The 72,089-nt window shown below is 36.2% G+C and overlaps 2 protein-coding genes across 2 annotated transcripts in view; both read left to right on the forward strand.

Annotated features, from left to right (window-relative positions):
* The first annotated feature begins 2,168 nt into the window (after positions 1-2,168).
* On the forward strand, positions 2,169-56,601 carry LOC127875446 (methionine synthase-like). The gene is made up of 31 exons (XM_052420509.1): positions 2,169-2,346; positions 5,667-5,866; positions 7,250-7,339; positions 8,029-8,098; positions 8,685-8,777; positions 12,217-12,323; positions 14,638-14,697; positions 15,190-15,284; positions 16,110-16,210; positions 20,528-20,589; positions 22,577-22,644; positions 24,039-24,231; positions 24,756-25,082; positions 25,921-26,100; positions 28,263-28,379; positions 30,400-30,540; positions 31,060-31,149; positions 31,654-31,752; positions 35,728-35,886; positions 36,900-37,003; positions 37,676-37,743; positions 39,032-39,152; positions 39,669-39,750; positions 41,936-42,034; positions 45,470-45,545; positions 46,311-46,466; positions 48,547-48,728; positions 49,675-49,811; positions 50,525-50,591; positions 51,459-51,560; positions 52,776-56,601. The coding sequence occupies exons 1-31, from the start codon at positions 2,313-2,315 to the stop codon at positions 53,061-53,063; spliced, it is 3,768 nt and encodes a 1,255-aa protein (XP_052276469.1). The 5' UTR covers positions 2,169-2,312; the 3' UTR covers positions 53,064-56,601.
* A 4,505-nt stretch (positions 56,602-61,106) lies between these two features.
* The window catches only part of LOC127873436 (uncharacterized), a 21,279-nt gene continuing 10,296 nt past the window's right edge, over positions 61,107-72,089 (forward strand). The window contains exons 1-4 of the mRNA XM_052417296.1: positions 61,107-61,279; positions 70,168-70,225; positions 71,445-71,588; positions 71,891-72,089. The exon at positions 71,891-72,089 is cut by the window's right edge and continues 44 nt beyond it. Of these exons, the coding sequence (XP_052273256.1) occupies positions 71,516-71,588; positions 71,891-72,089 (272 nt within the window). The 5' untranslated portion in view covers positions 61,107-61,279; positions 70,168-70,225; positions 71,445-71,515. The remainder of the gene's footprint in view (positions 61,280-70,167; positions 70,226-71,444; positions 71,589-71,890) is intronic.

Genomic DNA, 72,089 nt, shown 5'->3' on the forward strand with positions numbered 1-72,089 from the left:
AGATCTATTAATGTATGTTAATAGATCTTTGTTGATAACCATCAAATGAATAACAACTTCTAAAAATAAAAACCCATTCATTTTCCAGCACTTCTTGTCTTAACATGTAGGCGCCGGCACAAAATATAATCTGGAAGGTGTGTTGTATCTGAAGAAGAGGATGAAGTAGTTTGAAATTTCGCTCCATGATATAAATCGTCTGCTGGTCCAGAGTGTAACATCCAACTGATCGTAATTTCCTGTTTTGGTAGCTAGTCAAAACGTCAATCGTGATACATCGGCTATCTCGGATTCCTCCGTAAGATGAAATAAATCGTCTGCTGATCCAGAGTGGTCAAAACGTACCCAGGTCAAAACGCCCCCTAGTCAAAACGGATCCAAAGTCAGTTTTTAAGTTGGTCAAAACGGACCCAGTGTATAACAAAGAACTCTGTACACTACTGTATTTATTTGATCTACATTAGACAATATACATGTCACATAATCAAACATAATAACTGATAATAAAGAACAAAAATGAGATATATGACTAAGAATATGAGTAATTTCTGTGTTTATCTATTTCTCTTTTTATCAATTAGTTTCCAATAGCTCAAAATGCATAGAAAACGCAAATCTAAATCGATATCTGATTTGATATTGATACATACATAACATATCATACTACATCATATCCATTTTTTGCAGCACACACCTATTATAGAAAATAAGTACCAATCGAATGATTTACCTCAAAGTTAAGATCAGTTGTCTGTTCTGGACTAAATGCTTCCCTTTAATTGAATCTTGCAATGGAATTGAGTAAGGTGCGCGATAAAGCTTATTAATTAACATATCAATTAACGTTAATTCAATTATGATTGGCAATTAATTAAAGTACGTGGTATAGAACACCTTTCATACCTATTACAGATATATTACACGTGAAATATACCGATTATAAGTGTGCAAGAAACACAAAGGTTCTCCCTTACATATGCTCTTTGGTAATCGCCCGGGGATACACCTGTGATAATTTATTCATATGCTCATTATTATACCATTGTTGAAAAATACTGTTCCATATAGCGCGTGCCGATTGTGTGTCGGGTGAACCATTCGTTCAAAGTATACAATAAAATACAGTAAGGTGACTACTACATGCACTAATTGATTGTCAAACAAAGCATCAATAAATTCGTACATATCGTCGATTTTTATATTGAGCTTGAAAATAAAGAATATAAATATGTACAGCTATATTTAAAAGTATTAGAAATCTAAATATCAAATAATATAATGGATACTCGCTTACCTGAATTGTATGTTTGATGATGCCATCTGTCACATGAGTCACAAGAAATTCCTTGTTTACGTGGTCGAACTGTCAACGCACACTCGATACACTTATTTTCCATTGCACAATTATAAATCCAAATATATTTAATAAATCCGTATAGCAACAAATGCTATGGATCGTATTATGGACTTTATGCTCTATGGCCGATATGTATATGCTCGGGAAATAATTGATTTAGCGTATATTATTAAAAGTTATGCAGATTATGCCCAAAGGTTTGCTTTAAACAATAAAGCTTACGCTAGTTTAATTCCTTCACAGAAAACTTCAAATGTGATCAAAAGTAATCAAATAACTTTTGATTGTGATATAAGTGTGAAATAATTTTAATATAATTACAATTTATCTGATTTTTCAAAGAGACGTACTTATGATAATAAACTTACGCTCGTTCATCCAATCTTGCACGCAATCAAACTATTTTTAATTAAGTACCGACGCAATCAGTTATTTGTGAGATAGTTAAACGATAATAATAATTATAGAAAACGAAGCAATCATTGTTTGTATGTAATATGTGTGTATGTGTGTAAAATAAAATAAATCCTTTAAAGTTGTTATGATGGATTTAACTAACGAAATAACGAATTGTTTAAAAAATAGCACGCATATCATTCTAATATACAGAAAATAGCAGAAGTACATTTTATATATTTTTTTTTTCTCTCCCCCTTCTGATTTTTTAGAAGGGCCGTTTTCACTAACTTAAAAACTGACTTTGGGACGTTTTGACCAAAGTGGGACGTTTTGACCATTTTTGGGATCGTTTTGACCTGGGGCCGTTTTAATTGTAAGCCTCTTGTTTTACATACGCATGCGCATCGGCTTCTAAACTTCAGAAGTTTCATTTTGGTCTCCGACCGTCAACCTGTCTGCGTCGGGAAATAATGTTTGTGCGGTTTATGCAATAAGAACGCATTAAATGTTTATAAAATCTTAAGGCAACGGAAAGGACAATATTTTTCATACAACTATGGATTCCAATCACACACGCGCCCCGAATAAAGGTAAATTTAACTGAAAAAATCATTTATTTACTTGATCTGAATCATCGAATGCTTTCATTCATGAAGCGCTTTATTGACCTAGTTTTTTTCCAAAACAAATACACGTGCGGTATGCGGTTTGTCAACAAATGTCAATCCAATAAAAATTGCTGATAGTTGCTCGTTTAAAATGTCTTAGTTATTGGACTTTCAGAAAATAAAATGTTATAAATGGATACATATTTTGCAAAACAAATTTGTTTTGTTTAATATTGTTAAAGATGATTTAATGTAAAAAAAGGATATAAGTTATATAAATGTCTTAAAGGCCTAGTTATACTTTAACTTGTTTAAGAAATGGCCACTTAGCGTATGGTAGATGTGTTACCTATATTTGTTTCCTGTATATTCATTTACGCACTTACATGACGATGATGATGTATATGAATATGAATAAATATAAAATCCAACCAGTTGATGGAGTCTGTACTTCGAAGGTGTGTGTGGCATCACACGTCAAATTGTCTACACTGTAGTAAATAAAAATAATATAAACACGAGCAGAGACCTGACACAAGTGAAACATTTAATTTAAACTTGTATTTCTTCAAAACTAAATTAAGGCAAAATAAGATGAATACCGTATTTTGTCGTTATTTTTTTGTAAATAACTAATGCTACCCCGTTCATATCTGCCGTTACCGAGTTTTTGTTGTTTCAACAACGACCCCAGTCTGTAAGATTATAGGGTGTAGTTTTTAGGAATAAAAAATGGCGGCTCTTATGAATATTTATGATTACGAAATGAATTTTTTGCAACTAAGCAGCCAGGATAGTGTTGTATTAATGTATAACCCGCACAAACTTGTTATGCCCGCCTTCGAATAAGAGGGGGTATATTGTTTTGCACATGCCGGTCTGTCGGTCCGTCCGTCCACCAGATGGTTTCCTGATGATAACTCAAGAACGCTAAGGCCTAGGATCATGAAACTTCATAGGTACATTGATCATGACTGGCAGATGACCCCTATTGATTTTCAGGTCACTAGGTCAAAGGTCAAGGTCACAGTGACTCGAAATAGTAAAATGGTTTCCGGTTGATAACTCAAGAATGCTTAGGCCCAGGATCATGAAACTTGATAGGTACATTGATCATGACTGGCAAATGAGCCCTATTGGTTTTCAGGTCACTAGGTCAAAGGTCTAGGTCACAGTGACTCGAAACAGTAATATGGTTTCCGGATGATAACTCAAGAATGCTTATTCCTAGGATCATGAAACTTCATAGGTACATTGATCATGGCTGGCAGATGACCCCTATTGATTTTCAGGTCACTAGGTCAAAGGTCAAGGTCACAGTGACTCGAAACAGTAAAATGGTTTCCGGATGATAACTCAAGAATGCTTACGCCCTAGGATCATGAAACCTCATAGGAACATTGATCATGACTGGCAGATGACCCCTATTGATTTTCAGGTCACTAGGTCAAATGTCAAGGTCACAGTGACTCGAAACAGTAAAATGGTTTCCTGATGATAATTCAAGAATGATTAGGCCTATAATCTTGAAACTTCATAGGTACATTGATCATGACTGGCAGATGACCCCTATTGATTTTCAGGTCACTAGGTCAAAGGTCAAGGTCAGAGTGACAAAAAACGTATTCACACAAAGGCTGCCACTACAACTGACAGCCCATATGGGGGGCATGCATGTTTTACAAACAGCCCTTGTTTATTTGAAATTTTGAGGCAAAAAACTGCACGCTATACACGACAAAATACGGTATCAAATATTGCCTTTGTGCCTTGCAATCATAGGAAGGAATTCTACCAAATCTAAGTCAGGGGCGTAGCTGCTATTAGGCACAGCAGGCCCGGACATACATTTTTTCAAACATGAAAAATGCTTCAACTTCGAAAAACGCATTAGAAAATGTTGACCCTGAGGGGGTGGGGTGTTAGAAATCTGCATTTCATAGTGACATAATCCTCAGACAATGGAGTCTGGTCGTGTGCAAAGGACATATCTTCCAATTATCAACTCTTTCTATGTGCATAGATTATATTTACATGAGCAGCACCATGTCTGGTGAAAGGCTGTCTGATTTAGGACTCCTACACATTAAACAAGAAACTGATGTTTTCATCGATGAAATCATCAACACATTTGACTCGGTTAGGTGTAAAAATATTGATTTCTTGATGCACTTGTTAGAACAATTAGTGTAATAGATCGACTATAAGTAAGTCTTACACTCAACACTTTACATTGCCGTTATAGACATGCAGACAGTATTATTGGAAAGAATTCCCATGGTTTGACTTGTGAATAAGTGGAGAGTTACACTTTCAAATGTTCCTCTGTTCCATATTGTTTTAAAACTTAGTTCTCTGGTATAAAGATAATACCGTAAAATTTAGTTCACTGACATTGCGATAAAACAGTAAAATATCAAAGAAAAACAGGCCAAAGTCTTAAATTTTCTTATATTATTATTTGTCTAGATATGCTTTAGATCTCCCCACAGGCGTTATAGGATTTTAAATGTTCAGGGGGAGGACCCCCGGACCCCTGTTTTTACGTATCATATCCGGGCCTACAGCTAAAAAAATGCTAGCTACGCCCCTGTGAGTTGTTCTTATCTTTTTAAACATCTGTTCTGTTGTTGTATTTTTGGGAAAAAAAACAAAACAAATATATTTAAGTTCATATATACATGTATAATAAATCTTTTTAAAGATTAATAAGTACCAACATACTGTTTCAAAAAGAATATTTTCAAAACATCAGTATCTACACCAAAGCTTGAGCAAATTTTGCTAAATTTTTACTGAAAATTTATTTTATTTTTTCTAAAATCCATGTGTTTGAAATCAAAGAAAAAAACCAGCTATGAAATAGAGCTTTGTAAATAAAGATAATTCACACTAGTTTTATCAGAAATATGTCATAGTTTCCTTAAAATGGGCTGGGAGAATCTTTAGGAGTGGATGGAACTACAGGAAAGAAGGCTATAGCCTTTTTTGTGTGGCTAACTTATCAATGGAACACTGTCAAGTTGTAAATATTATATAAACTTTGGTTCAAGCCATAGAACTGCATTGGAAACTTAACTAAATGTTGCATTTTATTTACCAACAAAATTATTTTATTTTTAATTTCAATTGTTTTTTTTCATATAGCAATTGAGAAATGTTTAGATTTTTCCATTGGGGTACTTTTCCAGTACTTTTATAAAAAAGGGAAAAATGTATGTTAAATAAAGCTAGCTAACATTGGACATGTTTGCATTCAATTGAATATATACTGTGTGGCTCATATGTATTTATTATAATAGATTTAAAGATGGAGTTACTAAAGACATTAGGGGAGCGCATCATGATATTTGATGGAGGCATGGGAACAATGATTCAGACATACCGGTTTGAAGAAGAGGATTTCCGTGGCACAGAATTTAAGGACCATCCAAAAAATCTGAAAGGCAACAACGATCTTCTGTCACTGACCAAACCTGATGTTATTTATGGTATTCACAAGGTATGTAGTATTTCTAAGAACAATTCAAGTGATCATTTCATTTCAATTGCCTGCTCAAAATTGAGAAAAAACACTAACATTTTGTTATTATTCCTAAGCCCATTAATAAATATGGGACTCAATAATAATAATGTAGGATGGATATGCTGGACATTTGATGGTAAAAAAATAATAATTGAATACCACAGACTTCTCCCTCAGCTGAAGTGAGGCACCTTAAAGGAGAAGTGGTTTCTGTTTAGCTTTTATCAACTCTTCACTTGTTTTGTTCCCCTCATTACACCAGACCCGTCATCATTATAATTAATTAGAAAAACTGACATTGTAAGTTTGGGGGAAAACAGTACATGTATCAAATATAAGCAAACACATTTAAGTGTTATTGTCGTGTTATTATTGTATTTAACTGAATTTAATAAAAATATTTTCAGTCAATGTATGGCTCACAGTGAATCTCAAAAGGAGTAGAATTCATTTGTCCTTCATGTAATTAGAGAAGAAGTTAATATGACATAATAATATGTCTAGAGAGAAGTTATCTCCCACGTCTCCCTCACTGCTGAGCCCTGCTTGTATGGGTGTTATTATCCCCCGACATAGGCGGAGGGATATTGTTTTGGCGTTATCCATCCGTCCGTCTTTCCGTCCGCCCAGCACTTTTGTGTCCGGAGCCATATCTTGGAAGTGCTTTGGTGGATTTAATTGAAACTTGGTATGAGTATATATATATGAATAAGAGGATGATGCACGCCAAATGGAATTGTACACCATCTATTGATAAGGGATTTATGGCACTTTGTATCTTGAAAAAATGCATTTTTGAGTGTCAAATATAAGAATTTTGTGTCCAGATACATATTGGCGGGGATATCAATTCAACGAATTTGCTTGTTTATAAACACTTTTAACATATTCATATCACCCAACCTCATTTAGTCATTTTGACCTTTAAATAGACCAATGTTTGGACTTAAGTTTATTCAGATGGACCCATGAATCAGTACTGACATGAGTTTATGATATGCATCATCTTGTTATTATCTTGGAGAATTTTAATTGATAAATATGTTTGCCTATCTGTTGCATTATCAAACTGAAGACCTCTTTATGGGAGAACCCAGGCTTTATGCATATGCATAAAGTGCAACCCAGATTAACCTGTACAGTCACCACATCACAGACAACACATTTAGCCAAAACTGGATTTTCATCAAGATGAGACTTCATTTAAACAAAAAAAAGCATAAAAGCGGAGTGTGAGTTTAGCCCAGTCTTCAGAGAGGGTGGCCCATATACTTGTTCCTTTATTATTTTCTAATTAACCGGATACTGTACTTGCATTATAATTGGTATTTTGCCTATGGACGAATGTTTTCCCTTCAGGCCTACTACGAAGCAGGCGCAGATTTTGGAGAGACCAACACATTCAGTGGAACTAAGATTGCGCAGGCTGACTACGGACTGGAACATTTGGTATGTGTTGTTCATTACTGCCGTCCAGGGCACACAAATTCCACTCTTCTTATTTTCCTTGCTTGTAATTTTTGTTTCAGGATAAGCTCTTAATTTCAAACCCTAACTTCAAAACTATGATTACATATTTTCTTCAAAACATTTTTTTGTCTGGTAGAAGCCATGCTTGTGAAGAGTGTAATAAAGCTTTAACGGGGTAGTTTATGGGAGCAAGTTAATAATAACAGAAATATAAAGGATACACCTGAAGGCTATTTAAGTATATGAATTCCACATGTTGACATTACTGGTGCTGTATACATGTAGTAGAGACTTGTGGTTGACAATAAATGGATTTTTTTGCAATTCTTCAATTTATTTGTTATTATGATTTAAATGATTGACTTGTGATCTATGGAACTTTGTGTAAACAGCCTCTTGCAGAGACAATGGAGCTTCTAGCTAACTTTTTTTTTCCAGTAGACTTGTCCTTCATTAATTAATTGAAGGTTTATATATGGACATATACTTTCCGTGTTGGAAATACTTTCAAATATGAAAAGTTTTTCATAATAATGTCCCTTAAAAGTAAATATTAATGTTTCATAGAGTACTTTTATTCTTCTGAACTTTGCCATTTCAGAAAAATTTAGCTCCTTTGGGTCATAGATGAGCACCTAAGAGCCATGGCCCTCTTGTTCTAATTTCAGGCCTATCGCTTGAACTTGGAATCTGCCAAACTGACAAAACAGGCTGCTGAGGATGTAACCAAAGCAACAGGTATGGCCTGAATTTTGTGTTTGCAGAGCATGTGTAGGAAATGGCTTTATATAGTGAACGTATTACATTTTGAATAAAACAAAAAAATAATTTAATCATATTAATTACAAATATATACTACAAAACAAAATAATTCATGCTAGCAATATTTTGCAATATTAAATTGAAGTTAAACATGAGGTCATGTTTCCACAAGGGTTGCCACCTCCCATTATTTTTCAGAGCATGTTGGGACGAAGGACAAGCTAACTATTACCAAGTAAACTATATTTTTACCGTAATATAACAGGAGGACTACTTTATTAATGTACTTAACCAAGTAAAGCGCGCAACCATGTATAACAGGCACCCATTTTTTAAATGCAAAATGGAGAGAAAGTGAAAACCAACATGGCTGCTCGCTATACAGGGTTCAGTAAAGTAGTAAAATAACATTGATGTGGCATCTTCAATAAATTCTGTGAGGTATGGCTAACCCAGTAGTCTGTCGCCTTAGAGATCAAAACATTTTTTTCTCTGACGCAAAATAAAAGGATTTCTTGAGATGTTAAACAAAGGTGACACCTTGTTTTGATGACCTTTTCAGGTGTAAAGCGTTATGTAGCAGGAGCCATGGGCCCAACCAACAGAACTCTGTCCATCTCCCCATCTGTGGAGAATCCAGACATGAGGAACATAAGTAAGGCAATCATAGTAAGGTAGTTATGTGCTACACGGCAGGAATCAAATCTTCTTTCACATAATTAGCTAATGGCTATAAATTAGCACATCTGGCTGAAGAAACATCTTTTTGGCTAACTTTCTGTCTTCATAATACTATCAATAGCCAATTAGAAGAATTGGATGTTTTAAGAAAAATTTGGCCTTGCATCAAACATGGCTGATTGTTATGCTTAACTAATATTGTTGGTATCACACTTTGTGATCATTCTATAATTCCCTATAATCTCTGCGTAACTGTTCTTTAATTCACCACTATATGTTTGTGATTCTACTATAGTTTAATACCACTATGTCTGTGAGATTCTAGTAAATCTCTCTAATTCTAATATAGCTCACCACTATCTCTGAAAATTTACTCCAGCTCATGCGATTCTACTTTAGTTCACCACTATCTTTGTGTAATTCTACTATAGTTAACCACTATCTTTGTGTAATTCTTTTCTAGTTCAACATTATCTCTGTGTAATTCTACTATAGTTCTCCACTGTCTCTGTGTAATTGTTCTCTAGTTTATCACTATCTCTGTGTAATTGTTCTCTAGTTCACCACTTTCTCTGTATTTCTTTTCTAGATCACCACTATGTCTGTGTAATTCTTCTGTAGTTCACCACTATTGCTGTATAACTCTTCTCTAGTTCACAGCTATCTCAGTGCATTTCTACTCTAGTTTACCACTATCTCTGTGTAATTCTACTCTAGTTCACAACTATCTCTGTGTAATTCTTCTCTAGTTCACCACTATCTCTGTGTAAATCTACTCTAGTTCACAACTATCTCTGTGTTTTTTTACTCTAGTTCACCACTTTCTCTGTGTTATTCTTCTCTAGATTACAATTATCTGTGTTATTCTTCTCTAGATCACAACTATCTCTGTGTAATTCTTCTCTAGTTCACCACTATCCCTGTGTAAGCCTACTATAGTTCACTACTATCTCTGTTTAATTTTTAGCTCATCTATTTTTTGAAAAAAAAAATGAGCTATTGTCATCACCTTGGCGTCGGCGTCCGGTTAAGTTTTGCGTTTAGGTCCATTTTTCTCAGAAAGTATCAATGCTATTGCATTCAAACTTGGAACACTTACTTACTATCATGAGAGGGCTGGGCAGGCAAAGTTAGATAACTCTGGCGTGCATTTTGACAGAATTATGTGCCCTTTTTATACTTAGAAAATTGAAAATTTTGGTTAAGTTTTGTGTTTAGGTCCATTTTATTCCGTAAGTATCAAAGCTATTGCTTTCATACTTGCAACACTTACTAACTATCATAAGGGGACTGTGCAGGCAAAGTAATGTAACTCTGACTGGCATTTTGACAGAATTATGTGCCCTTTTTATACTTAGAAAATTGAAAATGTGTTTGTTTTGTGTTTAGGTCCACTTTATTCCTACAGTATCAAAGCTATTGCTTTCATACTTGCAACACTTATTAACTATCATAAGGGGACTGTGCAGGCAAAGTTATGTAACTCTGACTGGCATTTGGACGGAATTATGGGCCCTTTATACTTAGAAAATGGAAAATTTGGTTAAGTTTTGTGTTTTGGTCCACTTTACCCCTAAAGTATCATAGATATTGCTTTCATACTTGGAACACTCGCAAACTATCATAATGGTACAGTAAAAGGACAAGTTGCATAACTCTGGTTGTCATTTTTACGGAATTATGGCCCTTTTTTTACTTAGTAACTTTGAATATATGGTTAAATTTTGTGTTTCGATCCACTTTACTTCTTAAGTATCAAGGCTATTGCTTCCAAACTTCAAATTCTTTCATGCTATCATGAGGTTACTGTACCTGGCAAGTTGAATTTTACCTTGACCTTTGAATGACCTTGACTCTCAAGGTCAAATTATTAAATTTTGCTAACATTGCCATAACTTTTTTATTTATGATTAGATTTGATTGATACTTTGACAAAACTACTCGTACCTTACATACCACAATAGACTCCACCCAAACCATCCCCCATTTTTTTTCATTTTTTTTTCGCATTGTTGGAAAATAATGTAATAAATGTCCACACCCCCACACTATACACCCCTCTTCACTCCACCCCTCCCTCCTTTGTGATTGAAATACCGTCCAACCATCGCAACCAAGAATCCCCCCTCCCCCCCCCTCGATTTTTATGTCCCCCACTATAGTAGTGAGGGACATATTGTTTTTGCCCTGTCTGTTGGTCTGTCTGTTTGCGCCAACTTTAACATTTTGCAATTACATTTGCTATATTGAAGATAGCAACTTCATATTTGGCATGCATGTGTATCTCATGAAGCTGCACATTTTGAGTGGTGAAATGTCAAGGTCAAGGTCATCCTTCAAGGTCAGAGGTCAAATATATGTGGCCAAAATCGCTCATTTTATGAATACTTTTGCAATATTGATGATAGCAACTTGATATTTGGCATGCATGTGTATCTCATGGAGCTGCACATTTTGAGTGGTGAAAGGTCAAGGTCATCCTTCAAGGTCAGAGGTCATATAAATATGGCCCTAATCGCTTATTTTATATATACTTTTGCAATATTGAAGATAGCAACTTGATATTTGGCATGCATGTGCATGTCATGGAGCTGCACATTTTGATGAAAGGTCAAGGTCAAGGTCATCCTTCAAGGTCAGAGGTCAAATATATGTGGCCAAAATCGCTCATTTTATGAATACTTTTGCAATATTGATGATAGCAACTTGATATTTGGCATGCATGTGTATCTCATGGAGCTGCACATTTTGAGTGGTGAAAGGTCAAGGTCATCCTTCAAGGTCAGAGGTCAAATAAATGTGGCCCTAATTGCTTATTTTATAAATACTTTTGCAATATTGAAGATAGCAACTTGATATTTGGCATGCATGTGTATGTCATGGAGCTGCACATTTTGAGTGGTTAAAGGTCAAGGTCAAGGTCATCCTTCAAGGTCAGAGATCAAATATATGTGGCCCAAATTGCTTATTTTATGAATACTTTTGCAATATTGAAGATAGCAACTTGATATTTGGCATGCATGTGTATCTCATGGAGCTGCACATTTTGAGTGGTGAAAGGTCAAGGTCATCCTTCACAATGTCAAGGTCATCCTACAAGGTCAAACATCATATAGGACATTGTGTTTCACAAACACATCTTGTTTTTTTGTTTTTTTTTCTTTTTTTTTTTCGCATTTTTGGAAAATAATGTAATAAATGTCCACCCCCCCACACTATACACCCCTCTTCACTCCACCCCAAACCTCCTTTGTGATTGAAGGCGGTGCTCTTGTTCTATACATGTAGTTGCCCTCTATCTCTGTGTAATTTTACTCTAGTTCACCACTATCTCTGTGTGATTCTACTATAGTTCAACTCTATCTGTGTGTAATTTTACTCTAGTTCATCACTATCTCTGTGTGATTTTGCAGCTTTTGATGAGCTTGTGGAAGCCTATATGGAGCAAGCCCGGGGTCTGTTGGATGGTGGAGTGGATGTCCTACTTGTCGAGACCATCTTTGACACAGCAAATAGCAAGGTACTGTGTTCATTGAGGGCTGACTTGGAAACATTTGTATCTGATTAAGAAATGTTAGGCGTATTAAACAGTTTTAGGATCAACCCTTAGTATTATTGGCTGGCAAACTCAGTTTGTGGACAGCTGGACTTCAGATCAAAGGTTCAATTCCATGCCAGGCCACAATACTCGTGTGTCATTAAAGTTTCATACCCCTGCAAACAAAGTGCCCTTGAAATATGGCAGATTTTGAATAATTTACATCTGTACATTGTTTCTCAAACTAGTATTTTAGTTTTCTGGGTATGAAAGCAGTGGTGTTTATATATAATATATTAGTGCAAGTTGTTATTTGTCAAAGGGAAATGTTTTATTACAGAGTAATGTGCCCTTGAAGATGTAACTTCTTCAGTAAATGAAGCAAACAACAAAATAACCTTGAAATGAGCCATTGCACTTCAAAATTCTTCTTCAATGACTGTTCTTGTTTTTACACAAATTGTTAGTCTTACCTGAATTCTGGCAGTTGTTAGTTACTGGCATACTCAAGTGTACTTATGACTGATTAACCAGCTTACCCTTTTTTGTGTGTGAAGGTGAACAGTTACTGATATGCATTAAAGTATGGCTGAAGTATGAATGAAAATGGCAAAAAATCCAAATAAACAAACAAACTGCATTTACTAAATAGCATTTACCGTAAAAATGCAGTCATAAGTCGAGATTTTTTTCCTCAAAAATTTGATTAAATTTACAGTCTCGACTTATGAAGTCGTCCATGAAAAATAATGATGACATTCAACTAAGATCGATCCCCGCAAAAATGGTTAAAGTTGTTGTTGTTGTTGTTGTATAGAAAACTTGTTGAAATACGACACACAAAATTTTCTCTTATAACTGATACTTACCAATTAATATAACCACAGTTTGCCGAAACATTTCCCTTGTTTTTATTTTCATAATTTAATCCAAAGTTTTCAAGTAAGCAGGTGTTTTTATTACAACTGAACGTGTAAACAAAAGATCGAGTCATTTTTAAAGTAGAGCGAGAATTGGCAACCTGTGTAAATTTACAGTTTGACGTCATCAAAGGAAAGGCGCTTCCTGTCAAGAAGCCATAAAGCATCATCACCCTTCTCGCCGATAAAATAAAATTTCTTTAATTTGTGAAGCGACTTGTTTAACCATTCGCGAGTTTGTTATTCACTGGTAATCGTCCAATTATGTTTGAGCACGTGCATAGCTCCGCCTTTGAAACTGTTATGTAGAACAAAGGTGGAGTTAGCGGTCTATTGGTTATGCCAATCATTGTCATAAAAACGTGTTTATCGAGGAACTAATCAATTGTTTTGATAGTCAGATTAAAACTACAAAGATTTGATTACAGTGATCACAGTGTGTCATCGGATTATAAGTTTGTGGATTATTACTAGCGTGGACAATTTAATGCAAACTTTATAATAATAATTATTAATTTGACTAACACATTTGATTTGTGAAAATGCCTCAAAAACGCCAACACCATGAGTATGACAATACGTTTAAAATACGCGTGATAGAATTTGCAGAGCAATCAATTAATAATAGTGCTGCTGAACGCGAGTTTGGTGTTTCGTATGTCGTTGATGTGTAAATTACGATGTACCGGTACATGTATATAAGTTCTGGTTTCCTATGTTGTCTTTGTTTTTATGTGGTTCTTTATGATTTGCTTGTCTATATTTTCATATATTATTTTCGATTTCCTAAATATATATCGTATTGATTATATTAAACAAAGTACATGATACACGTGTCCGCTATGTCTACGTCGCACAGTGCTATATTGACGTCATGGTCTATGTGTAGAATAAAAACTTCCCGTACATTTAAAATTGCGTCTGTTTATGAAATTCTTGCATGGAAAATTTCTGACTCGACTTATGACTTGGACATATTCAAAATCTCCGATTTTCGTATCATTTTTTACCCCCTGACTTATGAGCGGGTAGACTTATGACTGCATTTTTACGGTAACTCTAAGCTTTGTCTATGTATGTTTTGATGCTCATGACCCGGACAGTAATTTATAGCTGATGAAGATGACTTGATGTTGGCCTTTTGTGGATTTATATGAGCTGTGCTCTGTGAAAAGGGGGTTTAATGCACGTGCATATAGTGTCATCCCAGATAAGCCTGTGCAATGAGCACAAGCTGATCAGGGACAACACTTTCCGCCTTAACTTGATTTTCTACTTCGCTACGATGAGACTTTCTTTAAAAGAAAAATATCATAAAAGATATGGCATTAATCCCCCTTTTCTCAGAGCACGGCCCATTTTCTTGTTATTTGCAGGCAGCCTTGTTTGCCATTGAGATGTTATTCACAGAGAGGAACATGGAATGCCCTGTTTTTGTAAGTTAAATTATATTAAAACAAAGCACCATATTTTTTAGCTCACCTGAGCACAAAATTCTCACCTGTAGCTTTTAGGATCCTGTGATGTCTGTCATTCGTCAGTGCGTGCATGTTTAATAAAGTTCTTTTAATGACTTTTCCTCATGAACCATTGGGCAGATCTTTACAAAACTTCACAGAAATAATTTGGGTATCCCTCTTTAAAAGTAGTTTATATTGTTCCAGACTGCTGCATACGTAGATCAGCAGAGCTAAAAATATCTTCTGAAACAGCATGCAACAACTGATTTCTTAGATGCTTAGCGAAACATCACAAAAGCTGTTCAGAACAGTTCAGTTTCTTCATTCTTTAGGTGATATATGTAGGACCTGTAATTACTTTGCCAAGTAAAAATAACTATAACAGAAACTATGGGAAAAAATTCTTTACTAAAGTTATTATTGATAATTATTCAAGATTATGTTAATATTTTCTACTCAATTGTTCAGGTGTCTGGGACCATAGTAGATAGGAGTGGGCGTACCCTGTCTGGACAGACTACGGAGGCATTCATCATCAGTGTCTCCCATGCCAGACCCATGTGGTAAGAAAGTTACCCTTGTCATGATTGCAGGCATTAAAATCTTCATTTTTTCAGCAAACATTCTCATGTGTGTGTGCTTTTTCTCTCATCGAAAATATACATCCAAAAGGTTGTTACATTTTTAGGATATGTGTAAAAAAAGCAACAATTTGAAGTGTAGTGGGAACTGTTGCGCGTGCTTTGATCATTTCTCATGTCTGTGATCATTGGTTTGATTGGTTTTATATTTTATGTATTTGGTCTTAATAATTATAAAATTTCTTACTGGTACTAAAACACTTCTGTACTTACACAGATGAAGCTTATGACTGTCCACAATACATCCTTATATCACCCAATCTCTCTTTCACCTTTGCCTCATTTGGATTTTGGAATAATTAAATTAAACTAATAATATTTCTTGGTTAACTTACTTGCTCGTTTTGTTAAGCACCAAACGTGCTTACTACAACCTATATTGGATATGCCTTAACATGTGTTTCTAATGACCATTTATAAGCTGCCGATGTCAAATAAACTTGCTTGATTTCCATATCACTCAACATAACCTTGACATTCACCTTCAACAGAGATTCAATAAGACTCCAGCTGCAATTTTATTATGTTTTAATACATTACCTACATAGCACTCAAATCAGTCACAAAAGCCAATCATAAGATGTGCTAAGTATTTGTTTTGCACATGGTTCAGTGGTTAGCAATAAAATATTATTCCACTTGCAACAACTTTGGAGGAGCTTCAAGCATTTGAAGCATAAACATGAAAAAAGTCTATTTCAAACATGAAAGATTAATTGTTTAAAAAAAATGATTGTGTTTTTTCAGTCTTGGTTTAAACTGTGCTCTTGGTGCAAATGAAATGCGTCCATTCCTGGAAACTGTAAGCAACAACACCACGGCTTTCACACTCTGCTATCCAAATGCTGGTAAGAAAAGATAATTTATCAGTAAGGTATTTATTACAAGATTTCTTGTGCTCACTATATCTCAAGGTACCCTTGTATTTTATATCTCCGAGGTATTGTACAAAAAAAAGAGCTAATTTCAGCTAATAATGCTGGCGCCAACTTGTTATCCCAAAGGCTTATTATTTCAAAAGCCTGATATTCCTTTTCGTTTGAATGTCCCAAACTCCCAATTGTTGGCTTGATTGAAAACTGTAATTTCAGTGTAATTTATGATATTGCATAATAATCAACTTATTTTACTTTTCAAGTCCTTTAAAAATGCTAAATACACTTCAACACCGTTATTTCAAAGTCGTCGGGACCGTTACAAAAACTTCGGATTAACGATAATTCGAAATAAACATTTGACAGAAGACTTCATTGATTCTGTAAAAATAAAACGTTGTGGAATTCGCATGGTTCAGTAACACGCTACTATTAATAATTTCATTTGACCACATTTACTCAGACCTAACGTGACTCGTTTGTTACTAAAGAATGCAAAACTACATCAATAGTATTTATCCGCTTTTGACGACATTATAAAATTAACACGCTGCGCGCAGATGACAAAGGTGTAATTATCGGCTTTTGACGCGCCACGCGCAGACGACAAAGGTGTGAACTTACGCTCAGTGTTTTGCAATTTTTACTTCGGATAAAAGATTGATAATTTGGTACGAATTATAGTGTTGGACCAACAGAATCACTTCGAATTAACGATTTCTTCCGTTTAACGTAGTTCAGATTAACAATGGAATTGTACATTAAACAAATAAGAACCACAATCGGGACCCGGAAAATACTTTGAAATAACGGTGCCTTCGGATTATCGGTGTTCGAAATAACGGTGTTAAAGTGTATCAGGAATTTTGAATATTGGGGGGATACCATAATGTCATAATCTTACAAATATGTGATAAATGAAAATTCTAAATGTTAATGATATTTTCCTAATACACAACAAAGCTTGTAAAAAATCACTGATCCATTAAACTACACATTCTGATATTTGAATAATGCTTTTTTAGCTCACCTAATTGCTCAGATGAGCTTTTGTGACCGGTCTTTGTCCGTCGTCCGTCCGTTGTCTGTCCGTCCACAGTTGTTCGTAAACACTCTAGAGGCCACATTTATTGTCCGATCTTCATGAAACTTGGTCGGAAGATTTGTCCCAATGATATCTCGATTGAATTCGAAACTGGATCATGCTGGGTCAAAAACTAGGTCAAAAAAAGGAAAAACCTTGTAAACACTGTAGAAGTCACATTTTTTGCCCAATCTTCGTGTAACTTTGTCAAAATGTTTGCCTTAATGATATGTTGGTTGAGTTCAAAAAGTGGTTCTGGTCCGTAGAAAAACATGGCCACCAGTGGACGGGGCAGTTTTCCTTATTTGGCTATAGAGAAAGCTTGTAAACACTCTAGAAGTCAAAATTTTTGCCCAATCATCATGAAAGTTGGTCAAAACATTGGTTTTATTGATATCGCGGACAAGTTTGAAAATGGTCCAGATCGGTGAAAAAACATGGCTGCCAGTGGGCGGGGCATTTTTCTCTATATGTATATAGTGAAAACATGTGAACACTCTAGAAGTCACATTTTTGGCCCAATTTTCATGAAATTTGGTCAAAATGTTTGCCTTAATGATATGTTGGTTGAGTTCAAAAGTGGTTCCGGTCCGTTGAAAAACCTGACTGCCAGTGAGCGGGGCAGTTTTCCTTATTTTGGCTATAGAGAAACCTTGAAAACACTCTAGAAGTCACAATTTTTGCCCAATCATCATGAAAGTTGGTCAAAACATTGGTTTCATTGATATCTCGGACGAGATTGAAAATGGTCCAGATTGGTGAGAAAACATGGACGCCAGTGTGCGGGGAATTTTTCTCTATATGTATATAGTTAAAACATGTGAACACTCTAGAAGTCACATTTTTGGCCCAATTTTCATGAAATTTGGTCAGAACATTTGTTTCCTTGATACAAGAGTTGAGTTTGAAAATGGTTGCGGTCAGTTGAATAACATGGCCGCCGGGGGGGGGGGAGGGGGCAGTTTTCTTATATTTATATAGTAAAAAAGCCTGTGAACACTCTAGAAGTCACATTATGTGCCCAATCATCATGAAACTTGGTGAAAAGATTGGTTTTATATATATCTCAGATGAGTTCGCAAATGGTCCCGATCGGTAAAAAAACATGGCCGCCAGGGGGGTGGGGCAGTTTTCCTTATGTGACTAGAGAGAAACCTTGTGATCGCACACTATAGAAGTCACATTTTTTGTCTAATTATCATGAAACTTAGTCAATACATTGGTTTTATTGATTTCTCGGACAATTTGAAAAATGGCTCAGATCGGTAACACACTTTTTAGCTCACCTGATTGCTCAGGTGAGGTTTTAGGATTGGTCTTTGTCCGCCGTCTGTCGGTCCACATTTGGTTTGTAAACACTAGCATTCACATTTCTCAAGCATTCTTTATCAAAGTTGCTGAAAGATCTCAGTCAAGTTTGATAATGAGCAAAATCACATAATAAATGCCATAATTATTGCCCTTAGATTGTCCAAATTTTCATGATATTGTAACGAGTATACCGCCTCACGTACTCTTGTCAGGATACCTCGCGTAGGTAGTATACCGTTGGTACGCATCAGTAATAGCCATCCCTTTGATTATAGTTGACCCCGATCCGGAGTTTCAATCCCTCGGGTTCATCAACAACGAAGCCAAATAAAAGTTTCAACAATTTAATACTGTGTTTGTTATATCTCTCTATATATAATTTGCATATAGATAATACAATATGCCAAGCGGGCGTTCCTGAATATAAGTAGACACAAGGGACGAGGAAGGACCGAGCCTATGCACCGGGATCTTCTTAACTGTAGTTATTACATAAATAATTACATTTACTGTACTGAAGCGTTAATATTAAGTAGTAAACGGAGGAGCTCTCATTTGTCTGAACATTCTATTTCCCATCCTGTTTATTTTATAATAAGTGTATGTAATGAATTTTGTTGGTTGTCTTAAGGAGGTGTGAACTCTAGAAAGAAGATGCTGAGACTGAATTCTGAGTCCGTATTTATAGATTCCGACTCAGTTACCACGTGATAAAATGAACCAATAAAATCCTCGGCTTTTAACAACAAAGTGTGCTCAGGTCCATTCCTTAAATAATATAACAATCTAAACTCAATGCATCACATACAGATCTTTGGTCAAATTAACAGCTTTAACGAAAAGCAGTATTTACAAATAATCAGCTGAACATAGATACATGAAACAAACAATCGCCGAACTTAACAAATGGTAAGGCGTATGAATAGATGAGACAGTAGAAACTCCGCCCCATGAGAAATAACATCTGCTCATATAAATATTAACATTTATATAATGCAACAAATGACTAGGCTGTATCTCGGCGAAGCATCCAAATACTCTCAAAGGATTACTGTTAAATTATAACAACAATAATGCTAATACTGATCAGACGCCCAGACCTAGCTTACAGACGAAAAATAGTTCACGCCTGAACTTTACATGGCGGTCACTTTCAAAGACGCTGACTAACAATATCTTTTACTGCTTAAAAAGTAAATATTTAAAGTTATAGATCATAAAGGGGATGAATATAATTACATGCACAAAATAAACTTCTGCAAATATTTAAAGTTTAAGTGTGCAGTATAACCTACACAACAATTTACAATCAAACGAACGCAGAGTTTAGTGTTTGACAAAAGACAGTGACAGACTAACAAATAGCAATATTTGCTAAATAAAGGATAAGCAATGGTGATTTCTGGTGGATTCAGCTGGCTTCCTCCGTAGGCTATCCAGGTATTTTCTGTCGATGTGTTATGATTGTTTATAATGTTAACATTTTCACAATGTCACCTGTTTCCGGGAGTGATACAAATGTCAAGTAAGGAAACTTTCCTTACAATATTATTTAAAATCCTTGTAATCACTCTAGAGGTCACAAGTTTGTTTCAGATTTTATGAATCTTGGTCATATTTATTTTTGTAAGCAAAGTTTGATGTTTGGTTAGGGGGGTCAACTCAAAATATAGGTAACCAGGTCAAATCTTACAAAAATAAAAACACTCCATGCAGAGTTTTGGTTCAATAATGATGAAACTTGACCAGGATGTTTGTCTGGACAATATCTAGGTAAAGTTTGACATTTGGTAAAGATTGAATGAACTGACTCCTCTCAGGTGAGCGAACTAGGGCCTTCTCGGCCCTCTTGTTATTTTCACGTTCTGGTAAAGTAAATCAATGTTTTTCTACAGGCTTGCCAAACACCTTTGGTGAATATGATGAGACTCCTGAAATGATGGCAGCGGAGATAAAGGTATAAGTGGTCTTCCCTTTCTATATGTATGTGTATGTTTAAGGTCTTATCTAAGTTTAGTAAATATTCTATACAGAGAAAGGAACAAGCCGGATTGCTTAGTTTGTAGGGTGCTGGACTGCATACCTGGGGACAGTGGGTTATATTCCTAGCCCACCCACTGGACTTGTGAGGGTATTAGTAGTGTCAGTACATGTATTTATACAGCTATTCTTCCCCTACTTATGATTCAAGGCAGTTAGTTCTCATAAACCAGCTTACTCAGGAAATTTAACTGGTGTGATATGACGTAAGTAACGGCAAAAAATCCAAGTAAAAATAAAGGAAAGTATTTGTGGGAAGCGTTTTAGCACGACTTTTATATATGAAATATATATAGTGGAGCTATCCTACTCACCCCGGCGTTGGCGTTAGCATGCAAATGTTAAAGTTTGCGTACTACCCCAAATATTTTCATTGTCCCTTGACATATTGCTTTCATATTTTGCATACTTCTTCACCAACCAAAATGACCCCAATCTATAAACAAGAGCAGACCACTGTATCAAGCATTTTGACAGAATTATTGCCCCTTTTATACTTATTGATAAATCTATGTTAAAGTTTGCGTACTACCCCAAATATTTCCTATGTCCCTTGACATATTGCTTTCATATTTTGCATGCTTGTTTATCAACATGACCCCAACCTATAAACAAGAGCAGACAACTGTATCAAGCATTTTGACAGAATTATTGCCCCTTTAATACTTAGAATATGCATATTATTGATAAATCTATGTTAAAGTTTGCATACTACCCCAAATATTTCCTATGTCCTATGACATATTGCTTTTATATTTTGCATACTTGTTTACCAACATGACCCCAACCTATACACAAGAACAGACAACTGTATCAAGCATTTTGACAGACTTATTGCCCATTTAATACTTAAAATATGCGTATTATTGTTAAATCTATGTTTAAGTTTGTGTTCTACTCCCAATTTTTCCTATGTCCTTTGACATATTGCTTTTATATTTTGCATACTTTTTTACCAATATGACTCCAATATATAAACAAAAGCAGACAACTATATCAAGCATTTTGACAGAATTATGGGCCCTTTTAAACTTAGATAATTGAACATTTTGCTTAAATTGCCATAACTTCTTTATTTATGATAAGATTTTATTAATACTTTGACAAAACAACACTTACCTGAATACCACAATGGATTCCACCCAAACAATACCCCATGCCCCAACCCAGAATCCCTGCTCCCCCCCAATAATATTATTTTCTCCTTTTTTTTATTTTTGAAAGATCATCTAATAAATGACCACACTCCACATTATACCCCCCTCTCAACCCCCCCCCCTACCCTCCAAAAAAATAATAAATATAAATATTTTTTTTTCCTTTTTTTATTTTTGAATGAACGTCTAATAAATGAACACACCCCACATTATACCCCCCTCTCAACCCCCCCTACCCCCCCCCCCCCCCCAAAAAAATAGTTTTTTTCCTTTTTTTATTTTTGAAAGATCGTCTAATAAATTATTGATTATGAATCCCCATGATGGATTACGTTATACTGTCAAGCACTCGAATAGTTGAGAGCGCTGTCCTCTGACAGCTCTTTTTGTAGGTTGGAATTTATTGTACTGAAACATAACCTAAAAGTATCTTTTGGCCTTAATTTGGAGAACTAGCATATATAAAATTTGTATTTACTGAAACAAATCATACCCCAGGTATGAAGTAGAAGGAGGTATTCTGGAATCATGATGGACGTCTGTTTCCCTGTCTGTTTGTCTGTAGACAGACATTTGTCTGCAGAAGTTTTTCTGCATCTTAAACCATACAACATTTAAAATTACATGCATTGTTCCTAAGTCATCACTGGTGTGAAAATATCAAAATAAAGTATAAAAAAACATCTGTTCACTAAAATAATTATGTTCAATCTATTGTTCAAATCAATGCATGTTTATTTATATCAGAAATTTGCCAAGGATGGACTGCTTAACATTGTGGGTGGCTGCTGTGGGACCACACCAGCTCATATCAGGTGAGACAGTCTAGCAGAGACAGTGATGTATACTAGGTACATAGGACTTCAAATCGGAGGAATGCAGGTTTGATTCCCTGTTTGACCACATTACTTACCTATGTGATGATAGGTCATGAAATTGTTTCTATAACCATTCTCTCCCAAACTCTAAAAATTCAAGTACGACAGTTGTCAATTACGGGCATAAGATTTCCTCTTATTTCTGATTAAGAAGATATAAGTGAAGTGTCTAGTTCACTTTCTCTTGGTTTCATGTCTCATACAAAAGATGAGTGAGTTGATAGTAGGTGGATTGATTGATCCTATGACCTCTGGGTTGTCAAGCCAGTGCATTTACACTTGACCTCAAAAGGTGCTCCAGCCAGACCTAAATATAAGGGGGCTGCATTTAGCAACCTCAAGGTATCACTCTCAGACCCACTAACTGCTCATTTTTTATCTGATCACATTATTATGCAGCAATTTCAAGTTCAAGTTTAAATATATTAAATAAAATTGTCACAGTGAAATTAGTTTTCTTAATCAAAGAAAAAATGTTTCAACGCAAACAGCAAAAAAATATTTAAAGAACACATCTTATATTGAATATCTTATGTCTAAGGGATAATATGACTGTGCTGCCTAAAGCAATCTTTTACACAAGATCATCCTGCCCTTTTCAAATCCTAGCTGGAACACTAGAGACCTCTTTCAAGAGCCTTGTATGTTACTTTAAACCTATTTATTTAGGCTTGATTACATTGAAAGCCTAACCCTTAATGACACACATGGAGTCTGTTTCCTGGGTAGAACCAGTACTTGATTTTTTTGCGAGAAATCTAAAAAATACTACTACATTAGGGATCAAACAATGACCTTGAAATCGAAAGGCCGACATCCTATCCACTACGCCACAATAACCTTTAAGTATTGTATCTTAATGTCAGATGTGCAATACTAAAACTTATCTTTGTATGCCCCCAGTAAGATGGCATATAGCATTTGAACTGTCCGTCCGTCCGTCTGAAAACTTTAACATTGGCCATAACTTTTGCAATATTGAAGATAGCAACTTGATATTTGGCATGCATGTGTATCTAATGGAGCTGCACATTTTGAGTGGTGGAAGGTCAAGGTCATCCTTCAAAGTCAAGGGTCAAAAAACAAATCCAAGGGAAGTAACAAGCTTTAAAGGGAGCTAATTTATATTTATCATTGGCAGGTACAGATCATTTTTACAAGGGAAGTAATATTTTTTAAAGGGATATATTCAAAAACAAAAATAAATTAATCAAAGTGGGGCAGTAGGGGGCATTGTGGTTCTGACAAACACATCTCTTGTTTATAAAAAAAAGGCATTCAAACTTGGATTCAGGTTTGTAGTTTTGTCAGACATTTATTCTTTTAAACAGAGCAATCAGCGAGGCAGCCAGACAGTTTCCTCCACGCATCCCATCAAGTTCTATCTTTGACGGCTACATGCTCCTGTGTGGTCTCGAAGATGCGAAGATTGGACGCTACACAAACTTTGTTAACATTGGTGAACGTTGTAATGTAGCTGGGTCTAGAAGGTTTGCTAACCTTATAACTGCTGGTAAATATGATGTAAGTCCTGACAAAATGCATTTATTGTATGATCTTTAAAGATACTTTGATGGCTGAAATATTAAGTGTAGCTCAGTCAAATGTGCATAGAAAATTCAAGACTAATGTGGCAATTAATATAGACTTAGACATATGCTATTGAAAAATGTTTAAGCTTATGCTTATTTTGACTTATTTCACTACGCAAAGTCTTGTACATTCATTTTTCTAAAGATACAAAATGTTACACTTTTACACCTTTATATAGTGAGAGAAATCTAACAAACATACAGGTATTTGTATTATTAGAATGGATACTGGTATATTAAAAAATATTTATATATTTTATTGCATTAATAACCAAAAAATATTAAAAACTTCTTAAACTGAATTTCATGGAGCACTCAATATTGTCAATTAATAGACTCTCTGATGGTTACAATTTTATGAATAAAAAAAAAGGTCATAGGCAATTTTCTGAGTTATATCTATAATGTATACAACTGGACTAAATTAATGAATACTTTGGTTCCATTAAAATCAAGGAGGCACTGGCTATAGCCAAGGAACAGGTAGAGAATGGAGCACAGATTCTTGACATAAACATGGACGAGGGAATGCTAGATGGTGTAGTTGCCATGACAAAGTTCGTGAACCTCATCGCGTCTGAACCCGACATTGCCAAGGTCCCGCTGTGCATAGACTCGTCAAACTTCGCTGTCATTGAGGCGGGCTTAAAATGCACGCAGGGGAAGTGTATCGTGAACAGCATAAGTCTGAAGGAGGGGGAGCAAGACTTTGTGGAGAAGGCACTGAGGATCAAGCACTACGGGGCGGCGGTCGTCGTCATGGCGTTTGACGAGAAAGGACAAGTAGGGGATTTTAGGATTTGTGTGCTTTTGAAGGCTTAGTTTAAGGTAGCCCCTCCATGGGTTATTCCTGTGTTGTGTTTTTTATGCCCCCAGATCAAAAAATCGGGGGTATATTGTTTTTGGCCTGTCATTCATTCCTTCATTCATTCAGTGTGTTTCCCAAAACTTTAACCTTGGTTAAAGTTTGATAACTTCTGCATTATTGAAGATAGCAACTTCATATTTGGCATGCACATTATGAGTGGTGAAAAGTCAAGGTCATGGTCATCCTTCAAGGTCAAAGGTCAAATATCATTGTATTTTTCTTTCCTAAAACTTAAACCTTCGTTAAAGTTTGGTCATAACTTTTTTAATATTGAAGATAGCAAATTGATATTTGGCATTCATGTGTATCTCATGGAGCTGAATGTTTTGAGTGGTGAAAGGTCAAGGTCATCCTTGAAGGTCAAAGGTAAAATTTATGGCTTCAAAGCGGCGCAATAGGGGGCATTGTGTTTTTGACAAACACGTCTCTTGTTTTAACCCTGTCTTTGAATTGGTTGATAAATATGGGCCCTGATTTTATTTTTTGTGAAAGAAAATCTTGTATTAGGCCAAGTCTGTCTTCGAAAAGTTTTGATAAATTTTAGAGCTTTGTTTTGTCATGAAACTTCTGTTGTTCATAAAATGTAAATAAAAAAAGACAAGAAAAATGGTTGTTATTTACATTTTGTCTGGTGCATTTTATTTTATTACTAAAAATAAATCTTTAGAAATATATGCTTTTTTAAATTTTTGTGCAATAAATTGTAGAAATTCATGATGACTATAAACATCCCATGGGTATACTTTTTTTTAGGCAACAGAGTCTGAAAGAAAAGTGGAGATATGTACACGCTCATACAACATTCTTGTGAATAAGGTGGGCTTTAACCCCAATGACATCATCTTTGACCCAAACATCCTCACTATAGCAACCGGAATGGAGGAACATGACCGATACGGAGTGGAATTTATTGAGGCTACGAAGAAAATCAAGGTACTGTGTAATTCTTTGTATCTCATTCAGCTTTATTTTTCAAGCTAATACAGAGAATGTTTTTTTTGATAGAAAATGTTAACTCAGTCTCTTTATGTTGAATTATATTTCATCTCAATGTTTGACAACAAGTTATGATTTGTCCAGATAAAATCACAAATACACCTATAGAAACAACAATGCTTGACCCAGTCCAGTTGGTAGAGCCCTGGACTGTCACTCTGGCAATCAAGACTTGGAATCATACCCCAGGCCACATGACTTCTGTTGGGATTGGTCATGACATTATTTCAAGTGCCAATATCCTCATTACACTGATTCAAGAAGACTTGTTGTCATCAGTTGCTGGCATAAGTGTGCCCATAGCACGGGTAAACTGCTTTGATTATCCAGGAATGAGAGTGGGTTTAGTGACCAATGTAGCCTCATTTTGGGAAATCTGGGCTAAATGCATGTTCATCAAGTGTCCCCACATATAAGCTTGTGCAGTCTGCACATTCTAATCAGGTTCAACACTTTCCGCATTCTCTACATTTTCGTTTAGAAGAGACTTCCTTTAAATGAAAAATTCCATAACAGCGTAAATTGTCGTCCCTGATTAGCCTGTGCACACCGAACTTTCTAAAAAAAGTTTCAATGTTTTTCCCAGTGGGCAATATATTCAATGATCACTTTTGCAATTAAAGGTCAACATGCCAGTAGATAAACACAAATCAATTCTCCTTTCAGTTTTTTTACTCCCAACACCTACTGAACTACTGTCCATTTGTTTGGTCTTCCATCCATCCCTCTGTAGGAATGCTGTTAACCCCAAATTACACAATTTGTGTAAATTTCAATACATCAACAGCATCCTTACCTGATTTTTACCATCACTTTCTTTTGATTATTCAGAAGGTCTTAATTCTTTGTTACCCCAAAATGCTTGCTTCCATTAAAGCTTTGATACTTGCATGGATGATTCCTTTAAACACCATCAACACACCCACATTATTATCACCCGCCATATGCGAAGAGATATTGTTTTGGGCGGTGCCCGTCTGTCCGGCACTTTTGTGTCCAGAGCCATATCTTGGAAGTGCTTGAGCGGATTTCATTGAAACTTTGTATGAGTATATATATGGATAAGAGGATGATGCACGCCGAATGGCATTGTACACCATTTGTTAATAACGGAGTTAAGGCCCTTTGTATCTTAAAAAATGCTTTTTTAGCCGCGTGTAAAATATAACACTTTTGTGTCCAGAAGCATATTGGCGGGGATATCAATTCAACGAATTTTCTTGTTTGATCTCATTTTTACCTTGACTTTAACCTACATTTTAACCAAGACCAATCATAAAAGTCCAAATTCTTTGTAAACCCTGAAAGACCTGTTTCGTCCAATACAAAAATGCTTTCTATAAGCTTTCTACAAGCATTGATATTTGCATGGACGATATCTTAAGACAATCAATCCACCCGCATCACCTGACCTTATTTGGACCTTGACATTGACAAACTCTTGGGCTAAGATTTTTTCAAATTTGCCAATGAATCAATACTGATAAGGTTTTACTCGGGCACTTATTTAAATGGGCTAATATTTCAATACTGACAAGGTTTCCACTGGGACATGGGCATTTATTAACGCAGGATCTCGTGCGAAAAGTTGTTTGCCCTAGGATGTGATGACACAGCCAGACACAATGAATTACCACAAAAATATAAACCTATGATTTATCAACTAATTTCAATATTGAGATGTATTTAGCGTGCGATTTGTGCCTATATATATTATCTGGCTTTTAATTGATTTGAAAAGATGAGTCAAAGCTCATATTTCTGAAAGTTGTTTTGTCTGAAATTAGTCTGAAATCCTGATTTTTGATACAATAGCATAAAACAATATTTCTAAACCTCAATGCTGTATGAGATTCCAGACACAGCATTGTTTGTAATTCTGTAGGAGGTTGCTGTGTTGTAGTGGAGATGGTGTCCACCTAGCTGTCAGGAGGTCACGGGTTCCATCCCCACTGTGGGATCGTTTTTTAGAATTGCTCCCAAACAGCAAGTACTGGTTGTACCCAGGAAATTGATACAAGAGTGTTGCAATAAGCCTTAAGCTTTCTATGCAAGCTTAAATTAATCGGTTTTAATTTTAAATAAAACTGATTCTATAGGAAACGCTGCCAGGTGCCCGTGTGAGTGGCGGCGTGTCAAACTTCTCCTTCTCATTCCGAGGCAAGGAGACGGTGAGGGAAGCCATGCACAGTGTGTTTCTCTACCACGCTATCAAGGTATTAGTCTATTTTGCCTTAAACAATATGAGCCGATCTGAGAAATCTGGGCTTAATGCATGTGCGTAAAGTGTCAACCCAAATTAGCCTGTGCAGTCTGGACAACACTTAAGCATTTAGCCCCATTTTTCCAGAGGGAGGCTCATACAATTGTTTTATTAACAGTCTGGTCACATGATGATTGGATTCACAGTCTGGTCACATGATGATTGGATTCACAGTCTGGTCACATGATGATTGGATTCACAGTCTGGTCACATGATGATTGGATTCACAGTCTGGTCACATGATGATTGGATTCACAGTCTGGTCACATGATGATTGGATTCATAGTCTGGTCACATGATGATTGGATTCACAGTCTGGTCACATGATGATTGGATTCACAGTCTGGTCACATGATGATTGGATTCACAGTCTGGTCACATGATGATTGGATTCACAGTCTGGTCACATGATGATTGGATTCACAGTCTGGTCACATGATGATTGGATTCACAGTCTGGTCACATGATGATTGGATTCACAGTCTGGTCACATGATGATTGGATTCACAGTCTGGTCACATGATGATTGGATTCACAGTCTGGTCACATGATGATTGTGCATTGTTAGTTCAGTAGTGATAAATATCCATTTAGTATGGTATTTTCAAAGTTTAAGTTATCTGATGTCTCAGAATTATGCAAATTCTCCTACACTTATTAACATTCAAACATGCTTAGAATATAAGTTAGAATAACAATTTTTGCAGGGGCAATTTTAATCGTCCAATATAAAATAAAATGCGCGAATCATATTAAATTTCAACTCAGAATGTATGTAATGTTATTATTGTTAGTGTGCTATAGACAATATAAGCATAAATATACTTTTCGAAACTACACCATCCAGATGTGTATTTCTAGTATTTGGTATGTAACATTGTATATTGACTCTTTTTATGTCCCCCACCACTATAGTGGGGGACATATTGTTTTTGCCCTGTCTGTTGGTCTGTCTATTGGTCTGTCTGTTGGTTTGTTTGCTCCAACTTTAACATTTTGCCATAACTTTTGCAATATTGAAGATAGCAACTTCATATTTGGCATGCATGTGTATCTCATGTAGCTGCACATTTTGAGTGGTGAAAGGTCAAGGTCATCCTTCAAGGTCAAAGTTCAAAAAATATATATTTCAAAGCAGCACAGAAGGGGACATAGTGTTTCCGACAAACACATTTCTTGTTATCCCCCGCCATAGGCGGAGGGATATTGTTTTGGCGTTGCCCGTCCGTCTTTCCGTCCGTCCGTCCGGAGCCATATCTTGGAAGTGCTTTGGCAGATTTCATTGAAACTTGGTATGAGTATATATCAATAAGAGAATGATGCACGCCAAATGGCATTGTACACCATCTGTTAATAACGGAGTTATGGCCCTTTGTATCTTGAAAAACTGCTTTTTTTGTGTGTCCGGAGCCATATCTTGGAAGTGCTTTGGCGGATATCTTTGAAACTTGGTATGGGTATGTATATCAATAAGAGGATGATGCACACCATGGCATTGTACACCATCTGTTAATAACGGAGTTATGGCCCTTTGTATCTTAAAAAAAAATGCTTTTTTGAGTGTCAAATATAACACTTTTGTGTCCAGAAGCATATTGGCTGGGGATATCAATTCAACGAATTTGCTTGTTTAAAATATTTTCATCAATTGATAACCCTGTGGTCAAAAGTGGTCACACCCATGGCATCAAATTAAGGAAATACACTTATATAATATAGCAAAATAACTTACATATTTTTTCTCTGAAATCATAAGGCCCAAAGGTTCAATATTTTTATCTTAACATTCTTTTGTAATTCTCTACAATTTATGCACAAATAATACTGGTCAATACTGGCCACAACACAGGGTCGGATTTAAATCGTTTCAACTTGTCGTATCAACTTGTGTGTGGAGGGGTAAAGGGAGAGAATGGGTCACTACCTTTACTAGTCAAGTTCCAGGGTGACCTTACATATGTGCCACCTTTCAGGCAGGGATGGACATGGGTATTGTGAATGCAGGCTGCCTGCCTGTATATGATGACATAGAGCCCCGCCTACTTGAGCTCTGTGAAAACCTGCTGTGGGCGCGAGATCCAGAGGGCACTGACAAACTTCTCTCTTATGCAGAGGTAGGAAGTTTTGATGTTTGGTTTGAAAATAAAAACAAGAAGCTCCCCAACGAGTGGGATGCATTAAATATTGCTCATGTCTGTCAGTAAGAACTTATATAATGTATGCCTCAAATATTGTGTTTTCAACTCCACTATAACTACTGGTGGATTTTGCTCACACTCTTACAATTGAACTTCCTTATATGTCATGACGATTGTAAAACAGAAATATCAGCTTGGACAATCTATAGAAGAATTGTCTGTTTTTCCATGATGGAATAACATGAAGTTCCAAAATGTTTGTTTGGACCTTTTTTGCAGAACTATGACCCTTTGTTTGTTTTTCCACTATAAAACATAATTATAGTCTCAAAATGTTGTACATTCAATTTTTGTTTAACTACTTTGTGGATTTTACTGAAACTTTTACAGTTGAATTACCTTAATGTGTAGATGATCATAAAAGAAGGAATTTCAACAAATGATTTTTCATTATTTCAATAACTGGTAAGCTGTTTACATGATTGATATATTCAGTCGATGGGCAAGGATGCAAAGAAAACTGCTGTGAGTGACGAGTGGAGAACAAAAGACGTGGAGGAAAGACTGTCATACTCACTTATTAAGGTAACGAATGTGGAGGCATGCGTTTTTGTTCACAGATAATTTTTATGAGGCGATTTTTCTAGTTCAGATGTTGAAAAACGTTTTAAGTAAACTTGTAAGGTTTTGGGGGAAAGTGTCCCAAATAATTTTCATCGGTGATTTGATTAATTGCTAATGAATCTCATGGACTCAAATCTTATGCATGTATTGGTAAATGTATTTCAAAGGCAAAACTCATAAATTGTTGTTAAATAAACTGACTTTTTAATAATAATGCCTTATTAATATTTATTGATTTTTTTTATTTTATTTATGGAAGTTTATGGCCCAATGTTTTTTGCGATAATCTACCGGTGCTGTGTTTGAAGTGCAAACTTTACTGGCTTCTGATGTATCATTTTTCTATAACATTTATGCAGTGTTTATTCTTCACTTGTATTGAATTTAACATAACAATTTTGTATAATATTATGCTTGCTTCCTGGCATTATCACATATGTCATGTTTTGTACATTCTGTGATCAGGGCATAGACAAACATGTGATAGAGGACACGGAGGAAGCCAGACAGAACTCTCAGAGATACCTGAGACCTCTGAACGTCATCGAGGGACCACTTATGAAGGTGATTGGTCTTCTGCTGTCTGAAAATTTAAGCCAAAAAGTTGTTGGCTTTTGAGGACTAATTGATGATATTCAATAGGTTTACAGGTGTCTTTATTGCTTTCATTTGATGTCTTTTATTTGGAACGCACATTTGTCTGGACTGTTTAAGATTAAAGAAAATAAGTATTTTCACTCATTATTGAACTCAAAAAATTAATTAACTTTGCTGAACACTTTTTATGTCCCCCACCACTTAAGTGGGGGAACATATTGTTTTTGCCCTGTCTGTTGGTTGGTTGGTTTGTGTGTTTGCCTAAACTTTAACATTTTGCAAACTTTTGCAAAATTGAAGATAGCAACTTCATATTTGGCATGCATGTGTATCTCATGGAGCTGCACATTTTGAGTGGTGAAAGGTCAAGGTCATCCTTCAAGGTCAAAGGTCAAATGTATAGCTTCAAAGCGGCGCAGAAGGGGACATAGTGTTTCTGAGAAACACATATCTTGTTTTTAGCTCATGTTGTGCTCATGGTGTGCTTTTGTGGTCGCCTATTTTCCGTTGTGTGGCGTCAACATTTGCCTTGTTAACACTCTAGAGGCCACATTTATTGCCCAATCTTCATGAAATTTGGTCAGAAGGTTGGTCTCAATGATATCTTGGATGAGTTTGAAAATGGTTACGTTTGCTTGAAAAACATGGCTGCCAGGGGCAGGGCATTTTTCCTTATATGGCCAGGACTCAACATTAACCTAAAAACCAACTTGCCCTGCCGGGCAAGTACTTAGAAAATCTACTTGCCCTGAACGTAAAGCCATTTGCCAAAACATGAAATATCACATGAACAGTTAACCTCATATTTTTTAATAAAGATCAAAATGATAGACCATAAAACCCTTTTTATATTTGCACATTTAACAAAATGATTACAGCAATTAAAGTCTAATTAAAGTCTAAATTAAATGCTTTGTTCTTTTTTTCACTTGCCCGGGCGGACAACTAGATTATAAAGGAACTTGCCTGGACCCAACTTTTACTTGCCAGGGGCAGTAGGACAACCGTTAATGTTGAAACCTGATGGCTATAGTAAAATCTTGTTAACACTCTAGAGGCCACATTTATTGTCTGACCTTCATGAAACTTGGTCAGAAGATTTATCCCAATAATATCTTGGATGAGTTTGAAAATGTTGCCGGTTGGTAGAAAAACATGGCCGCCAGGGGGCGGGGCGGGGCTTTTTTCCTTATATGGCTATAGCAGGGATCATATTTTCCCGCAACATCAATCGGTCCGGATATGAATGGGAAAAAGTATCCGAAAATGTATATCGGAAATCATGACAAATTACGTTAATATATATACCATTGATTTTGCCATTCATGACGGTGGTATAATACATGTAGGCATTTTTTTAAACGGAACGAGTTTTCTCAACTGGTTTAATCATTTGGTATTTCATTGTTGTTTCATGTGCTGTTTTATCAGACTTTTTTCATCATTGTCAATATTATTAATCTGTGTAAGTCTATAGCGATGTTTTAAATTGTTGTCGACTCGATAATAGCTTACAAACATGCACTGAACCAAACAAATGTCTGTGCGCAGGTTGGCTGCTGACAACAACAAACCAAATATTTAAGAAATAATTTGTTGTCAAATAACCCACGGCCGATAGTTTAGATGCGTAGGGATTTAATCACGAGAGGGAAGCATTTGAAACCACGCATCTTATTTTTCGGTTGTGAGTAATTCAACAACAAAGTATAAAGTACACGAATTATTTCGATTCTAACACGGCTTTTCTAAAGATTTATTCAATGTATATTATTTTTCTTGTGTACTTTTTTATGTGAAGTTCCGCCCATAAAAATAACTTTCGGCTGTTCTGTCGATCAGATGCGCGACTTTCATTCATAATTATATTACCGGATTATTACGCTGGTGGAAAATGTATCGGCATGTTTTGTTTAGTTACAGTGCGTGCATTCAGATGCGTCTTTTTGGATGTGTTTTAATCCACTGTTCACAAGTTTTTGATTCTTGGTCTGACGTGCAATAAACTGGTCCTGACCGGTTTAGAGACTGCAGCGAATGGTTTATCACACCTTATCGAGATAAGAATGTCATAAGGGTGTGTTAGCATGTACACTGTGTAATCGATTTCATGACATGTGAATTTTAATAGCAAACAGAATCTGACCGACTGTTTGGGATTTTCAATTGGCCTTTCATGACCCCAATCTGTCTAGGACCGACAAAACCGAAAATAATTTGATCCCTGGGCTATAGTAACACCTTGTTAACACTTTAGAGGCCACATTTATTGTCAAATCATCTTGAAACTTGGTCAGAAGATTTGTCCCAATGATATATTGAATAAGCTTGAAAATGGTAACCTTTGCTTGAAAAACATGGCTGCCAAGGGGCGGGGCATTTTCCTTAAATGGCTATAGTAAAATCTTGTTAACACTCTAGAGGCCACATTTATTGTCCAATTGTCATGAAACTTGGTCAGAAGATTCATCCCAATAGTATCTTGGACGAGTTCAAAAATAATGCCCTTTAGTTGAAAAACATGGCCGCCAAGGGGCGGGCATTTTTCCTTATATGGCTTTAGTAAAACCTTGTTAACACTCTAGAGGCCACATTTATTTTTCGATCTTCAAGAAACTTGGTCAGAAGATTTGTCCCAATGATATCTTGGATGAGTTTGAAAATGGTTTTGGTTTCTTTAAAAGCATGGCCACCAGGGGGCGGGGCATTTTTCCATATATGGCTAGATATGGCTAAAGTAAAATCTTGTTAACACTCTAGAGGCCACATTTATAGTCTGATCCTCATGAAACTCGGTCAGAAGATTCATCCCAATAATATCTTGGACGAGTTCAAAAATGATGCCGGTTGGTTGAAAATCATGGCCACCACGGGGGCGAGGCATTTTTCCTAATATGGCTATAGTAAAACCTTGTTAACACTCTAGAGGTCACATTTATTTTCTGATCATCATGAAACTTGGTCAGAAGATTTGTGCCAATGATATCTTGGATGAGTTTGAAAATGGATTTGGTTTCTCTAAGAACATTGCCACCAAGGGGCGGGGCATTTTTCCTTATATGGCTATATATGGCTTTAGTAAAACCTTGTTAACACTAGAGGCCACATTAATTGTCCAATCTTCATGAAATTTGGTCAATGATATCTTGGATGAGTTCGAAAATAATTATGTTTGCTTAAAAAAACATGGCTGCCAAGGGGCGGGGCATTCTTCTTATATGGCTATAGTGAAATCTTGTTAACACTCCAGAGGCCACATTTAATGTCTGATCTTCATGAAACTTGGTCAGAAGATTCATCCCGATAATATCTTGTTATCTCAGGTGTGTGACCTCTTGTTTTATACTACATTTATATAGCGCTCTTTTCATAATCGAGATGAGCGTTTAAAAGCGCTTTACATTTTTTCCCTGATCACTGGGTCATAAGTCGTCCGTTAACATCTTAGCGCAGTATGCAGCCACGGCACATTTGCTTATTTCCCTCACAGGTACCCATTTATACACCTGTGGACAGGGGCAGATGTGGGATAAATTTTTTGCTCATGGAAATTCCAGTGGTCAGGGCGGGATTCGAACCCGGGACCTTTCGATCCCTTAGCCAGTGACCACTGCTCCCTATAATTACTCTGCAATAATCTACTGAAATCAAAATTGATATGGGCCTCATACATAGAAAACTGGGCTTAATGCATTTGAGTAAAGTGTCATCTTAGATTTACCTTTGCATTTCACACAGGCAAATCAGGAACAACCCTTTCTGCTTTTATTGTATATTTTCGTTAAATGAAGTATGTCTTACCAAAAATCCAGTCTAGGCGGTAAGTGTAGTCCCTGATCAGCAGGTGCGGACTGCACAGGCTATTCTGGGAAGTCACTTAACGCACTTGGATGAAGCCCAGTTTTCCTGAAACGCTATTCATATCCTCTACTCCCCTTGCAGGGCATGAGCATAGTAGGCGACCTGTTTGGAGCAGGAAAGATGTTCCTGCCGCAGGTGATTAAGTCTGCCCGCGTGATGAAGAAGGCCGTTGGACATCTTATTCCGTTCATGGAGAAGGAACGTGAACAACGCATGATTGCCACTGGAGTGAAAGAAATGGTGAGATTGCATGGGATTTTCTAGATTTTCTTCAGTCAATATTCATGTGATGTGGTATATTCTGTTGTTGTTTTAAGTGATTTGAAATATGCTACTGGTAAATCAAGAAAAAAATCAAACTACAGTTATATTAAAAGGAGTAAAAGAAAGTTATAATTAGCTAGTACTTCTTTGATTTAAGACTTGCAACCAGACTTAAAAAATACTTGACATCACATGTAGCATGTCTATCCTCTTAATTAATACATACACATTTTGGAAGTAAACAAATACAAAAAAACGCATTCTTGGACATAACAACAAAAACTGCATTTAGATGGGCAATGTTTTGACAAAATACTGGCTAGACTTTAAGCTCCCTGTAGTAATCTGTTTCATGTACAATTTCTCATAATATCGGCTTTTCTAATTGGATGCTAAGATTTGTTACTTTGCGCATGTGCTTGTTCTTAAAATAGTAACTTAATGAAAAACAAAATTTGTTCTTAAAATATTTTTACATTTGATTAAAAATAAGCGGCATACAAAACATTTGGTAAAACATTTGGTATTGATCCATAAACAAACTAACATTACTGTATGTTACGTAACTAAAAATCATAGCATCACCGTGGAAAAAACATGACCTACTTACCAACGAACATGGAAATCATGAGAATGATCGTCGTAATAGTCATGGATAAACATCAGATAAATTACAACAAACATTGAAAAAAACATTAACTTTCCAACAATTCATGAAGGTTGTTCTTAAAGGCACGATACTATAAGGAGGGTCGATGCTATGAGACTAAGGGATAATACAACAAATTACTTTTAAAAAATATTGATACTGTAGTCACCAACTCTGAATTGTGAAAATGCTAACTTAATTTCTTAGCAGTCACTTTTGTGAAAATGTTAATTTATTAATACATTGTAAATGTAAATCAGCAATGAGAGAAAGCCAGATCCTAAGGTAAATTTTTTTCTGAAAGCATATATGCCAGAAAATGTTGTGTATGTGTTTCAAGGAATCTGCGTATGTGGGAACGGTTGTCTTGGCGACAGTGAAAGGAGATGTACATGACATCGGAAAGAACATTGTAGCTGTTGTACTGGGATGTAACAACTTCAAGCAAGTATTTGTATGAGCCTTCCTTTGGGAAAAAGGGGCATAAAGCATTTGTCCCTGATTAGCCTGTGCATTCCACGTAGGCTATGCTGGGAAGACTCTTTCCGATTTAATTGTATGTTTTCTTAAAGGAAATTTATTCCATGGGAAAAATCACTTAATGGGAAAAGTGTTGACCGTGATTAGTCTGTGATAACTGCACAGGCTTATATGGGAGGACTCTTTTCGCGCAGGCTTAAAGCCCATTTTCCCAGAGTGAGGCTCATTTGCAATTATGCAACTGTGTTATATTAGATACATTGCTAATCAGAAAGTAATATTCCTGGTTAACCCTTTACCCCTCAGATACGTATTTTGACGCATTTGTAGTCGCTTAGAAAGTTACATTCAATTAAATACCTTTCTTACTAAATTCAAGTTTTAAAGGCTTTATTTCCAACCCTTAGATACGGATGAGCAGCAAACAGCATAACACCTGAACAGACTGCGAGTTACTGGCAGGCTGTTCTGGTTTATGCTGGTTGCAAAAGACATTTTCATTTTGCTTCTTATGGGGAAATGGTTAAATATCATCAAAATATCTCTAAACAACATTATTTGTTTTGCTAATGTATTTATCTTGATGTTGTGAGATATATTTGATGTTGTTTATATAATCATTTGATGTTTATGCAGAGTTATTGACCTTGGTGTTATGACGCCATGTGAGAAAATCCTTCAGACTGCAATAGAGCAAAAAGCTGGTAGGTTTATTCTGTTACTCAAAAGTGTTTGTTCATAAATCTAATTATATTTAATATATTTCTTGCATTTTTAAAAATGCTATACTTGTAATTTGAAAAGTCTGTTATTGTGATGTCAAGATGTTAGTCTTCGACATCTCTTTTATAGAAACCTTTTGAAATGTATGGAAATAAAGGCAATGTCCATGTCATACTTAATTTGATAGACAACAGTTTTTTCTTACACTTGGGCAACTCAATTTACAAACTCTTTGTTTCTAGCTGTCAAAATTGGCTCTCCTTCAATATTAAAAATTCGGACCATTTTGAACACCCAACAGAGTTGGGGGCATTTCGCATTGTTGCACTTGTCTGTCATCACTTCTGTCCATACCGTACGAAGCTTGTGTTTTGGAATCTTCTTTATTTGCTGGGCTGATCTCATTTTAACTTTCACAGTTTCATGATCTTAATGTGCAGATGATGGTTAAGAAAGGACTTTGGGCTGCAACAATTTTTTGCAGAATTATGTCCCTTTTTGTGTTTTTGCACTATGTAATATTGTAGACTGAAGCTTGTGTATTTAACTGTTATGTGTTGATGAAGGTTAAAAAAGGAATTTTTTAAGCAATGATATTTGGAAGAATAATAACACTTGGTCTGTTTTTGAATGTTAGAATCTATAGTTACAAAATTGTGTGTTATGAATTTCTCTTGAAATCCTGGGTGGATCTCGCAAAACTTTCACAGTTAAAGGACCTTAGTTTTAAGATGATTTTGAAAAAAGGAATTTTAGCCCAGGCAATATTTGGCAGAATTTTGGCCTATAACTGTTTTTTCACTATAGAATATATAGTCCAAAGATTGGTGTTTTTAACTCCTCTTTAACTGTTGGTTGACCTGCGCTTATTCTTAACAGTTTAATGATCTTAATGTGTAAAGGATTGTTAGGAAAGGAATAGTGACTGCCACCAGTATAGCCTTTTTTCTTTTTGTGTACTTAAGAATATGTTTTGGATTTAGCTGTGTCATAATATTGTGTTGTGGGGGCATCAGTGTCTTTGAAGCATTTTAACACCTTGCTACATATGGCATCATGTGGGGTTTGTTTGTGTGGGAGGGTGGGGGGGATTTGTCCTTACTGTGACAAGCTTCAGTGTTCACTGCCCTCATGTTGCATACATGCTAGGCCTGTCGGGGGTTTCATGGTCTGTGACACATGTCTAGTTCAGCTTGAAATTACGATGACAACATGATAACACCTTTCTGCATGAGTTAAGTTCAGGTGTTCACTGCCCTCATGTTACAGACATAGTGGGCCTGTCCGGTCTGATCACACCCTCGCTGGACGAGATGATTCACGTGGCCAGGGAGATGCAGAGGATTGGCATGAAGGTCCCGCTGCTGATTGGAGGAGCCACCACATCCAGGTAGGGCAGAGAAGGAAACAAAGGGTGTTTGGATCAACCTTACCATATACCACGCATTTTATTTGTAATCCATAGAAAATCAAACTAAATTTAAGACGTATCACTGTTTTGACCTTTATCACCGTATTTGGTCAAATTATGATTTAAAATGATTTGTAAAACAATTATAGATGTAGGTTTATTGAGCACCGGGAATAGACATTCACAAGCATTCATTGTTTTAGTGAATTGCAATTTTTTGCCATTATTTTGTTTTTTGAAGAGACCATTTGATAGATTTATAGATCTTTTTACCCAGAGATCCATGGTCTTTACCCTGGTGGTTTTTCTAACAGAATCCAAAAGTGCTGTGAGTTGAATATTGTATGATTTTTCCTGTTTGTCTCTTAAGTAAGTGCAAGTAGAAAGAGCTGTTTAAAAATTAATGGCAAATTAGTGTAATGATAGGAGCATTAATGAAGTAAAAGATGAAATGTGATGTTGAGTTACATTCTTCAAATCCCTGGTGTGTTTCAGGACCCATACTGCTGTGAAGATTGCCCCACGCTATGAGAACCCTGTGATACATGTACTGGACGCCTCAAAGAGCGTCGTTGTGGTATGTGGCTGTCAATGATATAATCGTGCTGGACGCCTCAAAGAGGGTCGTTGTGGTATGTGGCTGTCAATGATATAATGGTGCTGGACGCCTCAAAGAGGGTCGTTGTGGTATGTGGCTGTCAATGATATAATGGTGCTGGACGCCTCAAAGAGGGTCGTTGTGGTATGTGGCTGTCAATGATATAATCGTGCTGGACGCCTCAAAGAGGGTCGTTGTGGTATGTGGCTGTCAATGATATAATCGTACTGGACGCCTCAAAGAGCGTCGTTGTGGTATGTGGCTGTCAATGATGTAATCATTAAGCAGCACTCTTAGAACGGGGCTGAATTCATGTGAGAAGAGCGTCATCCGCACAGGCTTATCAGGGACGAGACTTTTTTTCTAGACTGGATTTTTGTTCAGAAAAGACTCTTTAACAAAATATTCAATAGAGGCGGAAAGTCATCCTTGATTTTCGACTGCACTAGCTTATCTGGGATGTCGTTTAAGGCACGTGCATTAAGCCCATTTTTCCCAAAATGAGGCTTAATTTACTGGTAAATACTCGGGAAAGTCTTTGTCTTAATTCCTTTCATGCTGACATGGTATTAGTTTTTACTTTGTGAAGGACAATGAGGTTTATATCACTAAACTTTTGTGTTAAAAATACATTTAAATATGTTTATATTCAAGTGCTCTTGGGGCAAATAAAATGGATAATATATCATATGCTTGGTATCAAATATGATGTACTTTATAGATTTACTCTAGAGGCACCACCCTCTATCTGTGTTTTGAAACAATACAATAAGTAATTACCAAGTCTTTGTGCAAGGACTGCGATTTAAAAGTCAATTAACACTGTTCTCCTCCTTGAAGCTCCTTGTTCAATGTGAAGATCATTTTACAAATAGTTATCAACTTTGCCGAAACGATGTAACAATGAAAAGTTTTGGTGAACCATTACAGGGATAGGGAATTTTCCTTCACTGAGGTGTAACCAATACATCCTTGGTTTGTGTTGTTGTGTTGTTATATACGAGGTTTTGAACTTTGTGAATGTAAAAAACATATAATTTCCTTAAAATATGTATTAAAACTGATACACATGTTGATACAGTGCTGGGTTATTGTTTAACATGCATGCACAGTGAGATGCTATAAATATGAAGAACCTTACACGAAATTTTATTGATGAGAATATTAACAATGCACAATATTTTCACATCCTTTACATAAGTCTACCCGTGACAGTTACGTTTCCTTATAAATGAAAATGCGTGTAGAATATCCACAAGCATTCTATTTACCGATCATTAAACTATAATGGGACACTTTTCTGCACCAATTCTCACGTATGATGTTGTTTAGCAGATCTTTGCATTATTTCGTTCTACAGAAATGAATGATATTCAAGCTTTCTACACAAATGAATGACATTTAAGCTTTTTTTCTCATGTTTTGGTTTATTTATTGTTAAAATGCATTTAAACAAAGAAATGATGATTTTGCTGTTTTATAAAATATTCATTTCACAAGTGGTTATAATTTTTTTTTACATTTGGCATAAAAATGCTATCATATTCCAAAATCAACAAATCTATAAATTTAGCACAATGTTTGATATCTCCTAAGTCGTCTTATTCTTAAACTTTTCAATTTAAATATCCCTTTCAATACAGACTCGAAAGTTGAAACGTATTTCAACAGGAAGTGACTGCATCAGTTTTTAATCTAGAGGTGTTTATCCATTAAAAGAAAACTTCTTGATGTCACAAAAACAACTGAATGTTCAACTAAATAGCTTTGTTATCCCCCACCATAGGCGGAGGGATATTGTTTTGGCGTTGTCCGTCCGTCCTTTCGTCTGTCCATCCGGCACTTTTGTGTCCGGAGCCATATATTGGAAGTGCTTTGGCAGATTTCATTGAAACTTGGTATGAGTATATATATGGATAAGAGGATGATGCACGCCAAATGGTATTGTACACCATCAAATAATAACTAAGTTATGGCCCTTTGTATTAAAAAAAAAATGCTTTTTTTGTGTGTCCGGAGCCATAACTTGCGTCAAGAAGTATAATGGCGCGGGATATCAATTCAACGAATTTGCTTGTTATTATAGGCCCTGAGCTTTGTTACTTTAGGTGCTCTTATCTCTTCCGACAATCTTAGTAAATGATGCTGTTTATTTTTTCACCAGTGTTCCAACCTGCTAGGCAAGAATGATCGGGATGAATTCATTGAAGAAATTGCTGAGGATTACGAAGAAATACGATTAGAACACTATGAAAACTTAAAGGTGTGTAGGTCTGATGTTTTTGTATTAACTGCAGGCTTATTCAATATATTTAATCTTTTTAATTTTTGTGTGTCACAATGTTCAAAATATGCTTGATTTTTAGCTCGACTATTGTATATAAAACATATATAGTGGAGCTATCCTACTCACCCCGGCGTCGACGTTAGCGTCTGCATTAGCTTTAGCGTGCAAATGTTAAAGTTTTCGAACTACCCCAAATATTTTCTTTGTCCCTTGACATATTGCTTTCATATTTTGCATACTTGTTTACCAACATGACCCCAACCTATAAACAAGAGCAGACAACTCTATCTAGCATTTTGTCATAATTATGGCCCCTTTTCCACTCAGAATATGCAGGTAAATGTAAAAGTTTTCGTACTACCCCATTTATTTTCATTGTCCCTTGACATATTGCTTTCATATTTTGCATAATTGTTTACCAACATCACCCCAACCTATAAACAAGAGCAGACAACTCTATCAAGCATTTTGTCATAATTATTGCCCCTTTTATAATTAGAATATGCATATTATTGATAAATCTATGTTAAAGTTTGCGTACTACCCCAAATATTTCCTATATCCTTTGACATATTGCTTTTATATGTTGCATACTTGTTCACCAACATGACCCCAACCTATAAACAAGAGTAGACCACTGTATCAAGCATTTTTACATAATTATGGCCCCTTTTACACTTAGATAATTGAAAATTTTGCTTAAATTGCCATAACTTCTTTATTTATGATCACATTTTATTATTACTTTGACAAAACAACACTTAACTGAATACCACAATGGATTCCACTCAAACAATACCCCACGCCCCTACCCAGAATCCCTCCCCCCCCCCAAACCTCCCCCCTTTTTTTTTAAACATCATCTTATAAATTACCACACCCCACATTATACCCCCCTCTCACCCCCCCTACCCCCCTACCCCCCCCCTACCCCCCCTTCCATTTTATTTTTTTTAAACATGTAATAAAATACCACACCCCACATTATACCCCCCTCTCTACCCCTTACCCCCCAAAAAAAATTTTTTTTATGCCCCCCTTCGAAGAAGAGGGGTTATATTGCTTTGCACATGTCGGTCGGTCTGTCAGTCGGTCTGTTGGTCCGTCCACCAGGTGGTTTCCGGATGATAACTCAAGAACGCTTGGGCCTAGGAGCATGAAACTTCATAGGTACATTGATCATGACTCGCAGATGACCCTATTTGATTTTCAGGTCACTAGGTAAAAGGTCAAGGTCACGGTGACCCGAAATAGTAAAATGGTTTCCAGATGATAACTCAAGAACGCTTATGCATAGGATCATGAAACTTGATAGGTAGATTGATCGTGACTCGCAGATGACCCCTATTGATTTTCATGTCACTAGGTCAAAGGTCAAGGTCACGGTGACCCGAAATAGTAAAATGGTTTCCGGATGATAACTCAAGAACGCTTATGGCTAGGATCATAAAACTTGATAGGTAGATTGATCAGGACTCGCAGATGACCCCTATTGATTTTCATGTCACTAGGTCAAAGGTCAAGGTCACGGTGACCCGAAATAGTAAAATGGTTTCCGGATGATAACTCAAGAACGCTTATGGCTAGGATCATGAAACTTCATAGGTAGATTGATAATGACTGGCAGATGACCCCTATTGATTTTCAGGTCACTAGGTCAAAGGTCAAGGTCAAGGTGACCCGAAATAGTAAAATGGTTTCTGGATGATAACTCAAGAACGCTTATGCCTAGGATCATGAAACTTCATAGGTAGATTGATAATGACTGGCAGATGACCCCTATTGATTTTCAGGTCACAAGGTCAAAGGTCAAGGTCACGGTGACCCGAAATAGTAAAATGGTTTCTGGATGATAACTCAAGAATGCTTATGCCTAGGATCATGAAACTTGATAGGTAGATTGATCATGACTCGCAGTTGACCCCTATTGATTTTCAGGTCACTATATCAAAGGTCAAGGTCACAGTGACCCGAAATAGTAACATGGTTTCCGGATGATAACTCAAGAACGCTTATGGCTACGATCATGAAACTTCATAGGTACATTGATTATGACTTGCAGATGACCTCTATTGATTTTTAGGTCACTAGGTCAAAGGTTAAGGTCATGGTGATCCGAAATAGTAAAATGGTTTCCGGATGATAACTCAAGAACGCTTATGCCTAGGATCATGAAACTTCATTGGTACATTGATCATGACTCGCAGATGATCCCTATTGATTTTCAGGTCACTAGGTCAAAGGTCACGGTCACGGTGACCCGAAATAGTAACATGGTTTCCGGATGATAACTCAAGAACTCTTATGGCTAGGATCATGAAACTTGATAGGTAGATTGATCATGACTCGCAGATGACCCCTATTGATTTTCAGGTCACTAGGTCAAAGGTCAAGGTCACAGTGACAAAAAACATATTCACACAATGGCTGTCACTAAAACGGAGAGCCCATATGGGGGGCATGCATGTTTTACAAACAGCCCTTGTCTTGTTTCCTTTTCCTTTTTTCAGTTTTGAAAGATCGTCTAATAAATTACCACACCCCACATTATACCCCCTCTCAGCCCCCCCCCCCCCCTCAACAAAAAAAGTTTTTTTTTTCCTTTTTTTATTTTTGAAAGATAGTCTAATAAATTATTGAATATGAACAATTTGCCCATGATGGCTTACGTTATACTGTCAAGCACTCGAATAGTCCTCTGACAGCTCTTGTTTAACCCTTTCCCACTCAGAGAGAAAGTGAAAATGGCTATGTGCAAACAGCATAAAACCAGAACAGCCTGCGAGTAACTCGCAGTCTGTTCAGGTTTTATGCTGTGTGCTGCTCATCAGCATCTATGGGTTGGAAATGAAGCCTTTAAAAGTTGAATCTAGAAAAATAGGTCTTTCATTAAATTTTACTTTGTTAGGGACTACAAAAGCGTCAAAATACGTAACTGAGTGGTGAAGGGTTAAATAGCATGACATGAACAGCAAGCATTTATAATAAAGATGTTCGTTAAAATTTTGCAACAATGTGAAATGAAAATTAAGTGAAGTTCTTAATAAAAACTTGCAATGTAATTGATGACGATTGGTGTGTGTATTTTTAAGTTTATTAGGTACTTCCGCGCTTAAGGCTGCATTATGTATGGACCCGGATGGTGTCCCAGCAGCCCTACCTAATTAGCTTACTAGACTCACGAAAATTGGAATGAATTTTGAATATAGTTTCAATATCAAGTTGCTATTGAAAGATGATAAAGTTTGATGTGGTCTTTCGTCGTTTTGAGCAGCCAGGGTACCTGGAGGAAACCCCACCTGTCTGGTAGTGTGACCACCAACCAAACGCACATGCTTCCAGATAGGGCGATTGAACCTGGTTATCTATGTAAAAAGTTATCTATGTAATGTTTGCGAGTCTGCTTTCCAGGATAAGAAGTACTTGAGCATTGAGAAAGCCAGATCAAAGAAACTCCATATTGACTGGAACTCAGAGCCTGTGCCAGGTATGCCGTCAAGTATTACATATTAGTGGAGATTTTAAATATTTCCGTTGATGACCAGAAGAGACGTTGACCAATTTAGCTTAGATCTTTGACAGATTTTGCTTTTATGAGATGGTTACAATCATCTTTTAAAGGGACCCTCAACCGCGATTGACGCCATCACGACTGGTATTTAACATTACTTGAAAAAAGTTCATATTTTCAGTATATTTGGTAATAAAATTTCGCAATGTGAAATCGAAAGCGAAAATAGGTGACATAACGATATACACACTATAAATAACGCAAGTAGATTGATCATTTTATATATAAAATATATACAATTCACTACGCATGCACACTTTGCATTCCTGGGTTAACCATGTGATAATAATGATCAATCTACTTGCGTTATTTATAGTGGTAGTTACCTGGTACCTGTACCCAGTAAAATTTATTACTGGATATACTGAAAATATGAAAACTTAACAACTTTTTTCAAGTATTGTTATATACCAGGCGTGATATTTTAATCAATATAAACTAATAATTGTAAAAAAAAAAAGTTATTTTAGAACTTTTATTTTTTCGTCAATCACGGTTGACTGTCCCTTTAAACCCCATTTAAGTTTGAAGGGAGATCGACTGAAGTCACCATGTTGGTTGATCAGTATTTCTGTTGTATTTTTTTTTCTTGTTTGAAATTGGGCTATGTTTCTTTATCACTTTTAAATCAAATTGTTTGAAGTTGGATTTGTTATTCCATAATATATATTTGTTCCTCAGCACCACCAACATTCCTGGGTGTGAAGACATTTGAAAACTATGACTTGACTCGCTTGGTGCCTTACATTGATTGGAAACCATTCTTTGACGTATGGCAGCTACGAGGAAAATATCCCAATAGAGGCTATCCAAGAATCTTCGATGATAAAACTGTTGGTAAGTGTGAAATGATTAAACAGTAAGAAAGTGTGACAGTTGAATGATATAAAAGTCGGTGTAAAGTGAAACGCTTAAAGTGTTGGTTTTTGTTTCATGATACAACTGTTAAAGGTAAATGATAAATAAAGAAGCCGTTGTTAAAAGGTTATTGGTTAAACTGTTAGAAATGCTTATTGATAAAACTTAAGTTTAAAAAGCTCGTCAGTTTTCTATTGTATGAAAAATACATTTTTAGCTCACAGCGCTTTTGTGATCGACTTTTGTCCGTCGTGCGCCGTCAACATTTGCCTTGTTAACACTCCATAGGCCACATTTATTGCCCAATCTTCATGAAATTTGGTCAGAAGAATGGTCTCAATGATATGTTTGATGAGTGCGAAAATGGTTACGTTTGCTTGAAAAACATGGCTGCCAAGGGGCGGGGAATTTTTCCTAATAAGGCTATAGTAAAACCTTGTTAACACTCTAGAGGCCACATTTATTGTCCGATCTTCATGAAACTTGGTAAGAAGATTCATCCCAATAATATGTTGGATGAGTTCAAGAATGATGCCAGTTGGTTGAAAAACATGGCTGCCAGGGGGCATGGCATTTTTCCTTATATGGCTATAGTAAAACCTTGTTAACTCTCTAGAGGCCACATTTATTGTTCAATCTTCATGAAATTTGGTCAGAAGATTTGTCCCAATGATATCTTGGATGAGTTCGAAAATGGTTACGTTTGCTTGAAAAACATGGCTTCCAAGGGGCGGGTCATTTTTCCTCATATGGCTATACATGTAGTAAAATCTTGTTAACACTCTAGAGGCCACATTTATTGTCGGATCTTCATGAAACTTGGTCAGAGGATTTATCCCAATAATATCTTGGACGAGTTCAAAAATGATGCCGGTTGGTTGAAAAACATGGCCGCAAGGGGGTGTGGCATTTTTCCTAATATAGCTATAGTAAAACCTTGTTAACACTCTAGAAGCCATATTTATTGTCCCATCATCATGAAACTTTGTCAGAAGATTTGTCCCAATGATATCTTGGACATGTTCGAAAATGGTTCCAGTTGCTTGAAAAACACAGCCACCAGGGGCAGGGCATTTTTTCTTATATGGACTTATGAATCTTCATGAAACTTTGTCAGAATATTTATTTAAATGATATCTTGGATGTGTATGAAAATGGTTCTGGTCTGTTGAAAAACGTGGCTGCCAGGGTGTTCACTAGACATGAAAGTTGGTAAGAACATTTGTTCTAATGTCATCTTGGGCTGCCCAGAACAGGTCAGTTCCTTTGAAACTCAGGTGAGCGACTTTGGGCCTTTCAGGCCCTCTTGTTATTTAATTAGTTCCGTACTGGTTTGCGCTCTGTGCGTCAGTCCGTCACACTTTTCTGGATTCTGCGATAACTTCATTATTTTTCATGAAACTTGAAACGTGAACAGATGGCAATATGCAGATTATGCACTTCATTTAATTTGTTCCTACGTCAAAATTTCTGGTTGCTATGGCAACAAATAGACTAGAAATATTGATGAAAATGGTGGAGTTTCACCGCTTGGCAATAGTCTTGTTTTAACTCAACTACATATTTGTATACCGGTAAATGTTGATTTATATGAGGTAAGTAGAAACAAAAAGGTATTAGAATATATGAGCCTTGCTAAGGGTAAAACTGGGTCTAATGCATGTGGGTAAAGTGTTGTCCCAGGCGAGCTTGTGCAGTCGGCACAGACAACACTCTTTGCATAAACTTTGATTTTGATTAAAAATTAAGACTTATTAGATTAAACTAAAACAATAAAAGTGGAAGTGTTGTCCAACATTTACCTGTGCAGACTGTACAGGCTAATCTGGTACAACACTTCAAGCACATGTATTAAGCCCTGTTTTCCAAAAAAAACGCACATAATTATGTTTTATGGTCATGTCTTCACAATTAAGATCTCCCCTTCTTTGCTTTACAAACAGTGTTTCTTTATTTTAATTAATCTTTAAAACAAAGTTTTGGTGAACTTTGAGAGGTTAGGGTATATTCCATCCTGGGGCATTTAAAAAAATGACACCCCTTCCCCCATGAAACACAGGTGAGGAGGCCAAGAAGGTTTACAACGATGCCCAGAAGATGCTGAAGGAGATGATCAGTAGTGGCAGCCTGCAGGCCCATGGGGTGGTGACATTCTGTAGAGCGTGTAGCGTGGGGGATGACGTGCAGGTGTATGACGAGAACGGACAGCATGTGGAGACACTGCATGGCATTCGGCAACAGGTTCTTTTAAGTTGTTTTGCTTTTAAGTCTTCCACATTATTTAATTTGTCCCTATTGCTTAGTTATTTTTAGGGGAAGAAAAATCCCGTTATACTGAATGTGTGTTTCATGTTAGAAGTGTTGTTGGTTTTTAGCTCACATCAGCACAATGTGCTTATTGTGAACTGTTGTGGACACCTTCTTTCAATTGTGCACGATGTGTTTTCAATTTTTAGCTTATTATCCCTCCAAATGCCATATTAATGACTCAACCTTGATTAAAAAAAAAAACTTTCCAAAAACTAGGTCACCAAGTCAAATCTTAGAAAAGCTCTGAAGGGTGCCATGCATGGCTTAATTTTAATGAAACTTGTTAAGAAAGTTTACTCTATGTATTGGATCTCCAGAGGGAGGAAAGTTTATCTTGACAATATAAAGCATTGTTTGAATCTGTGTCACATGCATTCAGAAACTAGGTAATCAGGTCACATCTTAGAAAAACTTCATCACCACTCCAGAAGCCTGATCAATGACTCAACCTTGATAAAAATTAATCAGAATGTTTATCTTGACCATATCTAGGATATGATTTAATCTGGATCACATGTGACCAGAAATAAGGTGTCCAGGTCATATCTGAAAAAAACTCATACAACAGCTGTAGAAGCCACATTAATGACTCTATCTTGATGAAACGTGGTAAGAATATTTATCTTGGATATGGGACTTTGATTGAACAGGAAAACAGAAGGACTTGTGCCTCTCAAGTCAACAACATATTTCAGATTGGTGTAATGGTTGTGATGACTTTTGATTGGTAGATTGTAAGTTCAATTTCCACTCAGGATAAATAAGAATGATCGTTCTATTAAATGGTTTCTTCTATGACTACAGACATAGTAAGTCAAGGACATAGTGTGTAAAATACAATCATTCTGTTTTACCATCACATGAATGTGTTTTATAGGCTGAAAAGGATTCAGCGTCAAGTGACCCCTATTTATGCATCTCGGATTTTGTGGCCCCAAAAGCATCTGGCATCCAGGATCACATTGGAATGTTTGCTGTGACAGCTGGGCATGGTGTTGACGAGATGTGCAAAAAGTGAGCCCCTGTATTGTGTTCATTGGTTGGACTTTTTGTTTTGACATTTTAGAAGTATTTTATTCACATAGTTATAGATATTACCAGTACTTAGTAATTGTAGGTTTGAACAAAATATTCACGAATGTTTATTGGCTAATAAACAATGGTTTGGAGTTCTGGTGCATATAATTTAACCTACAAATGCATAAGTATGAGCAGATATATTAATATAGCCGTAAATGTACCCTTTTCCCCATAAAAAGCAAAGTGAAAATGGCTTTTGCAACCAGCATAAAACCAGAACAGCCTGCGAGTATCTCGCAGTCTGTTCAGGTTTTATGCTGTTTGCTGCTCATCAGTATCTAAGGTTGGAAATGAAGACTTTAAAATTTGAATCTAGTAAGAAGGTTCTTTAATTAAATTGAACTTTCTGAGGGACTACAAATGCGTCAAAATACGTAGCAAAGTGGTAAAGTGTTAAAGAGCTGTTAAATTTATGTAGCTGTCTATGAGAATGATAATAATATAATTATTGTCTAATAAATATTTCTAATGCATAAGCATCAATTTTATATGATTTAAAAATCATCAGACAGTATTTGAATAAGACCTAAATTTTACTATGTTGCACTGAAAAGTGTAACTACTTTTTGTGTTGTTAATTGTGAAATGTTTCATTACCGGGTATTCGTGTTAATTGCACAAAACATTACTGGCCATGTACATTGTAGATTTGAGGCCCAGCTTGATGACTACAGTATTATCATGTTGAAAGCACTGGCTGACAGACTGGCAGAGGTGAGTGAGGGGTAAAATAGATTTCACATGAACTGCTTATTAATGCAGGATTTAGTGCAAAAATGGGAAATTTCATGTTCAATGATTAATGGTATGCAGAGGTTTGATTCAAGGTTTGGATATAAGTGAATAAATTAAAAGGTTATAATAATCGTTACATAGAGAGAAATCATACATAATAAAATTCTACATCAGTACATCTGTTTATCTGTGAAAAATTCCTGTCTCAGGCATTCTTTGTCATATATTGATACATTTAAAAAATGGCCACCATCATAAAACAATGTGATGCATGTAACAGCTGTCTCCCTGCCTCAAAGGTCAATGTCACATTTGGAGGTAAAAGGTCCAATTTGTCTAAAAACTGCTTAATATGACATATGCAAATTTGAGACAAAAGTGGAATATGGTGTTATCAGTGACTTGTTTATATGTAATTTTTAGCTCGGCTGTTTTCGGAGAACACCCGAGGCATTGTCATAGCCAGCTTGTCCGCATCATTCTTAAACCTTAACATTGGCTCTAAAATCAACGGGCTTCCACCTACAACATTGAAACTTCATATGTAGCTGCACCTTGATGAGTTCTACACGCCACACCCATTTTTGGGTCACTAGGTCAAAGGTCAAGGTCACTGTGACCTTTAAAATTCTTCTGACAAGCTTTCATTTATTCAAAACTGCACCCGCAGCCGAGCGTTGGCACCCACTATGCGGTGCTCTTGTTTAATATTATTTTAATATTTGGTTTTGTTTATGTTTACAACAAAGATCTGAAAAATGATTCTTAAATTTGATCTGACTGGCACATAAAGAGTATATTTTTATCTTGTATACTGTACATGTGTCTGTTTTTGTACATTTGTAGGCTTTTGCAGAAGAATTGCATGAGCGAGTACGCAAGGAACTGTGGGGATATGCCAATGTGGAACAGCTGGATGCTGCGGAACTCCACAAAATAAAATACCAGGTAATCCCTGAGGCCAGCGTTTCAAAGGCTCTTAGGTTATTATCGGACTTAAAATGTGTTTAAGTTAAATTATTTATTCAAATGTTTAATGCTGATTCAATTCATTTTAGTTTTTACAAAAGTGTACAATAGAAGTATGAAAAAATATTTGCTAGCCAGTTATTACACAAACATCACAAAGTCTGCACATGACTGTTTTGTCTGTATATGACTCATGTGAGCATCCAAGGGTCTTTAGGTCAGACTGGCAGACTGTGAACTCCCTTTGCTGATCTTTATTGACCTTTGACAACCAAAACTTTAAGCACAGTTTCATTAGATGGGTGGATGATCATTGTCTTGCAGCTTTTTTAAATTGAATTAGAAAATTCATAGATATTGAATGATTTGTGGTTGGGCATCAGTAATATGCTTGCCCATCAAACCCCAAATATAAACAACTTGAGCAATCGTAACACCACTCTGTAAGATCTTATCAACAAAGCACAGTTGTTTGCTCATGTTTTCAGGTCGCATTCACCGCTACTTTCACTTAAGTAATTGCATGTATTTCACAATTTATAACTTAAGTCCTCTTGTATGAATTATTGTAGTAATGCATGATATTTCCACTATAAATTTTCAAATAATTAAGTGCCAAGTGTTACATGCATGGTATGCAATCGGTAGTAATTGGGCTGCGTTCTGTAAAATCTAGGCTAATTGCTTGTGCAGTCAGCATAGGCTATACAGGGACAACACTTTCCACTTACACTGGATTTATTATAGAATCTACGTCATTTAAACTTAAAATTCTATAAAAGCAAAAAGAGTAGTCCCTGATAAGCCTGTGTGGGCAAATACAAATAAATAGCATTTATATAGCGCAAAAATTATAAGCATATTCTATTTCCCCACAATAACATATTACGCATTAAGACGAAAAACTTGTTAACAATATACAAAATTGTTCAAGAATGTTGAAACAAAAATGTTCAAGAATGTTGAAACAATCAGAATTAACTATTTTAGGAAATAACAATGCAGGCTTCATATTTATCCAACAAGTAAACTAATTGTTTGTAAAATTGTCCATACATATGTGTTTTCAGACTCGATCTAAAACTACACAGGCTAATCTGGGATGACACTTTATGTACATGCATTAAGCCCAGTTTTGCCAGAACACTGCTTTGCCAGAACACTGCTCAAAGATATCTGTTGTTTACACTACAGGGTATACGGCCAGCCCCAGGCTACCCCAGCCAGCCTGACCACACTGAGAAGGAGACGATGTGGCGCCTGCTGGGCGCAGACAAGGTGGGGATCACGCTCACAGAGTCCCTCGCCATGCAGCCGGCAGCATCGGTGTCGGGACTGTACTTTGCCAGCGCTCGCAGCTCGTATTTCTCTACGGGTAAGGTGTGCAAGGACCAGGTGGAGGACTATGCCTCAAGGAAGGCCATGGATGTGAGTACAGTGGAGAAGTGGCTGGGACCGTGTCTGGCTTATGATGTGGAATAGATATTGTTTGGTGGTTTGGGTAAGGGTATTTGCAAAGTGGGCGGGGATTATAGGAATTAATTTGTCTATCTTCTCTCTGTAACACGTTGTTTCCGCTTGATATCTTCTATGCAATCAGATGGCTTTTCATGAAAATGTCTTTGAATGTTGAAGGCGTTGAGAGTTTTGCATGAGTCAGTTTATCCCACTCAAAGCAAAGGTTGTACTTCAAAGTCAATGTTTTAGTCTCCCTTTTTGTGTTTATCCTATCTTCTATACTCTTTGAAAAGTTTAAATAAAAACTTTCTATAGGTAGTGAGGAAATTTAGACATGTGCAGAGTTAGTCATGCCGGCTGAAGGTCATACATCAAGGTCAAACAATTTTAGACTCAATTATCATGTCCCCCCAATTAACCTATATCTTTTGAAGGAATTGCAATGTTTTTACAACCAGCTGTAGATGGCAGGAGTCATGTAACCCTGCTCAATGTCAAGGTCTATCGTTTAACCTTTATTGTTTGGACCTCTTAGAGCATTTTCTTCAAAACTTATTGTCATTTAGGAGATGTTGAGAAGTCACGAGACAATCAAAGACTCAAAGTGTATGTCACCACTTCATGGTTATACAAAGTTTGGTAGTTGATATAGCAGTCTAGGAGACCTTGTTTTAAAGGGGCCTTTTCACAGATTTTGGCATTTTTTAACTTATTCATTAAATGCTTTATATCGATAAATGTAAACATTGAATCGTAAAAGCTCCAGTAATAAATCAAGAATAAAATTAAAAAAAGGAAAAGAACATTGCCCGGACCAGGTTTCGAACCAGTGACCCCTCGAGTCCTGCCAGAGTCCTGAAGTAAAAACGCTTTATCCTACTGAGCTATTCCGCCGTGTACACATACTGAATGTATTTTATACCTTATATAAGCAATCTTCGTAGTTTCACAAAATTTAACGACAAAAACAGAACTCTCCAAATTATTCAATCGTTTCGCGTTACAACGCTTTATAATTTTTAGGTTTTAAAATCGTCAAAAGATGCATATAATGGCTATATTAGACCATGGTAAATGTTCAGTATTACTGTTTCCTCACAAATATCATAACTAAAACGAAAATTTGCGAATCTGAAACAACTTCTTTCAATTTTGTCAATTTACCAAAGCGTGAAAAGATCCCTTTAAATGTTTGCTCCCTTTGTATTATTTTTCTATCAAATGTGCGATCTCAATTTAGATGGTTCCTTAGAAATGTATTTGACATACATACATGTATATTTGATTTGATTTTTACATGTCAAGTACAGGTTTGTAGGTTACATTAATAGGTTCGCATGCCTGTTTTAAAGTTTATTTTTTGCTAAATTATGTTATTGTATAATGGAACATAGTATTATTTTGTGTGTTTACCACTCTTTTATATCATACACCTTTATAACAATACTTGTAGTTCAGTTTTTTGTCATACATGTATTCTTGTTGAACAAAATTCAATTTAGAATTATGAATACAATAATGTACACTATACAATGTTTTGTTAGAACAATAAACATTTTAATAAGTTATCTAATATCATTCTGTCTATCCACGGTTTGGAAAGATTCAGGTTAAAGTGCTTGTAAGATATTTTAAATGTGTGTATATATTATGCAAATAAGATGTTTTAAGTTTTTACAATTGTAAATGCTTTATTTGTTAAGATGAGTTTTCTTTCTATTTTTGAAGAAAAATTAATGATGTAATTAACTCTATTTTGTGCCATAATCAATTTTTTATGTTACGTATGTTGCTGAAGTTTCAATATGTAAATGATATGGGCCACTCGTGAAAATATTATTTTTCTATGATCAAGAGTGGAATAACAAACGATCTTACACTGACATGAACAAATTTTCTGTTTCTTTTATGAGGCATATTTTATTCAAGAAAATAATTACCTGTTGTTTCCCTTTCGCTGAAAAGTTACCCTTTCTCCCGTGGCATGCCTAAATACATTTCAATACACAAAATGACGTCATTAGTGTTTGTTATACCAGCAAAATTCTCCGGTTAAACTCTTTTACAATGTAAATAAACGGTGAAAAAATAAATAACAAGAAAAATTGTTAGATTCCGTGGAATGTTGATTTTATCAAGCAAGTACTTGTTAAGTGGGTCAAACAAGGGAAGTAAATCTTGATATGATAATCTAAAAATAGAAAAAGTAGTTCCTTAAATTATTTTTTTTCACTGGTGAAAATAACAATTTGTTTATTTTCACTGCTGTTATTTCACTGAAGAAATGTCATATTTTGTCATTAGGTATAAAAGAAATGCATGTTTGTTATTTTAAATTAATTTTGTTATATTTGTTTGTGTGTGTTTTTATATTGTTTTGCTGGATGTCTGTCCGTCAGTTTGTCGGTAGACCAGTTCGTTTGCAATCAATACAATTTGACTGATTGGCTTGATACTTCACATGTGCGTTGGCCTTAGACAGTAGATGACCCCTATTGAAATCGGGGTCACTAGGTCAAAGTTCAAGGTCACTGTCACAAAAAGTGAGGAAATCGTTTACGATCAATAACTCCTCAACGAATTGACCGCTTGGCTTGATACTTCACATGATGATTGACCTTGGACAGTAGATGACCCCTATTTAAATTTGGGTCACTAGTTCAAAGCCCTGTATTTGGTTGTGTTTTTTTTTTGTTTGGGGGGGGGCATATGTCTCCGGAACTCGTGTTCATTTGGTTTTCAATTATAATTACGGGTATAATTTTGTGCTAAAATGAAATGCTAATATGAGTTGTACATGTATGAGATACTTTAACCATAATGATTAGTACGAAATATTCTTTAATCTTTGAATAAACATTTCTGGAACATATTCGTAATTTATGTTCTATGCACATAAATGTGATACTATATACCAGTATCTTAGTAAATCAGTTGCAGAAACTGAGGTGAGGTTATTTTGAAAAAGTGAACATGCAAATTCATGTTGAAAACATAATTGTACGCCCAGTTTCATGAAGAGTTGTATTTAAAGTATATAAGTATATAATTATACATAAAACTGGGCGAAGATAATAATGCATTGAATGGAAAGGTTATGTGCCTTGTTTGCTATTTATTATCATGTGTATATTCGTCTTATTTGATGTCAGTGTTGTGGTTGTAAAGATTTCTTATGTGGAAATGTTAATCAGATTTATAAAGATCCAAATAATGCATAACAATTTTATCAGAGTGTCTGACTTTTGTGATTTTGTTTGCAGTGGTATGAATGGGAGCTATTTTTATTTTTTCGTGTGATAAATGTGTTGCTATTAAAGCAATCATGTGCCTGTTTGGTTTCTTTATTTGAGGCACCCAGCATAAAATACAACAATTGACGGTAATAATCATGACATATTTTTTTAGACATAAACAGTTAAGTGCAATAGATACAATAATAAAAATAATATGTTCAGTCAATTTGCATTTTCTATTATTTAATAAAAAAGCATGTTGTTTATATGCAATTGAACGATACTGTTAACAAAACAACTCCATTAAAATAATATTTATGGGAGAATGTATTGTTTTTTTCTTCTGTTTCTTCTTCCACTGTAAAGTGCAGGGCTTCTCTGGAGTATCGACGCACAATGGTCGTAACACACTAGAGTGCAGTATAAAGTAAGCTAAAACTATAGTATGAATCAATATTTTTTATGGTTTTGTCTCACGCTTCATAGAATTTTCTGTTTGACCATAGCGTGCCCGATTGCATGAAAGCAACTACACTTAAGCCACGTCATGCGAGAATGGGTCTTAATTCGTATGCGGCCAATGAAGCTCCAGGCCATGCGCCTTCATGTAGTCTGGTCAGCAGCTACCCTGCCTGGTATTAAGTCTCGCAATGTATCGTGATGTCATAAGCGGATGCCCCGGTTAGCGCAATGGTTGGTAGAGACACGTCTCACCTAGGTGTGTTAATCCCTATTTTCGGAAGCATGTTAGTTTGTTTGGTGGTCACCACACCGGACTGGTAAGAAGATACGATGGCCGCATTAGGCATAAGATCCATTTTCGCATGACGCGACTCAATTTAAATCGGGTCATAATTGAACTAGCGTTATTTGCATTGCGAAATTATCTCTAAACTACAACATGGTAAGATCCTACAACATGGTAAGATCAAGTATGTAAACCAATTCCAAAGCAGATATTTTCGCATTGTTTAATTGGTTGAACAATTTCAGCTTTTCTTTTATTTTCATACAACCAGTGACGTAACCCTAAACAATAAAGCCATATTAATCGTACATATATGGAGAATATTATGTGAGTTTGGGATAAAGATCAATTTTATCATGCGTGGCTAAGAACCATGATAGCGCGAGGCTTGCCTTTTTCCATTAATAAATATCAAATATCGCATTGTTTGACTATTTTGTTTTCCCGTAGTTGACGAAAACAAATTCTCCATTTTTTGGAAAAATCCGAGTGTGATATAAACATACCGATAGTAATAAAGCTAAAGTTTATACAATCGTTGTTATACTATCGCGAGTTTATACAATCGTTGTTATACTATCGCTGTTCATCTGGTAATAGGATAAAAAGGAATTCGCAGACAGATTGTGGTAAACGGTTGTAGAACGGTAAAGGGGCATTACACCAATGCCCGTGCGTGCATCCTAAGCAACACGAATTTGACCAGTTTCAAGTAGCGACGGCTATTTTTGACCCATGTATTGGACATGTGTAGTTAAATATATGGCTATAAGTGATAACGCTCCTTTGAGGCCGTTATCGTTTGCCGCATTTGCAAGCCTGTTATTGCATTTTACGTCTAAGACTTACAGAATTAACATTCGCGTATTGTCACTTGCATCATAAACTGTGGTTTATACTACAGTGTAACACATTTATTCTTGTGCCATTTTAATATCATTACACCGTGAACTTGTTTAGAAACGCTAGAATTGTAGCCTGTCACAACAGGAAAATATGGTTTTAAAGGATGATCTATTATGTAGCCTTTTAATATATAAATGTCAAACGGGTTTTCCTTTTTGGGGTGATCGTGCCCAATGGGGCAGCAAGCGAACACGATAAAGGTACACGGTTTGCACCCTCCCATTACGCTCCAAATTTTTCCCTGGAAGTTAGTTGGTTACTAGTACATGCGCAAATACCGTTGAAAGCCTTGTGTATATGTTTGCCTTTCCATTGAATGAAATGGTTAATTCATGTCCCCACTGAAACTACCAGTAAATTGACATTTTAATTATTTATCCACGCGACTTGTTTAGAGCAACAAACGAATCAACATCAAACGTAACAGACCGAAGCCGGCGTCGTTAAAGGGACCTGTTCACAATTGAAATATATACGATTTCCTTCTTATATCGTGATAAATGCTGTTATTTTCGTTGAAACTGATCGAACATTCTTTAATAAGAAGTATACACACATATCTTTGAATACATTCATGATTTGAGTCGCGTTCTGAGAAAACTGTGCGTAAAGTGTCGTCTCAGGGACGACACTCCGCTTTTATGGTATTTTTAATTTCAAGGAATTCCCTCCTTACCGAAAATCAAGTTTAGGCGAAAGGTTTAGTCCCTGATTAGCCTGCGGACTGCACAGGCTAATCTGGAATGACACTTTACGCAAATGCATTATGACCAGTTTTCTCAGAACAAGGCTCATTTATAAGCTGAAATGACCGAGACGTTAACGAGTTTTTAGTCTGATTTGCTGCTCAATAAACATCCGCTATGATTCGGTTTGAATAATAACTGACTGAAATCGCTTACTTTATGGAGTCTTACTTTTGTTTTTAAGTTGATGGTATTGTTTAAAATGTATTTGATTCTTTTATTTAACAAATTATTATTTTGTTTTATTTTTACAATGGCATGCTTTTGTGTGTTTTTTTTCTAAATTAATGTTATTGCAACTAACTGACGTTGGACTATTCGAAAAGTCTTTTGAGGATAAATACCATATTTAAAAGTATATGTGAGCAAGTCCGTTTAGTTTTAGATTGTAATTGGACACGAGCGAGCAATGACAGCATTCTCGCAGCTTTGATAATGTGCCAGAACATTTTCGCAACGGTCGTTAATCACGGAAACTTCTGTGTTATTCGCTCAGCACTGTCAACGAACATTAATATTTTAGAATTGCCTTACTGACAAAAGGCAGACTTGGTGTGATTTGTTCTGTTAGGGATCAAATGTTGTTCCCAGTGGCAGAGCCGAAGTGTGTGCATGATCGTGTTGAATCCCGTTTACCGAATATTTACTATATAACCGGTTAAAGTGTATTGAAACAAGAAACGGGAAATTAATGATTAACAATGCTATTGCGCGATAAAGTTGCTCAGCGGTACATCAACAGTATATACTTGATATATATACACACCGTTTCCGTTACCTAGTTATAAGTTAGCATTCGGAGGTCCCGCACCAGGCTTTATAGCAGAGGCTTCCTGCCTATCAAGTAGTCAAGGGTGACGATTGCTTTCCAGTCAAGCGCCAAAAATTTAGTGCGGCTAAAGATGCGCATCATTTTATGAACAGATTCGTGTTTTAGTGGTAACATTCTGCACCCGATTGTATAAACAGTTAAACCGGCGGTTAACCACATACCGGCGATTAAAAGTCGGTAACATGTTGGTTACTGGTCGGTAAGCGTTTGTTTAAAATTTGGTTAGTTATACAGATCGGTTAAAACCCAGTTAAAACATACCCTGCTTCCCTAGGTGGGTAAGTACAAGTTACCGAGAGGTAACTTACACAAAATGGCATCATAAAAGCTAACCATCGACGACCTTCACAATTTCGACGAGTAAACAACAAAATTGCAGCGACTGACACTTTATTTGACTTAATTTACAGGGCAATACGATTTCCGACTTCGGACAACGAATTTAGGGCGCACAGAACGTGTTTCATATATTCTGTTATGGGTATGCCGTGTGTGATCCGATGCATCAATGGCGCCCATGTTAAAATCATTTCTCCGAGAACAGGGAACAACAAAAGTACAAACAAAAAACAAAACACGTTCGAACTAGTATCTTACCTTTAATAATCCTTTAAAATCCATAAATAATCCATTTAATTCAATAATTGACGAGTTTGCATCTAGGGTCTTTGATAATTATTTTAGCATAGTTGAATAAAGACCCTTATGCCATCATTATATTCAAATGAGAACTCAATAAACTTTCTTCCTCGTCACACGCTACGTCATGTACTCTATGTACATTACTGCTGTTAAAATGAACCGGAGCAGTTTATCAAATGTGTCGTGTTCTGAGAAAAATGGGCATAATGCATGTGCTTAAAGTGTCGTACCATATTAGCCTGTGCAGTTTGCACAGGCTAATCAGGGACGACACATTCCGCTTTTATGACATTTTTTTGTTAAAATGAAGTCCCTTCTTAGCAAAAATCAATTTTTGGCGGAAAGTGTCGTCCCTGATTAGCCTGTACGAACTTAACAAGCTAATCTGGGACGACACTTTACGCACATGCATTATGCCCAGTTTTCTCAGAACACGACACAAATAATAGCCGTTGGTGAACTCGGTTGCATTTGCAGAATTCTGCATACAAAGATATATTTAAACTTGAACAATGTTGTATTTGTCTATGGTAAATTCCCTTATTGCACAAGAAAGTAAGCAAGTTTATTGTAAACATAAGCCAAATTAGAAGAATAGTCTAGCATGTTACGACGACCATGTATAATTTTTATGTTACATCTAGAACAACTAGAAGAATAGACGTCTTTGTAAGCACTCTCTTGCAGTTTGGAAGCACCAGGGATTCCGCTAAATGATGCAAATCCCGACATCATTATCAATTTGTCCCTGGTCATTTTGATGAACTCATAGTTAAAATTTACACTTTATTTTATTGTGAATTCATTTGTTAATGAATTTGATAAAAAAAAAATATACATGTTGCTGTTTATAAGCGTGAAACTTCGCGCGAAAATTACGTCATTAGAAAATGCATTGTGGGAATGTTTTGGTTAAAGTTACCGGTGGTTAAATTCCACTATGCGCGGTTAGGTTACTTTGCGGTATATCGTGTTTATACAATCGAGTTACCTTGAAGGTAACTATACCTGAATAACCGCAAACTTACCAAGGTTTGAATGTTACCGAGCGGTAACTTTAACCAGCGTTTATACAATCGGGTGCTGGTGCCGAACTGCAGGGGGTCACAGGCTCGATTCCTCGCTCAAAGGTAACCTACCAACTAGTTTTTCGTATGAGACGTTAAACCGCGGTGTAGTGTCATAGATGCTTTACACCTCGCACGAATAGACCCGGGGTCGTTTTTAAACGTTGCATCTCTAGTGTCTCGTATTACCCACTGTAGCCCATCTAAAAGTTCCGGTGCAAGGAATAAAAATCTACTAATACTTCTTGATGTGGTATACTATTTTCACAAAGGTAAGATCGAATACCCGGATGGAGTTTTATCAACGCACACTGCGCAAGCACACCAGACACAATCCGTTTACAAAAGGGGTTAACACATAACACAGTACATATAAATATACAAAATATTAGGTTAGTGTTGATTATAGATCAGGTTAATCATGCGAGGCTTAGAAAACAAAAAGCACGGGCCTTGGCGAGTGCTTTTTCGTTTTCGTGCCGAGCATGATAAACCTGATCTATAATCAACACTAACCTGTTACTCTTTTTATCCCACTTGTTATTTTGTAAACCCTTTTATTTAAACAAAATAAGTTTGACTGGATAATTTCGCTGGATTTATGAAGTCATTTCGTCGAAATATTGACGTGATTTCCTGCCGTTGATTATAGATGATACTTAATCAACGGGGCTTTAATCAACCGAATTCGCTGTAAAAGTGGGATAAAAAAGGGATCATCGCCTTGTACCGGTCCATGCAAATCATAGGCTCATTAGATCCGACATTTTAACACCGACATTTAGTCAGAAAATAAATTTCCTCGACAAACAGTGTAAGCTGTTTGTTGTAAATAGTTGGATGTAAGGTTACTTATTTCTTAACTCGAAATCATACTCACACATAGTAGCTATAACGAATTTTATTTATCATCTAATGCACTTTTAGTTATTCCTTACATATACACGTCCTCACATTAGACTTTTTATTTATTGTGTATATATAATTATTTTATCAATAAAAACTGTTCCCATGAAGCCGCTGAAAAACGTAACTGAAAAGTTTCAGAACCGTGAACTTCGTTATAACTTTGCGTAAGAGTAGAACTTGCGCAGGCTACGCACATGAGATGTGGGTGTCATCTAAGACTGGGTTGTGATTGGAAACAGTGGAACGGAACTATTTGTCGCGCGTCTATGTCTATGTTTTGAATTGTGTGACATGATGCCGTTGACACATATTGGGAAATAGTAGTGCACATACGTTCTTATAGAAAACAGTGTAACTACGCCTTGATAAAAAAGTACTGTAGTTTGGTGATTAATCGGAATGACTTTGCTGGTAAGATTTAGATTGTTGGATTATTTTTAATTTAACAAGGGACCATATAAAAAATCAGCTGTTAATAAATAACTATGTTTATCTCAATGCAAGTCGGCAATATGTCAAGAATGTTTATTTTTATTTAGCAAGTTTGACCACAGCGTTCGCATGCCGACGATTCACGGGCAAGAAAAGAGCTGTTCACACCATACATACTAGCCGTACGACGTTGGTATATATGAGCCGTGGTCTGGGAAAACTGGGCTATTGCATGTGCGTAAAGTGTCGTCCCAGATTATCTTGCGAAGTCCGTACAGGCTAATCAGGGACGACACTTTCATTTTTATGTGGAACTTTTCATTTCAAGGACGTCCCTTCTAAACGGAAACCCAGTCTATGCGGAAAGTTTCGTCCCCGATTAGTACATGTATGAAGACCAGTGATCCCAGTACGTGGCTCGTGTAACCAATGATTTTTTCGTGTCGAAAATTAAAACTATGAATTGCATATTATGAAAACAATTTGTTGATGAAATAAACGCCATTACCATTCATAAGAACTATTTGATTCATCGAAAATATGGACATTTGGTGGGTGGCATGGTTGTATAAAGGAAAATTTTACCAATATTCTATATTTATGTTAAAGTTAACTTTGTACAAATTCTGTTTTCAACTCTAATTTTAACAACTAAATCCGAAAGATATTTCTTGATATTTTCTATTCCCGTTTGTTCTCGTTTTTCTAACGGACAATGTCAAATGATGGACGAAAACTAATGAGACTCAGGTTAAACCGTGAACTAGAGAGTTTTTGAATTCTGATTAATATTTTTGTAATGAATGATGAAAACGCATTACCATATATATTGGGAAATAATATTCTTAAAAAAACATTTAACAGGATTGTATAGGGCGATAGAAGTGATACACGGTAACTTCCGAATTCTTTAGCCCTTGTAGACACATTTAACTAGGGAAAGAAATGGACTGTTTACACGTCTATATAAAACAATTCAAACAGTTTCATTATATAAATTTATTTGATTTCTAAATGACAACCTTGTACAATGATCAAAAGATAAAGACTCATACGTAACTGTCCTTTATAACAGCAAACTACGAATAAGCGGCAAATTAAGAACAATTAAGAACAAAATAATACTGATTAATTAACGCTTTACCCCTTAGAAACGTATTTTCACGCATTTACCTTAGAAAGTTATATTTAACCTAAGAACTTTCTTACTAGATTCAAGTTTTTAAGGCTTCATATCCAAACCTTAGATACGGATGAGCAGCAAACAGCATACAACCTGAACAGCCTGCGAGTTACACGCAAGCTGTTCTGGTTTTATGCTGTTTGTACAAAGCCATTTTCATTTGGCTTTTAAGTGAGAAAGGGTTAAACCAATTTAATGATCGAAAGACTTGATAAACCGTGTATATGTGCTGACTTAAGAATGCGACTTTTTAAATGGTGCATGTACATTTTCCTTTTCTATAGTGGTTGTTTTTCAAGAGCACTTACATTTTTATTCCAAAGAACTTGATAAGTAATGAAATTGTATTATACGTCTGATAGTTAAAGAAACGAATTCAAACAAGACACCAATTTTAATGTTCAAACTAGCATTTTAACGAATACTAATCCCCATGGACCGTTCTGGATCTAGATATGTTCAGTGAATGGTTTCCTCATCACTTTCCAGACAAAGCAAAAGTTTTTATTGTTGCTTGCTTGACGCTTTACGTATGCAACTTAGTATGATATACAGCAGTAGGTGCGATATCGGATTTTCGCGCGCTTTCAGTGTGCCATGGGATGCCTTTGTCGTGGGTTTCCTCGTATCGTCGTTAATATTAATATAAGTGGGCGCCGCCACAACGAATGATGTCTACTGACTTCGGGTTTCCGCGGAAGCGTGAAGTCCAATCAGCACATTGACCAGTGGGTATCATTTGTGGCAAAGGCCAGGTTTGCACTTGAGTCACGTGAGTTGTGTGACGTGAACGCGCGGGACGGCGTAACTTTACATTAATCGAACGTTGGTTAGATTTGAAGACTTTCATAACACGAACGCTTGTGGCATGTTGCTCGCTTTAAATGGCGGCGCGTTTCTTGTGCAACTCAAGATACCTCGTACCAAGATACTGCTTAAAGTCATCTGCATGGATCGATGGAAACTTGATCGCCACGTCCATGACGCGTCTGCCACTGATCTCTGCAGATGGGGCGTATCAAATCACAGCCCTCCACGTTGTATTGAGTTTCTATATTTATCGCAATGTCCTGTACTAGTATACCCGGTGAATGTGCCTGTCTTTTATACATCGAGCATCCGTTGGAAAACTCCTTTTACCACCACATTCTTAACGTTTAGAGCGCCGCCGTCGTCGGAACGGACGTCGGCAAAAATAGCCTACTGATAATCTGACGCCGCGCAACCGTTTATGTACTCCGTCAGCGTGGAATTCTGCCTGTATCGGACGCTGCCGCCGCTCGTCTGGATGTCGATTTTCGGGAGGCTGCAACGCCGGCTGTTCTTTAGCAACGCCGTCATTTCGTTCTCAACCAGACGTCCACGACTGTTGATGCTATCGAAGTGGTTTCATTGGATAAATCCGATACGCGATTTTGGTGTTTTGGCTTGAATATATTTGGTTCTCCCTCCATTATAAATGTTCTTTGTTACAAACAAAACTTTTCCAAACATATCATCGACGAAATCGTTTAAACGATAAGCTGTTCTTTTAAAAAATCGTATAAAACAAGGCTCAGAGCTCTACATTCTGCATTTACGAACTTGGGTTTTCTTATACTTAAAACACAAGCACGTTTACAAGGTACCCTATATATCAGTTATATGTAGGTATACATGTATATGACAACTTCATGTGTACAACACTTATTCGCAAACATCTGAAAGACTTCAACACTTACTGTTGATAGCAGCCCAATATTGAGTTTGTTTCGGGAATAGTATCAATGTATTTCCAACCTTTTAGATAGCTTAAAAAGACTTCACACCGATAAATTGTTTATAACTTGTATACATATTCGCTTCTATTAAGCTTCAATGCGCGATTAATCCAATATATTGTGAGTTAACTTTGCATTTTGTTTAAAATGCAAACACTATTATACCATTAATACACAATTCATTATATACATTGCATATAGGAAACATCATGCCCGTTGATGTTCACACTTTTTCTTTTAAAAAATTATGAAAGTGAAAACTTTTTATGCTTAAAGGGATCTTTTCACGCTTTGGTAAATTGACAAAATTGAAAAAAGTTGTTTCAGATTCGCAAATTTTCGTTTTAGTTATGATATTTGTGAGGAAACAGTAATACTGAACATTTACCATGGTCTAATTTTGCCATTATATGCATCTTTTGACGATTTTAAAACCTAAAAATTATAAAGCGTTGCAACGCGAAACGATTGAATAATTTGGAGAGTTCTTTTTTCGTCGTTAAATTCTGTGAAACTAAGAAGATTGCTTATATAAGGTATAAAATACGTCAAGTAAGAGTACTCGGCGGAATAGCTCAGTAGGCTAATGCGTTTTTACTTCAGGACTCTGCCAGGACTCCAGGGGTCACTGGTTCGAAACCTGGTCCGGGTAATGTTCTTTTCCTTTTTTAAATTTTATTCTTGATTTTTTACTGGAGCTTTAACGATCCAATGTTTACATTTATCGATATAAAGCATTTAATGAATAAGTTAAAAAATGCCAAAAATCTGTGAAAAGGCACCTTTAATATTCCTTCAAGTGATTTTATATAAAGCATTGACTGATTTTGTTCACGATTTCATACATAAAATAATATATAGATTCACGTGTATAGTTGCCTTTACAAAAATAAATGCAATATTTTGCAATCCATGAAATTGAAACGATAAATTTCACGATTTATTGTTTTAATGATTTAAAATTTGATTAATAAAGATGATAAAACGAAGTGTAGGGCTTACGATTACGCTTTCCAATGACCGCATTGCAAAATCCAAGTGACCATATTTCATTATACAATGTTAATAGGATTATGCAGTTTATGTTATGGTTTAACGATTTCAAACTCATTCGATAGTATCTGTATTGATTCGACTGATCATGTGTTAATTGATTGGGTTCTTTCTATTTGTTTGAAATATATGAATTATTTAAAGAGCCAGAATGTATTTAAGTTATATATGCTATGAATGTTGTTTATCTTGTTTGACGTGCATTTTGAAATAAGTTGTATTTGTTGATGTAAGCGATAATGCCTCACACGCAAGTTTGAGAATACAGCTATCGAAAGCAAACATATTAGCCTCGCTCAGTGAAAACGGGGTTTAATGCATTCGCGTAAAGTGTTATTCCATACCAGCCTCACTGTGTAGTTCGCACAGGCTTATCAGGGACGAGACTTTCGCCTGCACTTGCTTTTCGCAAAGAAGATAATACCTTTAAAAGAAAACATACCAATGAATCTGAAGGTGTCGTCCCTGGTGAGCATCTGCGGGCTTCACATGATAATCTAGGTCAACACGTTACGCACATGTCGCAAACCCCATTCCGAGAGTGTAGCGGATCCGTGGTCTAGTGGTAACACACTGGCTTCACAATCCAGAGATCGCTGGTTCGAACCCCCGCTGCACCTAACCTACTAACTCGTCTTTCGCATGAGACGTTAAACCGAGGTGCAGTGTACTAGGTGCTATACACCGGGCACTAAAAGACCCAGGGTCACCTCTGGAACGGGGTGTCTCCTGTATCTTGCACTATCCTTCGTAACCAACTAAACGTCTTTCTGGGCGCTATGGCCATATGGGAGACAATCCCGGTGCACTCGATAAAAAAACAACAACAACAACACAACAACCATTCCGAGAGCGAGGCCCATATGTATCAGAACATGTATAAACCTGAAGTCATCTTGCAAACATCCGTTGCAACATCAAATGTTACATTCATGTTCATGGCTTCATCGTGTCATGGGCGTTCTATTAAACAGTCTTTATTAAATCATATTCAATTATGGATCGCCTAATGAAAGACGCTTTTCTCAGTATGAAATATCAGGTTCATCCTCATTTTGGAGTTGTATCAGTGAATGGTCCAACTTTACCACGAGATTGCCCGACCCCAGTGAAGTTTTTTACTTATAAGATCAAATGCTCTTCATACGTTTCATTGGTTTTACAACAACTCCCGATTATTGGCGCGAAATAGGATTGTTGTTGTTCTTTGATATAATATATATCAAAAATAGGCGACGCCAGATTCAACTGGCCGTGCACTATGTCGTTTTGTATGAAGATGCTGAACACCTGTGAATAGGTTTACTTCGATATAACCAAAACAACGAACCTTTGACTGTTTTATACGAGCATATATTTTTCAGGTATAATATCTAATATAAAAGTCTTTTTTTCTGAAGTAGGAAACCTTATTGACGAGGAAAGTCTATACAAGCACATTTTATTGGAATGAAGGATACCCTGTATATGAGACAAAATTAAAACCAAATAAATAGATATCGTTAAAATAACATGTATAAAACACGCATTGAAACCTCGCGCGCAATAAAGTTACCATCAATAGTAAGCGTACCTCTTCAATCCTTCGGTGTTAGACCTTATTTCGGGTATTAGGCTTGACCTCACAATCCGGTTATCCAAACTAATTAAGACTAATCCCTTACCGAGGCCGAACGTTCGCTGTGAAAACATTAATATTGTGTTCATATTGACTGATTATAACAGGGTAGTTATTCAGGATCAATTCTAGCGGGATATGCATGTGTTTAATTGATACTTCACAACAAAATGGTAAGTCACTCAAGACGTTAGTCTTGTACGTTTACTGTAGTGTAAGCCGACCGTTGTTTCAGACACCATTCACTCGTTACGCTGTCGTTTACATTTAAACTTTCGTTTGTTTTTGTGACGTTTATATTACAATGGTTGTTATCCAGTAACATCTTAATATCATCTTTACATATTTTCACGTAAATGAAAGAATTTAATATGTCATATGATGTAGTTTAAAAGCAGCATTTGTGAATCAATTAAAAGCAAAACAAACAGTTTTAACAAACAGCGCTTTATTGTGATGAAGGTTGTTAATAATCACTGAAAATAAATTACTTTTTATACGTATTTACACGAACAGAACATACAAGTACATCACAACCAAATACATGTAATATACAGAGCATTTTGACACCCCATTCCATACATTTTTTAATTGAATTCACACATGATTTAGCTATACATTATAGTTCTTATAAACTGTTATAATAGCCGTTGTTTTTAAAGGCTTTTCAAACGCGTCTTTGTTCGAAAAATCTTGACACTTTGGTAAAGAATCAATATTTTAAAGAAAAATTGTTTACGATGAACATTTCAAGGAATGAATGGTTTTGAATAAACATTTCCAAAAACGAATGGTTTTGGCTCAACATTTTAACGAAATCATGTTTTGAACTGAATACTCTATGAATGGAAGTTTTGGAATCAACATTTCCAATAACGAGCGGTTTGGAATAAATATTTCCAAGAAAGAGTGGTTTGGAATCAACAGTTGAAAGAACCGGTGGTTTGGAATCATCACTTTAAAGAACGGGTGGTTTGGATTCTACATTTGATAGATCGATAGGTTTGGAGTCAACATTTCCAAGAACGAGTGGTTTGGAACCAACATTTCAATGACCCAATGGTCTGGAATCAATATTTACGAGAGCGAATCTCTAACTTTGCGACAGAATGTGATGTTGTAGGGCAATGCTGATTTACTGTAGATAATGACCTATAATCCCATACAGATATCTACATAAAAATATAACTTTGGTAATATTCGACACCATTGAGTAATAACTCAATACATAAAATTGTTCTATTAATAAGGGTTTGACGGCGTTGCTTCCGTATAACCTTTCTACTAGTAACTTATGATTAACATTTTTTGGCGAAATACGCATGCGCGACGATACAGTCCGCGAGAGAATAAAATATTCCCCCAAAGTATAGTCGTTTTGTGTTAGCATTCATGAGCGCCCGTAAAAACAGGTGATTGCTTTACCCGACGGGGTAATCACGCGACGTTCGTGCCAAGACAGGTATTTTTCGCCGTTTCATACCCTTTATTACTTTGAAATGATTTTTGAAAAACCGCTCAATTTCAAGCCATATCAGAAAGAAAGTGATTTGAGTTTATTTCATATCAAAATTCGCTCTATATCTCGACTATACTCGCCACGAAATTTCTTAGCGGGATCACAAATTACGGTACTCGCAAAGAAAATTCGTAGCGAGTCAGGTCGAGATATAGAGCGAATATTATTAAGAAATAAACGCTGATGACTTTTTTTCTGATATGACTGGATAGTGAGAGCCATTTAAAAATAAATAAACAAAAGTAATACAGGGTCTAAACAGCTAAACATACCTGTTTTGGCATGGTCGTCGCAATCTTCATCGTCACGTGATTAACCCATCGGTTTTCGGACGACCATTTCATCTTTCATCATTGCTCCAGGATTCGAAATGTACCCGAGAAGCGATACCTTTGTGGAAACATTGAAATTCAGTGCAACTGTGTAAGAACTGTCTAAAACGTTAATCTCAAGCAATGTTATTTGTCTATTTTTCAGCCCGAACCAGGTCCACCCGGAAGTAAGCAGACGGTCCTCACGAATGAGCAGATTGCCGGTATGTACTAAGGCTCGATTGGTCATTGTCGGCTCGAGTACTACTTAAAACTACCCCGGTTACTCTTAAGTATACTTCAATGTACCCAGGGTACGAACAATATACTAAAGCGTATCCGGGAATACTTACGCTAAATTGGTCGTTGCCTGTTCTTTTTTTCAGATCAATGTTCATAAAAATATATATGTCAATATTCTGTAAAATGGCCTCAAAATGTTCGAAACTCATGCTCAAAAAGCATACTCTAATATATAATTTCATTTTCGAAAAAAATCAACACTATCAGAACTCCTCGATTGACAAAAACAATACCGTTTTACGGTTTTTGATAGAGCGTTTTACGACATCGGCTTTTGGCGGGAATACAGGTCAGGTACAGAATAATTTTAGCTGGGAATATTTTTAGTATATTTTCCGTACCCGGTGTACATTTTATTATACATAAGAGTACCCGAGGTATTTAGGTAGTACCCGAGCTGACAATGAGATATACTAAGCGTTCCGCAACCTCCGCGCAGAGATTTGACTGGAACCAGCATAGCCCTTCCGTTATGTGTTTCAATCTTTTTGATGAATATTATTTAAAAACGATCGTGAGTGTTTGAATCAACTTTTGTAAAAAAAAATACAACATCAACGTGTATTCCATTCTAAAAAGAGATGCACGAATATCAGTTAACTAATTGTGTTTTGTTTAAGAGCCATATTCACGCTCTATCCCCGTAAGTATAGGCACCAATCAAACAATCAATATTTCCTCTTTTTAAGCAGACATTGTTCTGTTACGATAATATTTTGATGCAATAGTCAAAGTATATATTTTCAATGCCACACAAAATGTTTTCAATTGCAGCTCGTGCAAAATAAGCCTACTTCAATGTGCATTTTCCTTCATTTAAGTCCCTTTATCAAAAGCGCGCATTTGTTTAGTTGCGTTTGATGTATATTTAAAAATTACAGTGTTCACTACCGTAAACTTTTCCAAAGCTCACTTAAAATTCTGCGGGGACTTTTTAAAAAAAGATTTGAACGTCTGGTAAAACCGAAACATAGGTATAAAGCAACCATATTAAATGCTTTAAAAACATAATCTTAGTTTTAAAATATAAGACCGTATTCACCGTCGATATGCCTCTTTAGCTGTATTTATTCCACAAAATTTGTTTGAAATTATTCGCGAACAAACCTTAAGGGTGAGCATACATCTTTACCCCTCCAGAGTACAGAGCGGCATTTCAAGAGTTCGATGCCAACGGTAACGGCAGCCTCACAGTGGCGGAAGTAGGCGCCATGTTGACCGCCCTTGGCAAGGACATCACCAACGACGAGTTACACGAGCTCTTCCGAACAATCGACATAAATGGTGGGTGGCAGTCATATCTCTCCAGTCATAAGTTGTAACCACGTGCCTGCCTTTCTAACATATTTTATATTTCGGTTTATAACAATTCTCTGAAAGTTGACATTAATCGGCCTACTCATGCGGTCAAATCCTTGTCTTTCGGGTAGAACGTCACATTTTAAGGCGAGTTTATAATGCCATTAATGGCTCAATGGATATGGCTTAAGCCGCGGATCAAGGGTTTTGGACGTTGCATTTATGCCACTTTAGTTTTATCATAAGATTCACACAAAGGTGACCACATTTTTAACACCATGTTGTAGGCGACCAGAATATAGACTTCGACGAGTTCATCTCCTTGATGGAGATCGAGTTCAAATCAAGCCAATCGGAACGCTTCATTCGGGAGGCCTTTGCCGTGTTCGACGAGGCCGGAGACGGACACGTGACCACTGAGAAACTGAAGCAAGTCATTCAAACGCTTGAATGCGGCTTTTCTGAAGAGGAGCTTGACGAAATGAT

Source organism: Dreissena polymorpha, chromosome 3 (assembly GCF_020536995.1).
Source record: "Dreissena polymorpha isolate Duluth1 chromosome 3, UMN_Dpol_1.0, whole genome shotgun sequence".
Lineage (NCBI taxonomy): Eukaryota > Metazoa > Mollusca > Bivalvia > Myida > Dreissenidae > Dreissena > Dreissena polymorpha.

Bases quoted from the DNA above. Each gene is read 5' to 3' on its own strand.
- LOC127875446 (XM_052420509.1), top strand. From the start codon at position 2,313: ATGGATTCCAATCACACACGCGCCCCGAATAAAG. The intron at 42,035-45,469 runs GTGTGTAGGTCT...TCTGCTTTCCAG, and splicing joins AACACTATGAAAACTTAAAG to GATAAGAAGTACTTGAGCAT. The intron at 51,561-52,775 runs GTAATCCCTGAG...TTTACACTACAG, and splicing joins TCCACAAAATAAAATACCAG to GGTATACGGCCAGCCCCAGG.